Source organism: Chenopodium quinoa, unplaced genomic scaffold (genome assembly GCF_001683475.1).
Source record: "Chenopodium quinoa cultivar QQ74 unplaced genomic scaffold, ASM168347v1, whole genome shotgun sequence".
NCBI lineage: Eukaryota > Viridiplantae > Streptophyta > Magnoliopsida > Caryophyllales > Amaranthaceae > Chenopodium > Chenopodium quinoa.
The window spans coordinates 1,351,196-1,412,143 of NW_018745569.1; the positions used below are offsets into that span (position 1 = coordinate 1,351,196).

Sequence of the window (60,948 nt, forward strand, 5' to 3'; positions counted from 1 at the left end):
GGGTAATGCTATGTCCTTACTTCCCTCACCCGCTAGGGAATGCACATTGTATATATTATAATTGGACAGCGTTTATGCTCAAAGTGTATCAAATTTGGCTTAAGAACCAATTTTATAGAGCTTCTAGGTTTATTTGCTCTACATTTAAGATTTATTTAACTATTATGTTTCATATATTATTGATTTCTATCAGGAAATAGTCTGAAATAATGCTGGTGATAACAAGTCCTGCTATGTATCCATGAATCAGTGCTGCTTCTGTACAGATTGAGAGAAAATGCTTCTCATGAACTATAATGTAGCTATCAAATGCAGGAAGAGATGTTGGTGCCAATTGACCTGTGCATGCAACACCTTTTCTTTCTCTTTAATGCTTTTAATATATGTTTTCTATTAACGGCATTGTAAGTGAATCATACGGAGAAGATGTTGGAGAGACGGACACAGAAGATCTTAATGCAGATGATGACTATGAAGAGGATAGCTTCATTAATGATAGTGATCCAGAAGTCTTTGCTCCATCACCTTTGTCTAGTAATGAATGTATGTTCTTTGATGTGCTCATTCTGTATGGTGTAATGTATTCCATTCTTAATACTTCTAATTTGAGGATACTATGTCATTTCACCCATGGCTCCTTTATATACATGGATTAGGAATCCTTTATATTTATTTGAACTATTTTTATGTATGAGATATTTGGTGCACTTTGAGGCCATCATGGTACTCATGAACCATTCTGCAAGATGAATGAGATACACGTTCCTGTTATCCCTGTCCCTTGAAGTGAGCTGCATCCTGATTCTTGAATTTGAACAATGCTTGGACTATTCTGTTCAGTTTTGTTTGGCATGCTGGATGGTAATCAACTTTGATTTTGTTTGCACATTCAGTTATACTTTGTTTGGATAGAGAGAAATGGAGGGAAAAGAAGAGAAGACAAAGGAGGAATGCATCATCCATTGTTTGGATATCTAATGCAAGGAGGGAAGGGGAGAGAAATGGAAGGATCCATTTTCCTTCCCCTCTTAATAAACTAAATCCCTCCATTTTTGGAGAGATTTGAAAGGAAAATGGAATGTCACCTTCTCCCTCCTCTCACCTCCCTTTCCTCTTCCCTCTTTTTCCTTCCCCTCTCTTTCCCTTCACTATAGTTATCCAAACATAGTGTTAGTTTTATTTGGTATGGGCATGCATAAAATGCTTCATTTACCCTATTTGTGGAATGACTCAAAGCACACTCACGCATATGCATGCCCACATGCGGAGATAAACTTGTTTTGTTCTGTGCACTTGTTTAATTTGAGTCTTTATCTGTTCTGTCACTGAAATGCTTTTGATTTTACTTGGTTTCTATATGATATAGGTCATGGTTTATTTCTAGGTTAAAAGAGAATAGATGATTTTGATTTTTGTTACCCTGTAGTAAAACAGAAGAAAGCTGGGACCAAAAAGAGCAGCCGAAAGCGCCTTAAAAAGTCGTATATGTTGAGTGAATCTGAAGATGATGGTGCTATTTCGCAACAGAATACTTCCAGTGATCCTATTTGTGAGCAAATGGTTGAGAGCGAGAAGGAAGATCAGATGCCTATCTCTTCACTGTGGGGAAATTCTGAAATGGGTGATGAAGATTCAAAAAGGTTAAATAAGCTTTATTTTCCAGTACCAGAATACACAAGTCCATTAGTAGGCTTGATTATGAGATCTTGACTAGTTTGTTTTCTCTATGATGGTTTTAGAGTTTCGTATTCACTAATGTTTAGAGATAGTAAGCTTATACTTATAACGATGTTTCCCAGCCTCTACATTTATTTTAAAATTTGTGTTGGAGTCTCAACACTCCCACATTTCCATATGGAATACCAACCTTAATTGACAGTTTAAATTTTAATTGGACACATCATTGTGCTGTTAGTGTTGTACTTAGAGGAAGTTATGTAAATAATGTTTGCAGATAAGCATGAAAACTTGATCACAAAAACTTGAGTCACGAAACCTTGAACATGTGAAGGGACATGAAAATGTTGTAATGTTATGAGATCCATAAAATTAAAATGAATACTTAAATTTTTTTTTTTTTAAAAACCTAGAAAATATGATCATATATTCATATAATAACTGCAATTTGTTTGTATATGCCTATTGTTTAGTAAATGAAAAATAGCTCATCACTGCATATCATTGCCTGCTCCCACGGCTTTAGATTGCTGAAAAGTCCAGAATTTACTCTTTAGCTTTTGGTTCACCTTTGTTTCTCCAAATTTGGGTTACTAGTTGGCAAGGGCGCAAGGCTACACATTTCTAGTTTTTTTTGTCTTCTTTCTCAGATTAATTGTGGCATGAAAGATCTTATGTACTTCCTTTTACATGCTTGGCTTTTGCTTGTGGTCTTTTATAGATGTCTCAGATGTGATTTTAATAAGATTATGAACTTGTCTTTACGCAGAAAGAGGTGTGTTTCTGGAAATACAACTGATGATCACCAAACTGAAGATAAAAAGGTTAAGAAGAAGAAGAGAAAGAATAGAAAAGAAACTGGAGCCTTAAACCTTTCAAGCCCACCTAAAAATGAGACTGACCCCATGACAGAGACTGGTGGGAAAAAAAATTGCAATACAACGACAATATCAGGCGGCTTGATTGTTGAGGAACTTGAGGCTGGTGAAGATGGAAAAGTGGCTTCCACGGGAAAAAAGGTAAGTCTGATGACCATTTGCTGATTTTTTATCATTTAGTGTGGCAGCTTTGGATTAATTACTGACTTTCTACTGATTTCAGGTCTCTATTCATTATACTGGTAAACTGAAGAAAGGGAACCAGATTTTTGACTCAAGTGCTGGAAAAGATCCTCTCAAATTTCGCCTTGGTATGCTATACATATGTGAGCTCATTTCCTTAACAGTCTCAATTTCTAACACTTGCCAATGTTTTCCAGGTAAAGGTCGTGTTATGGATGGGCTTGAGCTTGGATTAGAAGGTAATACGACCTGTCCACAGTGCATAACAGTCATTGTGCTTATATATGTATATAATTCAATAACTCCAAATATTTCAAAATGTTTTTCTATACGTTCCTTTAACATAGTTGAAAACAGCTCCTCAAAATGACCAAATTGTGCTGGTATTTGATTAGTGTTCCATTAAGTGTCATACATTTATACTGTACTTCTAGTTAAAGGAAAGTAACTAAGGATGAATTTGTCACTTACGCTTTGCAGGAATGCGTGTTGGTGGTAAGAGAAGGCTTCAAATACCGCCTGAATTGGGGTAATGTTTCTTATACTGTGATTTTTATATCCATATGCAAGTTCTTTGGGGTATCTTTCAAATTGTTTTGCATGATGTACTTATTGTTTAATCTGTTTCTGGCATATCTTTGCAGATACGGAAGTGAGGGCACGAGTCTTGTACCCCCAAATTCATGGTTAATAATGGATGTTGAATTGGTTCGTGTTCGCTAATAGGCTATTGAGTTGGTCAGTACACATTTACCTGTTTGGTTAACTACTGCTACTTTATCATACTTATACAGTAATTGAGTACTTTCTTATTATGCTTAACAGGTTGGATATGGCAATCTTTGTTTACATCACGAGACTGCTGAGACTCATGACTTCATGAGAGGATGCATCAGTTTTGGGGGTTATATGTTCTGTACATGTCTTACAAGGGGCAATTTTTGTGGCAATTATTTTCCGACCTACTATGTCTCATTGGTTTTGGAATAATAGAATGAGTCCTTTTATACGTATTTAGTGAACAAGATGACTACTACCAACATTTTGTTTGGGTTACATGTAAATGGATTTGTTCAGTTTCTTGCAAATGCAGTAATCCTTATTCTCATATCTGATTTCGTATCAATTAAATTTATGTCAACTAAACGACCATGGGTACGAAACTAGAAGTGTCAATGGAACCTTGCATCAAAGTGTGGCAAGGCCGCAAGGGTGAGGAAATCGAACTCTGGATTTTAAGATTTTTTTTTCAGTGTTTTTTCTTGGAGATGGGTAAAGAAAATGTTGCATTCATTGATTAATGGGATTTTTGGTATCTTATCCTAAGGTTGCATCTTCTGCCCTCTCTTTGGCAAGCAAAAAGAGTGCTGCTGTTTGGAGCAGCAGCATCAGCTTTTTAAAACAGCAGGATGTTTTTAGTGAACATCCAAGCATGGTTACGGCGGACACAGGGGCAAGTATGAGCAGCATTTAGCGAGTGGCGGTATTTGGTGTGGAGTTACATACTTACATGCTGAGGCTTTTGAGCAATGTACTTGTATAAAATTTTACCGTTTCTGTTGAACCAAGAAAAATGAAATTTGTTGTTGGAAGATATGGGCAACCTAATAGTTATAGGAATTATTTACAAAGTGTAGCGCTATTTGACGCCCACACTTACTTTTAAATGCCCATAGGGTGCTTAATGATGCTTCTATCCTTGCTAACCTCGACTCCGCCTTACCCCTTTACACACTATTCACATCTCTCATCTCTCCTCCAAGTCAACATTACCAAACACAACCATGTTAGCCTTTGCTATAGGTGGCTAACCATCGTAACGTAGCCAAAGTTCAGCCTCCAAACTCGTTAACCTTCTGTCAAAGTCAAACGAGCGCTACTGCCCATCTCTTACGCTCCTCATCAATAAACCATCTGGCCACTGAGTAGGTTCGTTGGCTCGTCGCAGTTGCCTCTCAAAAGGGCGAGGAGAGCTGCGTCCTTCCCTAGAAATAATCTGAAAGAGTTAAAGAGAGCCAAGAATTATTGTTGTAAATAAAAGAAAAAAAAATGCGGTGAGCGTGGATCGAACACGCGACCTTCAGATCTTCAGTCTGACGCTCTCCCAACTGAGCTATCCCCGCAATTTGAAATTAAATATTAAATTAAAATTATAAAGTTTAAAGATTTGTGAATGCTTAACTTGGAAAAAATAAAGGCTAAGGTTGCTGCATTGATGGTTTATCAACTTTGAATTTGCATACCCCAAGTACCAACATAGGATTATCACACCACAACCCAGCACAACATGGTGTGGCGACGTTGCAACCTTGGCCTACATTCTTGCAAGTAAGCGCACCACCATTGCTTTTGTCAGCCGCGGCTGCAGCAGCAGCAGCAGCAGCAAATTCCATAAACTGTCCAAAGGGAATATCGTAATAAAGGGTAGCAGTTATCGACAATCGAACCAACTGGCCTTGACCCAACTCACCCAAGCCGGGTTCATTAGCCATGGTTGTCGGCCTTGTTGCAACTGCAAGAGCAACTACTAGCAGGATCATGCTCGCTTTCTTGATCATCTCCATCTTACTCCTCACTAAAGAAACAAACTCTCCCTTAACACTATATAGTTGTTATCAGGTTATAATTGTGAGTGTTGTTAGTAAACCTCCCTTCTATTTTTATAGAGGCGAATCGTGAATGTACATGATAGAGAATATATGCTACGTATATTCTCTTCTTAGATTTAGGATAATTTATGACGTTACTCCGTATTAGTACTTACATGATTATAACACATTTACAATAGATAAAAAAAACATGGTTTACATACATATGCATAATGACAACATGATGAATCTGATGATGCTATTGTTTACCAGACAATGTACAATTGATTATTGATTATTAGAGAAACATTGAAAGCGAGTAAAATTATCGTTGGTTGGAATTCACTATACTAAGAATCATTGGTACTTCCAAAACTGCAATTTTGGGGTTTGACTATATCCGAGGAAGCTTCCATCAAAACGTATCATTCACAATTCTTTTTTATTTTTATTTTAATTAGAATTAGGAAAATGTTTTAACAAGTGTTGTGTAGGCACATAATTGTATCTTATTAAAATTAAATGGTTAGAGTTATGTGTTGGCAAATACACTGCATTTGACTGTTACATTAAAAAGAAAGAGTTGTGGAATATTATCAGTGAAGATAATAATATGAACTTTATGACTAGTAAATGATTCATTTTTATTCGGATGGAGTATACAAAGTAAGGTCATCTATCGTAAATTTCTTAATTGTCCAAGTGACTAAATGCAAACTTGGAGTTAAATTTGTTTTATCTTCAAAAGACAAATAATAATTTGCATAGAAATTTCCTAGAAAGTTCATGTCTTACATCATTAATAAATAATGGTACAACACATCCTTGAATACCAATATATCATAACCATTACTTTAATATCGTTCATCTATCAATTAAGTTCCAAAATAACTTAAACGAATTACATGGTACGACAAATCTAATGAATCTAATGGTCATAGACATATTTGTTTTTGTTTTTTTTTTTGTTTTATATATTTTTTTTTTTTTTTAGTTTTGACAGGAAATAGGATTTCATTGATAAAATATAGCTAAACGACACTTTACAATGCAAATAATTCTTAAGAAATCTAAACTCCCAACAAAAAATATATCACCATAAAACAAAATACACTGTAGATTCGATCAACAATAGTCTTAATAAAAAACTTCTTCTAAAGCAATACAATCTGTGAGTTAGCACTAATTCGGCTTAAGATCCACTGATGCATAGTCGTATGGATGAAAATACCTGTGTGGTACTCTAGATACTTAGAGAGATTATGAAACCCTAAATCTTAATTCCTTTCCGGACGAACAATCACTGAAATTAATCTTCCAAGCAAACTGCTACTGATTAGGGGATTTTTCCCCACCAATCACCATCTGACAAGTGGACCAACCAGGTTCCGCCATGTGTCCGTCACATGGGCCGATAGGAGCCTGCCACGTGTCAAGCAATGATCCGTCCACTATGGACAAATTACGACACGACACGTGTCCTTCCCATGACACCTGGGATAACCGGTCACCTAGGCCCAACTTCCGTGGGAAGCCCAATCAGCCCAAGGTTAACCTAAACCTAGATTGGCATGTTTCCCGAGGTTATAAATACCTCCCTTAATCCTCATTAAGGGAGATTACGCAGATTACACACATTAAACTCTCTCACCTAGAGAGACCCAATCACTTTAATTTCCGCATTAATTACTCCTTAATCAAGTACTAACTTGACCGTCGGAGGCGGATCTCCAATCATCCGGAGCATCCGTTTGTTTTGCAGGTACAGGCGCCCGGTTCCAGTCTCGGAATTGTAACTCTCCCGCAGGACATCAGAAAACCCCGAAACATCTTGGCGCCGTCTGTGGGGAGAGTACTTCTGAGATGGCATCCACGTTTGTACCGGCTCCTGAAGAGAGACGTCCCCTGGACGACCCTCTAGTTCAGTCGGACCACGATACTGAGAATGAATTTGAAGTTGAAGCTCACACAGCTTCAGACGGGACCCTAAGGGCCCGACGTACCCGTCATACCGAAAGGAGGGAACGGGAACATCTTCATACAGGAAGCGAGCCAGCAGGCGCACCGCCTGTTCGGCAGCAGCCGACTGATGGGTCTGCTCCCATCACAAGGAACGAACTCATGACCTTCATGAGGGACTTCAAGGGAGAAATTCAAGAGTTGATCAACAAGAAGCCGCCTGCTCTGGACAAGGAGCAGTCGGCTAAGAAACCCTCCACTTCACGGAAGAGGAAGCCAGTTCAAGGGCGAGAGGCGACCCCTCATCCTAAATCTAGGAAGTGGGAGCCACCTGCCCTTGATTTCACAAAATACCGTTTTCCTACTCCAGGAAATAGGAAACCTGTTCGTCATATTCAGGCGGACGGGTCGAGGAAAACATACACAGACGCTCGGCTACTGCTAGAGCAGAAGAAGAGTGACCGATTGTCAGAGTCGGCCTCTACTTCAAACTTCCAAGACAGTCTGCGAAATACCTCGATGAGGCATACTCAGTCGTATCATGAGAGTCAGTCAGGCGGCACCTCCCGTCAGTCCGGCTATCATAGCGACCAGGCGGTACCAAACTTACCGTTTGTACCGCAACAACAGTATTTTTTACAGCCACCTCCGTTTGGTGGACATGCAGCAAAAAATGTCCAACCTATGGACTGGCAGCTACGGTTGCTTAGACTTGGTGAACAGCCGTCGGCCTTCTCCAAGGCAATTACTGAAGCCGCTCAGCCGGCCAGAGTGAAAAATGTATTAGTAGGCACCTATGACGGCACTACTAACCCAGAAGACCATCTGATGGCATTCACCAACCTGATGTACCTTCAAGGGTTGGATGATCCCACTTGGTGCAAGTGTTTCCCAGCGACTCTCAAAGGAATCGCACAACAATGGTTCGGCAACCTGCCGACTGGTTGTGTAAATAACTTCAAGACGCTTGCTTACTTATTCACCTCCAACTTCGCCATGAACATCCCTGCGAAGAAGACGACCCTTGATTTAGGAACAATTCAGCAGGGCGAGAAGGAGGGGCTTCGTTCTTACATCAGGAGGTTTAACCTGATGAGAATACAGATTCAAGGGTTACCGGATGAAGTAGCCTATACTGAATTTTTCAGAGGTCTCAAAGACGGGTCGACCTTCAAATTTGATTTGGTCCGAAAGAGGGTGGCGACTCTTCAAGAGGCCTTGATTGAAGCGGAAGCCTATATACAGGCGACTGATCTTTGTAGTACGGTAAAACAGTCAGACAGGAAAAGGTCCGACAAAAGAGAAGGACGACAGAAACAGTCGTCAAACAAAGACAAGAAGAGAAAAGAGGTCTGGGCGGCTGATTCCTCTAAACAGCCGGCCCAGAAAAAGAAAAAAGAATTCAAACCATACTCCCCAAAGTATGCGTTTAACAAGGATAGCCAATTTATCCTAAAGGAAATCAAGGGACGGATCTCAATTGAGAAGCCGGTCCCCATGAAGGGTTCTGTAAACAACCGGAACCAAGAAAAATTATGTGATTATCATGAAGATGTTGGTCATCACACCAATGAATGCATCAGTCTCATGCGGTATCTGGACCGCCTGGCTGAGCAAGGTGATCTTGACACTTATGTCAAGAAATCTACGGGGAACACTTCCTCGAAAAAGCAGTTGGCCAAAAAGAATCAACAGGCCGACAGCTCCGATACAGATGATGCAGTCGTCTACACCATTGCAGGAGGCTTCTCAGGAGGCGGCCCCACTATTAGGGGCAACAAAGACAATATCCGACGGTTAAATGTAAATTCCGTTCACCAAGAACGACCCTCCAAATATTCATTTCCTGAGATTGTCATCACTGAAGAAGATCTAGGAGGGGTAAGAGGGCCGCATGACGACCCTACCGTTATCGAATGTAAAGTGGCCAACCAGAGAGTTGGCCGAATCCTCATAGATACCGGAAGCTCCTCAGATCTAATCAGTAGCAAATGTCTGTCGAAACTAAAATATCAGACTGATTGCATACATCCGGCATCCCACCCTTTAGTAGGGTTTGGAGGAGGAATCGTCCACCCAGTGGGACGAGTGGATTTACCCATCCGCCTGGGCGAAAAAGGGGAAGGACGACACATGGTAGTCCGGTTCCTGGTAGTAGAAGAACTCTCGGCCTACAACATGATTCTGGGACGACCAACCCTGAATAATTCCAAGGCTGTTATAATCCCATCTCTTATGTTGCTCAAGTTTGAGAGGGATAATGGAACAGTCGGGTCCCTAAGGGGAGATCAGAGGAAGGCCCGAGAGTGCTATCTCTCGGATGTCAAGCCCACTGTTATGGCCACTAGGTCGAGTGGTGGAAAAATAGACCTTGACAATGTCAAGGAGAGTGCGCCTGTTCAAGAAGCAGGCGGCAAGAAGAGAAAGGCATCCCAGACAGGGGCCGCGAGAAAAGACAGAAAATAGCAATCATTAGCAGAGGAGCGGTCGGATGAATTCCGCCCTCAGCCAGCTGGTGAGCATACGGACCTGATGTTAGATGACTCGCGTCCTGACAGAACAATCAAGGTTGGGACGACTGCTCTAAGGGACCTGGGTGACGACTTTCACAAACTATTGAAATAATACAAGGACATCTTTGCATTCGAAGTCCATGAAATGCCAGGCATTAGTCCTGATCTGGCGGTACATAAACTGGACGTGGATCCGAAAAAGAAGCCGGTACGGCAGAAGAAGCGGAACCATGGCGAAGAAAGAAGTCAGGCGGCAGCCGCCGAAGTTAAAAAATTACTTGATGCAGGGTTCATTCGGCAATGTTATTTCCCATACTAGGTTGCAAATGTGGTGCTTGTTAAAAAGCCGAATGGCACCTGGCGAATGTGTGTAGACTACACAGACTTAAACAAGACGTGCCCCAAAGACAGTTACCCTCTGCCTAAAATTGATAACCTGGTCAACTCAACAGCCGGCCATGCTTTGATGAGCTTTATGGACGCCTACTCTAGTTTCCATCAAATTCCTTTATGGAAGAAAGATCAGGAGAAGACGGCCTTCGTCACTGATCAGGGGTTATACTGTTACACGGTCATGCCGTTTGGTCTTAAGAATGCCCCGGCCACTTTCCAGCGAATGATAAACACTGTGTTCTTTGATCAAATTGGGAGAAATGTCGAGGCATATATTGATGATATGATTGTCAAGTCTAAACTTCAGAAAGATCATCTGTCGGACCTCCGAGAAACTTTCGCCACACTCAGGCGGCACCATGTCATGCTCAATCCCAAGAAATGTGTCTTTGGAGTTGAGTCTGGGAAATTTCTCGGATGCCTTATCAATCAGAGAGGAATAGAGGCGAACCCTGAGAAGGTGCAGGCGGTCATCGGCATGCAGTCGCCTCGTACCATCCGAGAGGTTCAGAAGTTAACAGGTTGTCTGGCGGCCTTGGGAAGATTTCTAAGCCGATCAGGCGACAAATGCCTATACTTTTTCCAGGCAATTAAGAAAAAGGCAAGGTTTGAATGGGGGCCGGATGCTGAGGAGGCCTTCCAGTAATTGAAAGTTCACTTGCATTCCTTGCCGAGGCTGGTCAGCCCTTTGCCCAAAGAAGTACTCTACATGTACCTGGCCGTCTCTGATCATGCGTTAAGCGCTGTTCTCCTTGCTGAAAGAGACGGTTGTCAGCTCCCGGTCTACTTTGTCAGTCATGTACTGAAAAATGCCGAGTTGAGGTATCATTTAGTGGAGAAATTTGGTCTTGCACTCTTCATGGCTGTTAAAAAATTGAAGCCCTACTTTTTGGCACATGCAGTCGTCGTGTATACAGACCAACCTAACAAGCGGCCACTGACCATCATGGATTCGTCAGGCCGAATGATCAAATGGGCCATAGAAATACAGAGCCTCGAAGTTACCTTCGAGCCTAGAAAAGCAGTGAAGGGGCAAGCCTTTGCTGATTTTATTGTTGAGATGACTCGTCCTCCTGACTCTCAAGTTCCAGACCAAGTCTGAAAGGTATATGTGGACGGAAGCTCTACTTAAAATGGTTGTGGAGCAGGCGTCATATGTCAGTCTCCAGAGGGCGACAGGTACGAGTATGCTCTACGCTTCAGTTTTCAGGCCTCAAACAATGAGGCAGAATATGAAGCTTTACTAGCCGGAATCCGCATGTGCAAGGCGGCAGGGGCAAGAAAAATAGACGCTTGTTCCGATTCACAATTGATAGTGAGTCAGTACAATGACGAATACGAAGCAACCCATCCGGCCATGATCAAGTATTTACAGGCGGTCCGACAAGCAGTCGGCTCCCTTGAGGATTTCCATCTGACCCAAGTGCCGAGATCAGAAAACAACCAGGCGGATGCACTTTCAAAATTAGCATCATCCGCCTCCTGTGATAATCCTCGAACTGTTTTTTGGGAAGTAATGGAGAGGAGAAGCATTGAGGAAGACCCTATTGGAATCTTAGACAGAAGCTCAACCTAGATGGATCCAATCAGGGCATATCTGACAAATGGTACCCTGCCGGATGATCATCAACAGGCGGCAGCACTGAAAAAACGAGCAACCAGTTTTGAAATAATAAAGGGAGAACTTCACAAAAGGGGGTACCTTCAACCCTTCTTAAAGTGTGTTACTCCAGAAAAGGGGCGAGAGATACTAGATGATCTTCACTCTGGTTACTGTGCTTCCCATATAGGCGGTAGGACGCTTGCTCAACAAGCAAGGCGGTAGGGCTACTTTTGGCCTACTTTAGAAGCAGATGCGATGGAGATGGTGAAAAAATGTGACAAGTGCCAAAGGTTTGGCAAACTAATTAACCGTCCGGCTACTGACCTCACTACCATTCATAGCCCACTACCGTTTGCTAAGTGGGGCATGGATATTCTGGGTCCATATACGCCTGCTACAGGCGGAAGGAGGTACATACTTGTTGCCGTCGACTACTTCACTAAATGGGTAGAGGCGGAGGCTGTAAAGGGAATCAAGACGAAGGATGTAATTTCATTCATTTGGAAAAATGTCATCACTCGGTTCGGGGTTCCCATGTCTATGGTTTTTGATAATGGTCCCCAATTTGAGACGCCTGTTCTCAAAAGCTGGTTGGGTGACCAAGGAATTGCACACTACTTTGCATCTGTCGGCCTTCCACAAGCAAACGGCCAGGTAGAAGCCTTTAATAAAATCATCTCAGACGGTCTCAAGAAAAAGATTGAACGAGCAGGCGGCCTATGGGCGGATGAATTATCACATGTTCTCTGGGCCATTAGGACGACTGAAAAAGGGGCGACTGGAGAAACTCCATTCCTCCTAACTTATGGTGCGGAAGCTGTTCTTCCAATAGAACACTACGAGCCGACTCTTCGAGTAATGCTATATGACGAAGAGGCAAACTGGGAAGCCATGCGCCTGGCATTAGACTCACTTCCTGAAAGGAGGGGCAATGCTGTCTTGCGCCATGAAATTTACCGCCTGAGAATGACTAGATCATACAACAAAAAAGTACACAGGCGTCCACTCAAAGTGGGGGACTTTGTACTTAGAAAAATGGAAGCAGTTGGAAGGGCTAATGAGTCTGGCAAACTAACTTCCAACTGGGAAGGACCCTACCGAATCTGTGAAGAGGTCAGGGACGGTACCTACCGTCTGGAAACACCAGACGGCCAACCGTTGCCTCGAACTTGGAATGTAGATAATCTTAAGAAATATTTCTTTTGAATGATATAAATAGTAAAGAGCTACTTAATAAAAGTTTGCATACTTAATATTCAATTTTGTACTAAGAGGGGCACGCCTACTAACAAACAGTTGGCTACTCTCCATACTCAGTTTTCATTTTGTACTTAAGAGGGGCACGTCGCTTGTTTCACTCAACCGGCTACACTCCCATAATACAGTTCACCAAGAACTATCAAAGGCTCATAGCTAAAATGATCAGACCAGGCGCCAAGCCAATTGATCAAAATATAAAAATTCAATTCGACTTGTCCCAACGTTATAGCAGGCGTCCGACGGCATCCATCCGGATGAAATTCGTCGCAGAGAGCAGCTCCCTTTTTGGGTGGAACATTGTTCTATAAAATCATTACACGGCACCTATACGACTGTCTAACCAAGACAACCACGTGGCCGTTTCCCGGACAAGGATATCTCTCACTTAACTGACTAATCACGTCAAGCAAGTGTTCGCAGTAACCATCCGGGTCAACCGACCGACTGAACTACTTGGGATAAGAACAGTTGGTATTTTATGAGTTAAAAGCCAACAAACATTGGCGAATAAAGGGGAACAACCGGTACCCACCGCTTGATACCTCTACTACTCAGTTACTTGGCGACTAGGTAACAATCATGTTTACTTGGTTACTCCTTAAAAATTTTAGTATGAAACTAAAAAGGTGTTCATACAGCACCTGTTCACACTAGATTAAATATGGCGGGAAACAGTCGGCCTAGACGGCCTAAAGTCTCTAGCCTAAAAGCATGACAAGTAGGAAACAACTTTCCTACTTGGTTAATTTTACAAATGACAGGACCTCCTGCCTAAAGGGGATCCAGTCTTTAAAATGGTTCGTATACCGATTGGATAAATGGCCGACTGATCGTCTAGCCTGAAAACAGACAACCAGTCGTCCAGGGGCATAAGCGGCGTGACTAACTATCCGTACCTGTCTGCAACTATCGGCCATGTAAAACAGTCGGTATAGTGTACAATTGGATATCAGAATATTTAATACTTAAACAAATTTGAAGCAAAACAAAAAAAAATTCATTAAAAAGAAGCCGGTCATTAAAGACCGGCAAAATATTCAGAGCCCCGGCCCCCTGGCCGGGTAAATACAAACAAACGGCATGCAGGCCGTGGAAAGAAGACATAAAGCTTAAGAAGGGGGCAGATCTTCAATATTAGCAGCTGCCGCCTGGTCAGCACTCTTCTTGCTGGACTCGGCTTCAGCTGCATCCTTCTTTGATGCATTACCCCCAAGCGGCACAAGCGCCACTACCGGCTGCTCCTCCTCCTCCAACGCCTCTTCCTCAGCAGCCGCCAGGATCTCTTGATTATATCTATCAGAACACTGGCGGTACGTTTTTTCCCATGAGGCAAAGTCGGCATTGGGGAAGAGGCGGCCCCAAGTCATGCGCTGGATTTGAGCAGAGTCTTCCATCATCTCCCGGACCATCTCTTTCTTTTCTTGCTCGGCGTTTTCCGAGAGCTCCTGAGTAAGACTCTTCTCCTAGGTCACCAGGCGTACCTTTACGCTCGCCAAGGATTTCTCCAAGGTTTCGTATGAGGACATCTTTTGGCGAAGAGGTCTCAGCTCGGCCTTGAGGTTGTTAATGGTCGCCTCCAGCTCGCTATTCCTCTTTTGGGCCGCCTCTAACTGAGCCCGGATAGCGGCGGTAGCCTGCGCCTGATAATAAAGAATATCAATGGTCAAAACTTCATTTTGGGCAATTTGAAACATTGCCTTATCACAGTCAGAGGCGGCCATAGCTTTTGCAGCCTTTACCTCTTTGTTCTTCCGGTCAAGCGGCTTGCGAAGGCCGTTCACTCGGAGCAGGGCCTAAGTAAAAAGGGGAACAGGCGTCAGTTTCCAAACAAAAAAGAAAACAGGCGTCCTGGAATTCAAATACTCAAAAATATGCTAAGTATACCTCAGCAAGGACCCCTGCAATCCCGTCTAGGTCAAGGGTGCCGACACCCCTGACCGCCTCCCTTTCAGCTGGAGGAACGGCCTTGATCATAGACTTGGCCACCTCGACCAAGTTAGGCTCCTGAGGGCCGGCTGCATCAAGCATAAACAAACGGATTAGACCTAGTAAAGCAGGGAGCAAGTCTAAAATTTACAAGGATAATTTCATACTTCTAGGTGGCCCAACTGGAGTTTTAGAAGAAGTGGCCGGCTGTTTCTCAGCCGCCACATGTTTCCTGGCAGAACCAGGAGAGCTCGCAACAGTCGTCCTCCGGGCCTTGGGGTCCGGATGTTGGGAAGAAGAAGCTCTTGGAGCGCCCGTCTAAAAAAGAAGAAAAGAGTCAGTATATGCATAAACACAACTCCAAAAAGAGGGTGAAAGGTTCGAAGCCCACCAAGGGTGCCCCCTTGTTGGGGGAGTCGGTTGAAGACTGTTGCATGATGGAGGCCCGCAACATGGCCGCCGCAGTCTTGGAGGCGGTAATTTTGCTCATGGCGTACACTGCAAAAACAAATAGCAAAGTTAATAAAAGTCATAACAAGAAATGCATGGAACAACAGAGTATTCGACAGGCCGGCTACCTCTTGAGCACCGACTGCTGAGGCCACAGGCGGCCAAAAAGTACTCGTCGTAGAGCCATTTGAAGCTCGGGACGCAGTGCAGGGGTACTTGCTCTCGTACCCCTGAAGTAGAGTTCACCTTCGACTCTACTTTGAAGAGTCCTTTATCTAGGATCTCTTTCTTAGCCTTGGGGGGAACAGGCGGCATGCTGCGGCCGCCTGCAAGAAGGGGCGGATTCCTGTTCCACCTGTTGAAGCGCTTGTTCAGCTCTGTGTCTGAACTCTCAATGATAAGGAAGGTGCTCCGCCAGTCCTTCCATTTGTTTGCTTTACCTCTCGTCATGAGGTAGCCCCTGTGGCTCGTCAATTGATACCAGCCGGTACCGCCTGCCTTAGGGGTCCGGCTGAGGTAGTTCATGTGGGCGAAAGCCTCGAAGTTCGGCTCCACCCCGTGCAATTCGCACCCGGCCACATAGCCGTGTACGTTGACCCAGGAGTTCGGGGCTAACTGCCATAACCCCAAATCATACCCATCCAAGATCCGCTGAACAGCCGGATGTAGTGGGAAGCGCAGCCCAGCCTTGATGGCCGCCTCGTAGCAGCCAAAGCAGGCGCCATCATAACTGGTACCAGCCGGCCAGACGACTGTGTCTTCTGGATCCGGCACGAACACTAAAAAGTCGGGGCCCATTGTGTGGTTTGCGATAAAGCTCTCCACTTTCTCTTGCATGGCTGTGATCCGGCCCCGAGGTACCGTGCAGTAGTAGGGGGTATTTTGCTCTCGGTGAGAGGCGGATGGCTCCGCCCAATCGTCCCCCTTCTCAACTGCGTGAGAAAGCCTCGCCTCTTGTAGGCGACTGTTTTTCTCTTCTGTGTCCAGAGAAGCATGGCCAGAAGAGCTAGACTCGGAATTGTCCTCTAACGAGTCCGAAGAGGACGACTCCTCCCCTCTCCCGTAGGGGCCCGCCTCCTCTCCTTTAAAAGGAGCAGGAGAGAATGTAGAATTGTCAACTGTAAAATGGGAAGGGGTCACTTTGACTCTTCCCTCAGAACTTCCGGTTTTTAAGCCGCTTTGTTTCACTTCCACATCTGGCGCCTGGTCAGATGTTTCACTAATCGGCACCCTGTGGGAGGAGCCGTCTGAGTTTGAGATCCTGGCAGTCTTTTTTGTTCTGGCCATCATGCTCTGCATAGACACAGATACAGTCGGACTTTGTATAAAGGGCAAAGATGGGTCCAGAAAAGGGCAGGCGGCACTCCTAGTCCTAGATCGTGTCGTGTGCTTCCGTGGTGCCAGAGTAAGAGAACCGACGGTTACCTGAACGAGTGACGATTGATGAAGTTCTGAAAATCCTTTGCAGTCGGCTTGTCAGAGCAGGCGGTAGGCAGAAAGGGTCCAAAATGTCAGAGCAAGTTCAGGGGTCCGAATGTTCTCTCACAAAGTTTTCAAGTGTGAAAATGACCGAAGTCAACACTCCTTTATATAGGCGAAGTGAGAAGGCGAAGGGTCACTTCCAGAATTCAAAATTTTGGCGGGAGAATCTCTCGGCCTCTCGCCGAGTGACACCTGTAGCAGGCCGTCGCCTGTTACAGGGCGATACCTGTCACAGGTAACACGTGACCAGTCACGTGCCACCTGTGAGGGGCAAATGATTAGGGGATTTTTCCCCACCAATCACCATCTGACAAGTGGACCAACCAGGTTCAGCCATGTGTCCGTCACATGGGCCAATAGGAGCCTGCCACGTGTCAAGCAATGATCCGTCCACTATGGACCAATTACGACACGACACGTGTCCTTCCCATGACACCTGGGATAACCGGTCACCTAGGCCCAACTTCCGTGGGAAGCCCAATCAGCCCAAGGTTAACCTAAACCTAGATTGGCATGTTTCCCGAGGTTATAAATACCTCCCTTAATCCTCATTAAGGGAGATTACGCAGATTACAAACATTAAACTCTCTCACCTAGAGAGACCCAATCACTTTAATTTCCGCGTTAATTACTCCTTAATCAAGTACTAACTTGACCGTCGGAGGCGGATCTCCAATCATCCGGAGCATCCGTTTGTTTTGCAGGTACAGGCGCCCAGTTCCAGTCTCGGAATTGTAACTCTCCCGCAGGACATCAGAAAACCCCGAAACAGCTACTACCCAATTCTAATCTTCCATAAGAGAAGAAAAGAAAATGTAGTTTAAAAGTTATTAATTAACGTTCAAAACATGTTTCTTGAAAACAGTAAGAAAAAAAAGGTATAGGACAAACACTAAAGAACGAAGAGAGCAATTGATAATGAAAGAGAAGCATATAAGCTAAGGATTTGATCTGGATCAAAACTTGCTCTATATATATACCAATTGACTTTGTAAAAAATTTGGAACTTGATTTGTGTTATTGTTATTAATTAGTATAGTGGGATTGTATACTCTTAATGCTAGAATAGTAATACACCAATTATGTTGGAAGTTCACATTAGAGCTCAATGTGTAGATAAGATATTGAAACTGAAGAGAATAATTTACATGTGATCTATGAGTTAAGACGACGACATACATAGTATTCTCTTAAATAAAAAATAAAAAATGCGGTGAGCGTGGATCGAACACGCGACCTTCAGATCTTCAGTCTGACGCTCTCCCAACTGAGCTATCCCCGCAGGGTATTTTATTATTTGACTTTTAAATATATATATATATACATTAAAAGAAGTTACTTTCCATTCCTTTAATTTAATGAACCAAACACTCCCTAAGAGTTTAACACACCTATGAAAGCCTTTCCTTTCCTAAAACCCCCCAATTCACAATTTCTTTCTCCTAACTCCTCCGCAAATTCTCTCTCCTCTCTCAGCCGCCATATCTGCTGAGCTTAGCTTCCATGGCAGGCGGCGACAAAGCTCCCAACACCAAGCCAACTCCCGCATCTCACCCTCGAGACAACACTTACCTCGCAGAAATCATCCCTAAGCGAATCGCTCACTTCGAAGCCATTAAAGCTGAGCAAGCTCTCGAACGTCTCTCCATTTCCGGCGAACCCATCAAGTTCTCTCTCTTTCTTCTTTTTTCCTTCTTTTTCTCTCTCCTTTGACCGATTTTGACTGATTTTTGTTTCGTGAAGGATTACATTGCCCGATGGAAACGTCAGGGAAGGGAAAAAATGGGTTACTACTCCACTTGACATTGCGGCGCAGATTTCGAAGAGTTTGGCTTCCAATTCGTTGATTTCTGGGGTTAATGGTGCTCTTTGGGATATGACTAGGCCTTTTGAACAGGATTCTGATTTGAAGCTGTATACTTTTGATTCTGATGAAGGTAGAGATACTTTTTGGCATTCTAGTGCTCATATTCTCGGTCAGGTACACTTCAATCTTTCTTTTTTCGTTTGTGAATTACTGGTTGATTGATGTTTTGGCTTTGTTGTGATTTGTGAATTATTGTTTGATTGATTGATGTTTTGGTTTATTGTAATTTTTTTGGGTTTTGTTAGGCTCTAGAGACGGAATATGGATGCAAGCTTTGTATTGGACCGTGTACTACTCGTGGTGAGGTGAGTTTAAGCTTCTACCATTGACAATTGATGTTTTTGCAGATTGATATTTGTTTGGGTTTTGTTAAGCTTATCGTTCTATGTAAGTTGTTGTGCTATTAGGTAATACAAATAAATGCAGATCCCGTGATAATGTGCTATACTCTTGGTCCTATGTAATTTTTTTATGGTGGACATGATTTATTTGTCTAGGAGTCGATAATAAAATTTTTGGGAGTATAAGATTTCTTGCAGGGGAGTTGGAATGACTCTTGATTAGTTTAACTTCTTGTACAGTTTATCTTGGTGGCCATTGATGTGATTTGGAACCACACTATAGTTTGAATTAATGGTTTATGATATGTTCGGCTATCAATTCCTTTTGACCGCACTACATTATGACTTTCCTTTCCGTGGAGGGTGAATGGGATGTAGATATGTAAGTCAATTGTAATTTTATTGTGGACACAATAGGAAAATATAAAGAGAAGAAATGTGAATTGAAATTCATGGTTACTCATTTGAGGAGATCTAGAGGAGGTTTCATCTGATATGTGTGCTAGTTTAACATCTTTGTGGATTATATTTAATGTGCCTCACATTCCTTTTTTCTGAATGGGAAATAAAGCCATGGTCAAGACTTGCTAAAAAAAATTAGCTACTTTCTTCTAGTGATGTGTCCCTTGTCAATGTGAAAATAGTCTCGAAGTGGCTGCTGAATCAGGATTGTCTTTCTTCTCAAAGTTATCTGTAAAGCTTCTTTACAACTCTAGGCTGATTGTTGCCTCATTCCAAACAAATATTTAAGGATAAATTCTCTCTCCATACATCAGCATTGTAAAGTGATCTTGATAATCTTGTCCATTTATTAGTTCAAAGATTTTCTGTCATAGCTCTCTTTTAGTTAGATGGATTAGATGGATCACTTTTGTCACCACTTTTGTTATTGGTGACAAAAGTGTTAGTTGTGAATAAAGTCTGCAACTTTAGGGTTTTGGTTGTAATGTGTGAGAAGGTGGTACATTAAGAAGGAACCTGGACGAGAATGTAACATTTAAAATCGTAACTACAACATTAAAAGCAAAGGTGCTAACATTAATGTTTGATGCGCTGGTCGAAATATGAAATGTCTAAGAAACTTCAATGCTGACGGACAGTCAAAATGGAAGTGAAGGTTATGTAAATCAACTCCCCCACATAGAGGCATCTACTATTTTTATAGAAATTTGGAAAGATATTACAGGTGCCGAGGTGCCTGGCCATTGTTTTCCTTATGATGTGAATGCCACTTTGTATCCCTGTACTCTGTCTTGCTTAAGGTCTAATACGTAAGGCATTTCAACAAGCAATTTAGCCCATTGCGCGGTAATGTAACTTAAGTACAAGGTAAGTGGGGAGTGCCTTTACATCTAGCTATAAATATTGCTTTTATATTTTTTGGCTATAATATACCAATAAACCTACTCTATGTCTGTAACTACTGTCATCTTTGAGCTTAGACTTTGTAAGCCTGATTGAGTGTCTTGGTCTTGATTGAGTCTTTTGCAAAACCTCTGTTTGTTTAGGATCATGCTGCTCTTGTAAGGACAATCAGGATTCAGGGAAATTTAATTTATTAGATATGTATTAAACAGAGTGTTGTTTATAATATGCTGCTCATCAAGACACGAAATTCATATTTCATTGTGTAGAAATGTTATTCTTGCTGTTGGTATTAGAGGATATTAGATTAGCCTATCATAGTGTTTGTATGTAATTGATTGATTGATGGGGGAAGTGCTGGAGGTTATGATTATTGAGAGCTCAACTGAAATATTAAGAACATAAGAAGTGGAAGTAATATCTACATCTCTATAAGCTTTTTTTTAATCAGTTTGCCACCCTTGTAATACTTTCATGTTTGGACAGGGTTTTTTTTATGATGCATTTTATGGAGAAATGAGCTTGAATGAGGATCACTTCAAACAAATTGAGGCAGTGGCAGCAAAAGCTGTTGCGGTATAGTATTTCTATTAACAAGCTACTTTCTGATTGTTTGTAGGTATTTTTAAGACATCTTTTAGTTGTTGAAGCCATAACTTTGTGTTGATGGAGCCTTACTACCTTATTACTTTGTTGTTGATTGCAGATGCAATATTTAATTGCAATAATCTGACTCATGGATGATCGCTTTGTACAATGAATTTAGTTTTTATGTGTGATTTATTGTTTCCCATTAATGTTCTGCTACCATTTTCTTTCTATATTCTTGATCTGGGATTGACATTTACTAATTAGGTAAGGATCCTAAAAGGAACTGGAGTTCTAGTGGATTAAACTTTGCACTTTCATGTGTCTATAGTTAGTTATAGATGGTTGAGGGTTTTTTTTTTTTTTTTTTTTTTTTTTTTTTTTTTTTTTTTTTTTTCCCTTCTTAATATAGCTCTCTATTTCTTCGCTTGCTAACTTGCAGCCTCTCACCCCTACACCAACAGAAAACTGCAAAATTTTCCTTTTAGTAAATTCAAGTGGTTGCCGCCATGATTAAATGTAAATCTCAAGGGTGAATAATGAGAGGATTCAGTTAATACTATTTGGAAAGTGTTGGAACACTACTATGAATAAAGAACTAGAGTGAAAACCAACATGGTAAAAGACCAAAAACTAAAAAATAAAATAAAATTAGAGCACAGAAGGTTAGAAGTAATTAGTTAAACTGAATATCCTTCTACTCACAACTCTTTTGTTGATCCTTGATAGATTGGCAAGAAAAAAAAAATTGGATGAAACATGTTGAAGAATTTAAAAAGAATTTTGGTTGGTAGTTCTCACTTCTCAGTCTCCTAACTCTTCCCAGTTGAATCATTCAAAGGCTTGTATCTTTAGAGTGAACCAAAGCCAATTGAAGAATTTGAGGGGAACCAATTGCAGAGGTGCAAAGTGGTGTGGGTTAAAAATTATGAATGAAACAAGTTGAAAAATTCTAAATGGCTTTTAGGTGGTAGTTCTCAGCCTTCTTACTCTTCTAGTTGAATCATTCAAAGGTTTGTATTTTAAGAGTGAGACGATTGAAGATTTTGAGGAGCGATAATTGTAGAGGTGCAAGTGGTGTGGGTTGAAGTAAAAAAAGTACTGAAAGGAAAAGAAAAACCAATTTTCTAACTTAACCACTATTCATTACCTTAGCAAAAAGTGGAACCTCCAAAGGATTGGAGACTATCCAAATAGTCTGAAACATTGCCCGAGGAAGATTTAAACTAGGTGGTTGTTTTGCTTGGCTCTTTTTTTTTTCCTTAATTTTTTTTTTCGTATTATTGTTCATTTGCATTTGTTTTTGTTGCTCATCAATATATAGAATATTGCTGTTTATCATTACTCTTTAGTGTAATTCGTTCCCTTTATGCACTTACTATCTCTTTAGGCATGGATATATATTATTAGTAGTGCTTTGCTTTTCGTGGTTTCTGTTTGATTTTTTTTTTCCCGATTTCCTTAATTTGCAGGAGAAACAACCATTTGAGCGAGTTGAAGTGACAAGACAACAAGCACTTGAGATATTTTCTGATAACCAATTTAAGGCAAGCTGGGAATTATTTTATTTGTATATTTGGGGGGGGGGGGGGGGTGTGATAGGTTGGGCTTGTTTGTTGAGAGGTCTCGTGATCACTTGTTAACCATTTCTACTCGCTCTTTATTTCATGCTTGTGGTTGGTTTGTGTGTGGTTTTAGGTTGAAATTATCAATGATCTACCTGAAGACAAAACTATAACAGTCTACAGATGTGGCCCTTTGGTTGATCTTTGTCGTGGGCCCCATATACCCAATACATCCTTTGTTAAAGCTCTTAGTTGCTTAAAGGTGATGCTAAATTAGGTTTTTCTCTATAAATTGTTGCAATTGGTATTTCTATTTTCTTAAAAATCTCTCTTTGATCAGGCCTCATCTGCTTATTGGAGGGGTGACAAAAATCGGGAAAGCTTGCAAAGGGTCTATGGAATTTCTTATCCCGATTCAAAGCGTTTAAAGGTATTTATTAATTGTGATAGATTCCTTTGCATGTCTATATCCTTTTTTGTGCCTGTAGATTTGTATGGTGGTATTTTGAAGCTGTGGAATGATTATGCAGTACATTTTTTCTGGATTGCTGCTCTATTCTTTTATGACAGTTCTTGCAGATTCTACTCTATTAGTAACTTTTCTATGATTCAGAGAATATGAACTTTAATTTTGGAAGTACCTTTTGTTTTTTTTGCTTTTTCTTTGTCGATGGTTCCTTACGATGGTTCGTATTAGCCTACCCTAATTCATTTAAGGGCTTAGGCTTTGTTCCTGCTGTTGTTGTTTTTGGTGAAGCTAATGGTACAGTATTTACTGAAAGTTTAGCTAGTTTATGACTTTTAGATATTAGGTAGGGTGGTTATACTTGAGCTGGTGTGTATTACTATAATAATTTTAAAATATTTTCCTCATCAGGAATATTTAAGGCAGCTGGAGGAAGCTAAAAAATATGATCACAGGATATTGGGTGTAAAACAGGAGCTTTTCTTTTGTCACCCTCTCAGGTATGTGGCTATGAATATTCATGACAGCGAGTTATGATATTTTGTGTAGTCTATAATGATTCTACTTTACCTCTTCTAAATTTCAGCCCAGGAAGCTGGTTTTTTCTTCCACTTGGTGCTCGGATATACAATAAATTGATGGATTTTATTCGAAGTGAATACAGGAATAGAGGCTACGAGGAGGTTGATATTAACTTAGTTTCATGCTCATGACTTGTGAATTTATATTAATGATTGGGCTTAATGATGTCATCCTGATATTAGGTAATCAGTCCGAATATCTACAACATGCAACTCTGGGAAACATCTGGGCATGCTGCAAACTACAAGGAGAATATGTTTGTGCTTGAGGTGAGCAGTTCTTCACATCGTGGCATTATGTTTCTTTTTGTTACCCTAGAGGTGATGATGGCTTAGGGAGTTTGCTCACTATTCATGTCAGAATGAGGAAACTCTATTAAGTGTGCCAGAGAAGCCATATGGCTATCAATTCATCAAGGTTGTATTGTTCCAATATGAGAGATATCTTTTGTAAATTTAGTTTCTGTATCAACAAAAGGAAGGAATAATGGAAGCCCTTGGCACAAAAATCTTATATTTCAACTTTTTTTTTTGTTAGTAATTCGTGAAGTTGTGACTTATATATAGTGATTAAATATTTAACTTGTGAAATTGGCGCTTGCTCTTCATATGCTGTATATACATGAATTCCTCAAAGCACATGGTCCTTAGATTCTAAAGTTGAAAAATCGGCTTCCTTAATTTATCTGCTTTAACTGATTTCTCCCTGACATCAGACTGAAATTGTATAGTTCCTTGTTTCATTTAAATCTTGCTTGTTTTATTTTCTAAATGCTTTGGCTAATTTAAAAGAAAAAGAGAAAGTTCCACAAGTTATTATTTGTGTTTTTGAAATTTGTATTCATATACAAACAAGATATAATGGATTTTCCTATTGATGTTTTGGCTGAATTCTTGCTCTTGCAGATTGAGAAACAGGAGTTTGGGCTTAAGCCAATGAACTGTCCTGGTCATTGTTTGATGTTCGAGCATAGAGTGCGTTCGTACAGAGGTATTCACTTGACATATCACTGTTGGTATGCTATAGAGATGGTTGGATTTAATCTTGTTTAGTGTGTGCCTTGAAATTAGTTGGAATCTATCTTGAATATTGGACTTTACTGATGTGAAATTGGGCTTCACCAGCTTAGACTATCTGCTTGGAAAAATGCAACATATTTTTATAGTCAATCTTCGAAAATTTGGCCATTTTAAGAACTAATTGTGAGAAATATACTGCATTTGTATTGTAGTTTTATATTGCATAATCTTTTCCTTGGTGATTTGAATAAAGAACTTCCTGCTTCTTACAAAAATTTCGGTTCTGGTCGTAGTATCATCTTGCAACTTCTGATTCAGAACTCCACCTAACAATTTTGACCATATGCAGAACTCCCTCTCCGCTTTGCTGATTTTGGGGTGCTTCACAGGAATGAGGCTAGTGGTGCTCTCACTGGATTGACTCGTGTTAGGAGATTCCAGCAGGTACGATACTGTAAAATGAATGATATTCTACAACTTTGTCGTGTTGGGGTGAAGTAATTTGAATTCCTCGTTGGAAGATCTCTCTGATGAAGGGGATTAAGCCAAAAAAAATAATCTTAACCAAGAAGAATGTGGAAATAAAAAGCTGGAGCTCCCAAATGTGGCCCAGTGAATCGTATATGATGTCTAGTTGTGATCCAATGAATTGTGAGCATTGGTTTCATCACTTGACTGTATAGTTGTATATTATAGGGTATAACAATTCTTCTTTGCAAGTTGCTAAGCGTGATGGTTTTGCAAAGCCGTCATGTTGCCATTGTTTTGATCCCTGAATCTTTTGCAATTCATGTGGTTCAATTGATCTGGTTCTCCTAATATTTAGATCCCAACTGTTTCAGGATGATGCTCATATCTTCTGCAGGGAAGGCCAAGTAAGTTGGATCTGCTGATGGTTGTAAATTGAATTCTGTTACTTTTGCATGTGCCAAATAAGATCTTGTGTTTGTATACGTTCAGGTGAAGGATGAAGTCAGGGCTGCACTGGATTTTATTAACTACGTGTATGGAAAATTCGGGTTTACCTTCGAGCTAAAACTTTCAACCGTATGATAATTTTCTGATTTTCTTTTTAGTAATTTCTGTAGTCAGCATTAGTATATATGTATTATGTAACAATGTTTGTAAGATGAATTTATGTTTCAATTCTCTTGATTTTTGTTTTTATGTGATGTCTGGTCATTTTTCAGCTTTACGTTGTTATATAGACCTTTTGTCAATTTGCCAGATTCTGGAAGGTAAAGAAGAGGTCGGGCTGGGGTTTCAGCTGTGGGGAGCAATTTAGCTTTAATATTTGTTTGACTTATTCTAACTTAGCTGTGTAAGGTGTGTTGATTTTGAATAAATAGATGGAGAGTTATGTTGTGAAAATGCTTGTTAATTTGAAAGATAGGATAGTTTTGAACTTCAGGAGCAAACCGATTTCCATGATTATCTGATATTTATTGGTTGCTGATGTTGATCCCTTAGAACTGCTATATTTGTCCGAGACCTTTAAGTATATATAGCCTTTTGTGTATATAATTGATTCTACTTGTTGGAAGCCTCAAGATGATTTTACCATCTGAGTTAAATAACTACCAAGTGTTTTGGTGTAGATAAACTCTGATGCCACGATCCCTGTTTGCTGTGTAAAATTTTTTATAAGTTCCGTTCTCAATTAATGTATCCTGTTACAAAGAAGGTGCATTTTGATACATTCTTCTTTTTCTTCTCGTGACCTGTTGAACTATTTATTTTTATTTTTTTTTGAAAAACTTTTGTGGCTGATATCCACAACAAATTTATCACATGATAGATGGAGGTTTTTAAAGTTAGGTTAAATGATGTGATGATATTCAGCTGCTTATTTAAAGATGAATAATTCATTATTGTGAAAGCTGGAGAAGTTTTGAGGGTTTCTCACATTACACACTTATTCTAGGTATTTACCCTTGAAGACTAAACTCGGAAAGTAGCTTTATAGTGATTATTGTTGGAGGTTTCATTCTTTTCATCTTTAAGGCTTTCATATCTCATCAGCATGACATAGTTTCGTAATTTAGCCTATAACTTGTGTTGGAAATTCAATCCAGACATTACAGGGAGCACATCTACAACCTTTTTGGATGCTATATTTGTGTCTTGTGAATACTGTTTTAGCAGGCATGGCTAGACATAGAGGGGAGGCTTTGAGGTTCATTGCCTCAGTTCCTAGAATTGATTATTCTGACCTACACACAAAAGGGAACCTAAATGTTAGTTTTAGCAGGCATGGCTAGACATAGAGGGGAGGCTTTGAGGTTCATTGCCTCAGTTCCTAGAATTGATTATTCTGACCTACACACAAAATGGAACCTAAATGTTAAAGTGCGTATAGGATCTACTTCTTTCCATCTGGCTTACATTTAGAGTCTTTAGAATCTGTTTTTGATGTGGAAGATAACTGTTTCCTTTAATGAGAGTTGGGGAGTTCTGGAAATGAAACTTGGAGTATGATAACTATCCCCTGATTTACTGTTTTCCTCTCAAAGACTTATTGATTAGCTCCTTTACCCATACGATTTTCTTTTTATATGTTTTTATCCCTATGCTTATTCTTTTACTTTTAAGTAGTGAAACCTTCTCATGATTTCATGCAATAGGATGTTTGGGCTTATGTTTGTTTGGGAAACCAGACTTTTGCTAGTCATTTAGAGGAAAATTTGTGATCTTGGTTTTACTAGCTCTAATTTAGTCATATATCTTGCTGGCATTTTAACAAGAAAGGTTGGCCTTCTAAATTGGGTTGATTTGTGGAATTTTGGTATGAGGTATGGATTTATAATTGGCAAAACCCATACCTATTATTAGCTTAAGAATCATTCAACTTTTGAACCCATAGCTCAAACCCACAAGTCATAGGGTTTAGAAACCTGGTTGGTATGACTCATACCAAACCTTTTAGTATAAAATGAAAGAGAACTATTTGTTCTTAAACACTGCAAGCACATACTATAACGAACCAAGTTTAAACTCTAGACTATCCTAGTATCATTTATCATTCCAAACTCATACCACTATGCGAACCAAACACCCATCCTAGGCTCATTTATCATTCCAAACTCATACCACTATGCGAACCAAACACCCCCAGTTACACTTTGAGTGCATTAGATTACCAAGTGTGACTTAGTCTATTAGAGAGCTTAAAGAATACACAACATTTGAACTCTCCATCTTTGTTGAATTCAAGAGTATATTAATACCACATTGTACTTTATGATGTGCATGTTTACGTTGACAATGAAAATTATTTAGGGGAAAATGGTATGGGGTTGGATTGAAAAATGAAACCATAATGGTATGGGTTTGGAACTTGATTTTTTATACAATATGTTTGATACCTAAAAGTATAGGTATGAGCCAAACTCAACTCCCCCCCCCCCCCCCCACAAGGTTTCTAAACCCTACCTTTGGGGTTTGAGGTATGGCTTATGGGTTTAAAATTCTTGAAATCCTAAACCAAATACTTGGCATGGGTTTTAACTATTCTAAATCCATACCTCATACCTAAGTTGCATGAATCGTATCCCCTTAAGTTGATTGATATGATGCTTACTTCAGTTTTACATTATCATTTAATTTTCTTTGTATCCTTTGCTTGATTAGTTAAATGCAATGTATAATTTTCATGTTTTTCCTTTTTTTTTTCTCTATAAAATACAGAGACCAGAGAGTTTCCTAGGAGAAAAGGAGACTTGGGATAAGGCTGAGGCTGCACTTACTGAAGCTTTGAATGAGTTTGGAAAGCCATGGCAGGTAAATTTTCACCTTTTCAGTTATTCCCTTTTTTTTCCTAATCCCTTTCCCCCAAATTCAAAGAAAAAGGAAAGGAATATGGGATCTGTTTTATCTGTTGTAGAACTAGTTGTTTTGCATTGTATAGTATCAACTCAACTTGTAATATTTCTTGCATTGGGACCATAGAAAAAAATCGAGAGTATGGTCACAATTATGGGTAACAATTAACGGCTGTTGCGGTCAGTTTTTACAAAAAAAATCATATTAATGGTGTTAAAATTTGTTTACATTTCTTAAGTTTATAAAATTTTCTTTACTATTACCAAATCTATAGCGAATGACATGGGGAAAAAGATGTGGCATTATGTAACAAGGCTTCGCGGGATGTCAAGTCCAAAATCATGAATCTGTTACAAAAATGGCCTATTTGTAATGCAATGGCTGAGTTTTACACTTTGTTTGGATGGAAAAGAAGGGAAGGGAAATGGAGGGATATATTATCCTTGATTTGGATAACAAACGAGGAAGGGAGGGAATTGTAGGGGAGGGGGGGGGGAGCTTGGAGGGATTAAATTGTACGAAATTCATCCCTCTAACAATGGAGAGATTTGGAAGGAAAACTCATCTTTCTTCCCTTCCCTCCACTTCTTTTCCTTCCCCTTTCTCTATCCAAAGTTCCAAACACACCATTAATTCCATGAATAAGATATGGTAGTTGGTCTCATACTCTCATGTAATCATAAAAACCCCTACTAATGCGACAATTAGTGAAAAAGAAATAACATGGAGCTACCAATGAGGATAACCTTTTTTGTTTTTTTTTTTGGCTACTGTAGATAATTTTTTTTTTTTAATTATTTGGTTTATCAATAGTTTACATGTGGTTAAATTTATGCTAGCACTCCTATTAGCCTTTAGAGAAACCAGATAGGGAGCAGGAGGTCACTTGACTAATGAGAAGTGGGGAACTGGGGATACCTAATTAAGCTTAAAATAAAACAAGAGGATGAAAAACTAGTAGAAATGTTGTACAGAAATATATGCCCGTCAGAGTTAAGAGATTGCTGAAACTCCCAGATCGGAGAAGAAGATATGATGAAAAGATCAAAGTTGAATTTCTATGACAGGAAGATTGAGAAACGCAGATTGAAGAAAGATATAGAGAATTTCCCTATAAACGCTTGACCTGCCCTGGTGCCAGAAATGACCATATATCTGGCAACAGTCTTTCAGAACTGATTACAAAATTTACAACCAATGAAGTTTACAAATTAGAGTTTGTTTTCCCAGATTAGAGCTATTGCTTTGTAGCTGAAATGATAAAGTTTTGAATGAATTGAGAAATTTTGATCCATTTTGAAATGATGCCCAAAATATTGCAACATGAAAGGACCAAAATAGTCATTTAAATCTTCCACAAAATCCAAGGTGGTTAAGGAACGTAGGAAATGTCAGTGTTGGTATATTGGACAATTGTATTGTGAGCAAAGATATTAGTTTCCTGAAAGGGAAATGGTATATTTGTGAAACTTCTTTGAGTGGTAGATGTTACAAAACTTGAGAAATTTTGGTCCCTTTTTTTTCTTCTTTTAATTTGTAACTATGTAAGTGGCATTTTCAAGCTCAATGTTTGTACTGTGCTATCTTGGAGTGGAGTTGTAATTAGTCATATTCCTAATATGGCTGGCTTTAATACACTTTGTCAAGCAATGTTGCAAGCAAAGCATTTATTTATGTTACTTCACCTCATCATTTTGTCTCACGTAGCTGTCTATGATTACTTGGTATCCTTACCCAACTCTTCAATTAATAATTAGCTACTGTGTTTATCTTGAAACACTCATTATAGTTAAATAAATATACCAGAGGAGAAGAAGTGATAATTATGCAACAGTTTTAAATTTGTGTGAGATTTACGTTAGCAAATACATAAAATTAAGAAATAATTAAATTTGAAATCTTTGTATGTTTGTTGTTTGTAAAGTACAAAGGCCTCATATAAACAAGAACTCTTTGCACCCGTGTCCAATATTAGGCCTGTCCCTATGCTTAAAATTTTCAACCCTAAGATGTCTTATGCTTGAAGATTTACTCATACCTGTGTCTGAGTTTACATTGCTTTTTGCTCCGTTACATCTAATTTCTTTCAACAAATATTAGCTATCTTAAAATGTAAATCTTGCATGCCTCTTCTTTTTACAACCATCACATTTGCAACTTATACTAGTATCACTGCCCCTTTTTTGGCTTGAATGGATATCCTGAACTTTTGACATATTGAATGCCTCAGTGCAAAACACTACTCTCATCCATCCTCCACCTCATAGAGAAAATCAACAGATATTAGGGCTGTATGGAATTTGTATTCTGTATGATCTTGTACCAATGTACCATGGTATCATACTAGCATCTTATGGCTGATGTAGAGTGAAAGATCTTATAGTAAACATGATCTGATGTGTATGATTGCTTTAGCGTATGAGGTTTCCTGAGAGAGGCTGCTTTTGTGGTGATGCTTGTACCTTATATTCCACTTAAGATATAGAATACCTGTTGTCATGAGAAGGATGGATGACGGTAAAGGTAGAATGTGCTGTATTTTGTGGTTTGAAGGGCTTGCATTTTCTCTGTTAATTCCATTACAACATGAGCCTTCATGTTTCTATTAATAAATTTTTGTTCCTGAATCATATGGTACAGCTAAATGAAGGAGATGGTGCATTTTACGGACCAAAGATAGATATCAGTGTTTCTGATGCTTTAAAGAGGAAATTCCAGTGTGCAACTTTGCAGGTTGGTTGTGCTTTGCTTCCAGATTGATTTAGAAGACTGGTATTTGGCATGGAATTTTCTGACAATATGAATCTAATTGCAGTTGGATTTTCAACTTCCGTCGCGATTTAATCTGTCCTACTCAGCAGAAGATGAAGCTAAAAGGGAGCGACCTGTAATCATCCATAGAGCCATCCTTGGCTCTGTGGAACGTATGTTTGCAATTCTTCTGGAGCACTTTAAGGGTAAATGGCCTTTTTGGCTAAGTCCACGTCAAGCGATTGTATGCACTGTCTCAGAAAAATCTTCAGCTTATGCCCATGAGGTATTGGAGGTCATACAATGACCGTCACCGTTGTGTAATCTTTAGGTGCTTATTTGGATTGTTTGACGGCATCACTTATTACTATGCATTAGTAGGAATGCCCTGCAGCCCCGAATCTAAATATTTAACTCAGTCTGCTTAGTGCTTGAAGTGTGTATGGTTATTTTCTAAATAGCACCTTAACATGTTTTAGGTGCGCGACCACATCCACCAGGCTGGATATCATGTTGATGTAGATACAAGTGATAAAACCATCAATAAAAAGGTACACAGTTTTTCCTATGGAGCGTCTTCTAATGTAGTTGGTGCCTGTTTTTTTTTGTCACACTAGGAAATAATCTTATATATATGATATGTTGTGTGTTCATGTATATATATGATGTGTATGTGTGCCTGTAATTTTTGGGCCCTGCAGGTACGAGAAGCTCAGATGTCACAGTATAACTACATACTGGTAGTTGGGGAGAAAGATGCCGAAAACCGAGTGGTACGTCTTATGCTTAAACTTACCTTTTTTTCACTTTTTGGTATATTTCAAAGTTGCATTTGGCTATATTTATAAACTTTTTGGCTTCATATTCAATCTCAGTTTCCCAAAATTGCACCCTTTCCCTAACCCTCTACCTTCTGATAATACTTTCCATTTCCATTGAGATTGTGAAGGACTAGCTTATGTTACTGATATATTGAGCACTGCGTGGTTGAAGTATTTGTACATATGTTATGTGCTGTTATATCATCTGTCTGGAATTGATATTATCTACCTTTTGGGGTGGTTGTCTTATACCCTGTTGTATACAGGTGACTGTTAGGGTAAGAGATAAGAACGATCATTCGCCAATGTCCCTGGAGGATCTACTTAACCATTTTGGCGAAGAAGTGAAAGCATTCCGTTAGTTCTTCACTTCTTCATGTAGCTCACATGCAATTTTGTAGCAGCATTATCAAATAGTGGTTGTTGCTAGTTATGGATGAGTTTCAGTCTTTATAGATCACTCTTTTACTGACCATTGATGCTTAATTACTTCGAACAAGCTGAAAATTCTCAGAATACAATTATTAAAGTGGAATGACAATTTGGGATTGTTAATGTACTGTTCTACTGCCAAAATGATCATATTTACTATTGGCATTCTATTGATGTTTATGTATTCTGTTCTCAATTGACAATTTTCGAAGAACTGGTTTTGTTTGGTCTATATTATACTCTAGTAAGATATATCATTATTGTGTAGGATCAAATTAAATTCATCCAATTGTGTATTTAGAAATGTTTAGCTTTCTTTACTTTTATTAACAAGCAATGTAAGATATGTAAAACATTAATGATATCGTGTTGTTAGATGGTTCCAGCAAGCAACGAGTAAATCAATTAATATGCAGCGAAAAAAAAAAAAAAAGCACGCCCCAGTAAACCACAAGCATAAACAAAAATCATTAATTCTATGGCATTTGTGTAATATTTTACGAGGAATTTCTAGTTTATCACGTTTTTCTTTATCAAATTGCAAAATTGTAAATAAATCAACAAATATGTCTAGTCTGCATGATATTTTCATAATTATATCAAATTTGGCCAACTTTAAAGGTAAAGTGGATAGTTCAACGACGACTCAAATGGCCTCCCGGGTGTTGTGTGGGAAATGCCATGACATCATTCTTTTCCTGTTAGAAATAATCCAAAATTGTCCAAAGCCAAAGGCTATAATTCATGCTTAGCTTTGATGTAAGTTGTAAACAAGTAGATTGACAGTTTAACTGCAAAGTGGACAATTTCAACCATCCAAATATATACCCTCCCAAAGTGTATCAAGGTGGGAAGCATCCCAACTTGTTTCCTTAGCACGTCTAAAAAAGTCTAGAATTGTTCAAAATTATAGGCCATAATCCACACCTCTTGGCCAATTTTGGAAAAATTTCTCAAAAATTGAATTGAATGCATGGGATATCCTAGGGCTAGACTAGCTGATTTAGAACCATAAGAGGCCTAATAATAGGTCTATTAAGGCAGCATTGCCAAATGTGAATTACAATTTAAAAAAGAACAGCGGGAATATATGTTAGTCAACCTATCCTATAAAGACCAAAACTAAGCAAAGGAACTCTATTGATATATTTTTTTTCTCTATTGATGCAATCATACTTTCATGAGTCAATTTTTTTACAAAAAAACTGTGTATGGAACTTTTTAGTTTTTACAAACTAGATACTCCTAGATTTAATTTAAACGGCCCTTGTAATTTAACCAATCTACTTCATATATACCCATATTAATTGTGTCTACTAAACAATCAAGATGTAGAGCATAGAAAAGCCTTCGTAAGCCCTAAAAATCAACCAACAAAACATTTTTAAAAAATAGAGGTATGTATATTTGTAAAGTACGGCAAGCACGTGCACTTCTTCACAAGGCTAGGGCTTTTAGAGGAGAAGGGAAATGAGATTGTTAGTGAATCAAGCACAGCTAATATATCTTTGACTGAAAAGGAGTTCGAGTGAAAAGAATAACATTAGATTAAGCTTCTGCTCCCAATATTAGTAATGACATAAAAGAACAAAGTGATAATTTCCCCACCTTTATGAGGTTAGATATGTACTATCAGTTTCACATAATGCCCCAATCTTGGGCAGGGTTAACTTACACAGTTAGACTGTGCTCAAATATTTCATCAGCATATGATATTTATACTACAGAACAGAAGCCTTTTTAGGTGACTAACCAGAAAATACCCTTTAAATGCAGATCTGTTTATAAAGTTACTAGTCATCTGAATCTGACTCAGGCGGGCTCAGGTTCAGTATCTGAAGAAGTGTCTGACCAATCGTTTTGTTCTTCAGGCCTGAAGAGTCAGACACCGCCAAATACATCAGTTCTCCAACTGCAGTCCAGTTAAACAATAAAAACTGGGGGAGGGGGATATAAAGCCATAAAGGTACATGCAGAAAGCAGTTCATATACCACATTACATGTCAAAAACAAAGATGGCAAAACGTCTGAACAGAAGTTTACCCTATATACCAGTAGAAAAGGTATTTGCTACTCCTTCGGTTTTGTTTTTTTTTTCGGGGGGGGGGGGGGGGGGTGTTAATAAAGAAAGCACTTCAAATAGATACCACATCACATGTCTAAAACAGAAAGATCCCCTCGTTTTTTTTTTTTTTTTTTTTTTTTTTTTTTGTAATTAAGTGTTAACACTAATAAAATGCAGTCTTTTTTTTTTTTTCAAGTGTTAACACTTTCAATTTTGGCAAACAACTACATTTCAATATTATATCTCTCTCCTCCCATGATCTCCATTTAAACCCACAATTACTTATTTTATTAATTCTTTCCCTCTCACATCTCTTACTTTTCAATTCTTAAAGCCACTATCTTATTCTTTAACTCTTTAAATGCTGTAACTACCCCACTTACCTCTTACTATATTAAAGCCAATTAAATTGCCTAAACTATGTGCTAGTCAAAGTGTAACACTTTTAAAAATTAGAGCGAGTAGCATAATTTCCTAGGCACAAAGAGATGTTTATCCTAATGATTAAAAAGTTATTATGTTTTAGTACTTGGAGTCATATATGCTTACAAAACAATGTTTCTGGAGTCAGGTGTAGAGATGGCAGAGATTGACAGTGCTTTGTCTATAATCCCCAAAAAACAGAACACATTCAGTCATTTATAAGAACAATAATCCAATTAACTAAGAATGACTTACTTCAAGCTACTAATAGCCTTCTTTACAGCATAAAGAATCATTTTCTTCACCTGCATCAAGAAGAAATTAAAACTTTCTAGCAAGTTGAACAGTACTCCCTCTGTATTTTTTTTTACTTACTCCATTTCTCCATGTGCGGAGTTTTAGTGAAAAATGATAAAATATGATGGTAGTGGGGTTGGTTTAGTAATAGAAAAATCTAAAAAAAGCAAAAGGGAGTACAATTGGGGAGGAGAGAGAATATGATAAATATTAAAATATGATATGCGGGGACCACTAGTGTGGAAGAAAATAGTAAAATATTGTTTAAAGTTTCCAAAAAAAGAAATGGAGCAAGTAATAAAATACGGCCACAAAAGGAAAGTAGAGCAAGTAATAAAATACGGAGGGAGTATTCTTTAATTGGTAATTGGTGCAACCTAAAGTTACAAAAGCACTTAAAATACACCACAAACTGCAGCAGACATACCTCCAACTTATCCACCTTAGCCATGTGATTTTGAGGCAGAATTCGGAGCTCTCCAGCCAGGCGGATGCACTCACCAACATTTTCGGGGGACACAAAATCAAGTGCGACTTTTATACATGACTGAACAATAAATTCAGCAAATTATATGATGTAAACATTAAGGAAATACTCATCAAAACCATAGAGGTTAGCATCAAATGACCAATGCCTAAAAAAAGATATATACATGTAAAAAATGCTAGATCTATCATTTTCTCAATATTTTCTCATTTATTCTATCTTTGGCATACTATCTTTAGTTCTTTACCACCATACCTCTTATCCCCACAATATTTACACTGTTCTACACTCTCCTTACTTATCTTACAGCCACCCACCTTTTAACACTCTCTTTTACACCCACCTTCACACCCTCTCTCTTACTTTTTGTTACACTCAATCATCTTTTCCAAAGTTTTCTTAGATTATCTTTAGCGAGTCAAACATTAAAAAAAAACGGAGGTACTAAATATAGATCCATTCGAAAAATAACCTAGCCTGAGACAAGCTACACTACCTTCAGATTTCTAACTTGATGAGGACAGCCAGCTGGAATAAAGACTGCTTCTCCAAGATTTTGAACAAATGTCCATGCCTCAATTCCTACAATGAGAGACAGCACATGTAAATATAGAAAAATCAGACCAAATTGAGCAGGCACTAAGTGATCTACACACAGATAGTGGAAAATTCCAGACTGAGTGAACAGCGACAAAGAGATACATCACATGCAAATATTGAGAGCTTTTACCATATTCTTCCTTCAGCTTCCTTTTATGCTCCTCAGTAAGGTAAAATGTCTGATCATGTATAGGATGAATAACCTATTCATTGCAAGAAACAGCTAAACAATGAAGCTTAAACATAATACATCAAGAATGATCCTCAGATGACATAACAATTGTTCTAACAGCTTAAAATAACTTTTTTTTACAGTAATTACAATAAGTAGGTAATTGAAGGAGGCAGATAAAAAAAAAAAAAGTGCACATCGATTATATTTCTGCTCCAGACATGCAAAGCTTTCTACCTTTTTCCTAGTATCTTATGATAGATAAAACACATGCAAACTTGTTAAATTTATAATACACCAAAATACTACCTGCTTCAATGGATTACAATGAATATGTCTGAATTCCTGATAATGTCTCCTCAAATATTCTTGTAGCTTAGGAACATCTTCTCTCCGAAAAATGTCCCAAAGAGCACCTCTAATAGGAAGTTCTGAACCTTCTACCACCCTGCTATCATCATGAAGTTTCTTTATCTCAGACCCATCAACCCTCTCAATGTCTTTGGCTTCAACACCAAAGATTTCTTCTTGGTCCTGAGCAAAATGTTGCCCTTTTAATTTAGAAATACCCTTACATTTTTGGATAGGCACGGCAACTTCAGCAGTATGTACCAAAATATTTACCTATAAAACATAATTTGCATTAAGTACAAACTCAAGACTCCTCAAACAAGACATGTTCAGTAGTAACTAAAACCCTATTCCCCTGAAAATTTAAAGCTTTCTTTCAAAAGCCACCAGCCTCAATTGAAAGAAAATATCAGCTCTAAAACAGAGAAAGTTATTTGCTCATGGACAGAGCTTGCACAACTGTAATATACTTCCTCTGTAATATACTTGCAACACATATCTTTTCATGCTTCCGGATGCATTATTTTGATCGCTAATATCTTTAATTACCACTATCAAATATTACAAACATTTGATACTTTAGAAATTATAAACAAGATCCCACATGATTATATTTTTGCATAGTTATTAATCATCCAAGCTAGTCAAAGTAGATCATATGAACACTGCGAAAGTCAAAACTGTTGCAAATAAAAAAACATGGAGGAAGTAAGAGATTTGAGCATGGGAAAAACTCAGTTTCATGAAATCTACATTAGCATATCAGATTTTTATTTAAGCTTGATAGATAAAAATTAAATCAATGTCAAGGGAAAATACAAAGGGGATGAGGAAGGAAAGCTGATATTCATAAGACAACTATTACAGACTCTTGACTCTTCAACTCGAAACTTAAGAACCTGCTAGCCCATACAGACAACAAAATAACCAAGTTGGACAAGTAAGAATGACACTGACAAGGAAGCGAAGACATTCACAAATGTAGAAAGTCTATCATACCACATCAGACATATCACAATGAAGCTTTGTAACAGAGTCTCCACGACCCAATTCTTCAACATATCCATAAGCTATGTAGGTCTTTGGCCCCATATTTGGCATCAAAGTTCTCTTGGGAAATTTGTTAGCTAGATTCAATACTCCTTTCCGTGGATGTGTGTACTCTTTAAATGGTAATGCACGAATAAATTCAGCACCATGGCGTGGCAATTGTTTCTCAAATCTACTAGTATGTAGCGAACCTTTTAACTTCAGCATCACAGGCCACTCGAGCTCATCAAATTGACACTTGGAATACCCTTTGAAGAATTGGTGAAGATTGGCTTCAACCTACAATTAATTTTATTTCAAAAGTGATTGAGAAGAACTAACTAAAAATGAAACCAAAAGTATGAGCGTATAACATGAAAAGAGTATTAAATCAAAAACATCAAACTAAAAACAAAAAATAAGGAATTTCCTCAAAAAAAAACACTATTCTCAGACAAGTACTGTGCAATATTTCTATGAATATTAGAACTATAAAAACCTTCAATCTATAGTATTGTTACCTAATTCACTACGGTTAGATTAGACACAGGTTTGCAACTTGGCTACCTAATTTGTTAAATTGGGACAAAATTACCACTTACATGTTATAATTCGCCTTTTACAGTTTGTGGAAGATTAGGGATTCAGGTAACAATAATGTCGACAGCTAGAAACCAAAACCCAAAAATGAAAGACAGGTCACAAAAATAGAGAAAGATCATCAACTAGCAAGAAAAAATTGAAGAATGCAAGGCAACGTATTAATGTAAAAAAAAAAATAGACATCATCCAATTAAATCAATCACGCTAAATATAATTTTTCCTAACAGCAAGCACAGCAATCACCTCAAGCCAATTTAAGCAATCAATAGCTTTCACATCCGACAACGTTGATGTCTTGGAGTATTTTTTGTTATGAATTTGACGCACAGCACGCCAGATGCCCATAGGTTCCCAACTTAACCCAGGGGTAGTCTCAAGTGAACTCCGGACAATTATTGGTTCTCCTAGGGCCCAATGCCACTGAAAGTGTTCCAGATCTCCATGTTGAATATCCCTGGCATCTGGACAATAGAGATTATTGTCATTCCCACTTTCTCTTGCAGCGCATTTGCGCAAATTACTTCCAAATTCACCACCATGCACAGAACCAGAACACGAGCAACCATTTGAAGTATGGGGTAATTTGTCATTTTCCAGGTTTGTAACTGCTAGCTCCGCTTCCTTCAGCAATTTTGAAACCCAACCATCTGACAAGATAGATTTTAATTCAAGAAGCGCACCACCACAACCCTTATATTTTGATGGTGGACAACTTAAACTACCATTATCATTTCCTTTCCATTCAGCCTTATTTATGTCAGGTTGAAGCTCAGGAGACTCACTTTCAGAAGTAGTCTCTAAACAAGCAGGCACACCTGTGCCCCTAGTTTTCTCTGATAGATCATTAACTTTATTTCTTCTAATTTTACTACATGATTCAGCAAGAAATTTTCCACCATATACATAATCATAACCCCTATTAACATATTCTATTACCACATCTTCACAGCACTTCAGATTTCCAGCACGAACTTCCCGACAGCAAGTCAAACACAAATCATATGCACACTCTGGACAGCTTCTGTGGAAATCAACAATTGAAGCTTTGCAGTAGTCACTGAACAACACAGCTATATCATGCATTGAAAAGTGCTAACAAATTATCAAGAAGGAATGAAAATGCTTGCAAACATTTTACCAGAATATACAGTCATATTTCTCGTAAGATGCCGTTTGGATTTCCACTTCAGATGCTGATACACCTACAACAATAAAATCAATCATCGATAATGTCACCAATGTATCTTCGTAGAGTCACGTTGTTAAATAAGATAAAGCTTTGTGGTTTGCTAGACATATTGATATTAGACAAAGGTAGGTACATGGATACAACAGGAAGAAAATCAGGCACTTTACAGAAGTAGCCAGGTCATTTTAAATTTCGGCGGCAGAAAACAGAACAGCAAAGAAACAATTTCAGTGTATTTCCAAATATGAACCCTATAGTCAAGTACTCATATACTTTGTGCATCAAATACTCTCATATGATACTGTCCATACAATTACATGGCATCAACATTTGCAATCATAAGCACATGTACGCAAATATCAAACCAAAAAAGATATGAAGCCTATCTTAAAAAAAGGGGTGGGGGGTGGGGGAGGGGGGAAGGTACCCTGTAATTTGGCCTCTACTTCTTTTTCTATAATCTGCTCCTGATTCAATTGCTTAAGAAATGGCAGTATAGTCATCAACAGATACTTGGAATGCTTAATATATTTTTCTCTGCTAATTACAAAACAATCTCGCATCCGAGCCTGTAGAAGTCGTAAAAATGTTAGATAAAATTTTAAACAGTAAACCTAAACCTTTCAGAGGTAAAGACAGAAAAGGGCACCTTCATACGTCCCTCCATCCGCAAGCATGATGTACAATTGCAGTTTTGTAGGCAGACTGGGCAAGCCTGAACAATATGCTCCTCTGTCATTTGTGGATACCTGGTTCACACAACCAGCATCAGAAATTGCCCCAATATTCTCTATTCATGTGAAATATAATACAGAATACATACAACTTCACTCCAATATTATAGGTCATTGTTAAGGAATCAACAAGAATACAGTGAATATTTGATAAGGAACCAACAAGGATAAATGTGAATAACAACAACAACAAACCCTTAGTCCCAGAATGATTTGGGCTAACATGAATCATCATAAGGAACAAGGATAAATGTGAAACCCTTAGTCCCAGAATGATTTGGGCTAACATGAATCATCATAAGGAACAAGGATAAATGTGAATATGTGATTAAAATTGTTCGAAACTAATGGATTAAGGGAAACATGTGCTGGATCCAAGGCCCTAGAAAATTGAAGGAATACAAAAAGAAAATTACTGAAGGATACTAAAGTCACCACTCTTCATGGATCTTTTCTTACAGAAATTTAGCAAGCTCAGGAGACTGAGCTAGAGTCCTGCTACTGATATTAACTTATCTAACTAGGAACTTGATTAAAGCACTCATCATGAAAACAGCCAGAACACGGAAGTGGAAGCTCGGCAGAAATGATAGTAAAATAATTACATGAATTAAATAAGAATTAAACAAGCAGATGGTAGGCAATTGCAAACAGGTAAAACTGCAAACAGTACGCCTAACCCTTATCGCTTCATAACCCTTGTCGCAAACAGGTAAAACTGCAAACAGTACCAACATAACCTAGGTGCCTAACCCTTATCGCAAACAGGTAAAACTGCAAACAGTACCAACATAACCTAGGCGCTGCATAACCCTTATCGCTTCATCACGCCTTGAGCTTTTTTATACTTGTGGGGTGACTGGGAAAGACATCATAAACGTTGCGTTGGCTAAGATTTTGTGATGCATACTGCATCATAATTGGAGGACCTCTCCAAACATCCTAATCAAATAAAGTTTTAACTAGGAAGCAACACTCGTTAGGTTGACACATACATAAACTACAAAACAGAAACAGAACAAAGAAAGAGTAACCAGCAACTATTTGCAACTATATCAATTAGAAATACAAACCAATTTCCTATGCATGGAATGCAAAACCGTTTGGTCTTGCACTTAGTGCACCTCACAACTCTCCCCTTGTCATTCCTTTGGCACTGATGACACATATCCGAATCAATCTTGATCCCCTGACAATAAAATACCAAAAACACGTTAACAAAGGTATGTGGCTTTAGTTGGGGGGTAACTAGTACGGAGTATTACATTTTCATCATACACATTCTGTGGCTTTAGTTTTTTCTCCTGGATTGGAATAGGAGCTTTGGCATTCTTGCTAGCCTTTGTTAGCCTTCCCCCCAAAATAGTATGTGTATCTTTCTCGACCTCTTTGTTCTCAGTGCCATTTTTACAAACATCCAGTGTACCATTCTCTAGCCCTTTCATAGCTGCAGGCTTCATAACCCATGGCTTCTTATTATATAGAGGAAACCTCTGCTTGTTATTCTTCTTCGCAATAAGTTTCTTACACATGGAGTTATCTTCAACCCTGCGTAATCTACACCTCCATAAATTCCCGTCATTTCTAGAACATCATTCCTCATCCTTCATTATATCCTCTGCTTGTTCTCCTTCACAATCACTATATATATTATTAATATTAATATTGTCATCATTTCCCTCTGATCTTTCTTCTACATTAGGTTCAACTATACTATCTTCAGGCTTCTTGCCCATCCCCTTCCTGCCCTCATTCTTCCTCAGAGTCTCTTCTTTTTCTTCTTCCTCTTCATCTACTTCTATCTCTTCTATTTCTTTCCCTTGGACATTTTCATTTTCTTCATCTTCCTCTTCGACTTCTTCTTCTTCCTCCTCTCCCTCTTCAACTTCTTCTTCCACCTTTTCCTCATCGACTTCTTCCTCCTCTTCCTGTTCGACTTCTTCCTCTATGACTTCTTCCTTCTCCTCTTCTTCTTCTTCTTCCTCCTCCTCCTCTTCTCCTCCTCCTCTTCCTCCTCCTCCTCCTTCCTCCTCCTCTTCCTTATCCTCTACCTCACTATCGATTTCTATACTATCCTGAGGGATGCAACACAATTTTGTCTTACACTTGGTGCACCTAACCACTCTTTGCTTGTCATTCTTCTGACAAAGAGGGCAGATGCTCGAATCAATATCAAACTCTTTTCCTCCACCTGAACCTTTATCTTCTTCTCCCTTGTTAATCTTACTGAGAATCTCTTTTGGTTTTGCTGAGATTATGTTTTGAGCAGTTTTATATGTGAATATTCTGGATTCGGAGGAAACCTTGTTCTCCGCCTCCGGAAACAAATATGATACAATTTGTTGATAACACATTCTACGTCCCTTGCACTCACTACAATCACACCTCAATATTCTCTCACATTGTTGATCATCCTTTGGAACTTCCTCTCCTTTTCTTTTCTTACTACTATGACACTCTTCTTTATGATCACCAACATTAACTTCCAAACTTTCTTTTCCCTTACTACTACCAGGGCACTTTCTTCTTTCTTGCTTTTCTCGGCTATCCTGCAGCTCAAGTTCGGCTTCTCTCTCTTCCTCATCTTCATCATCCTCACTTACCTCTACTATGATTTTCTTGCCACTTTCTTCTACATTCTTTTGGCTTCTAGTCTTTCTATTCAACTCCCTAGTTACAATATCTTCTTTTTGAAACTCAAAGGACACATTTTGCTTCATCATCTTCTTCTTCTTAGACATTCCAACATCTCTTACCTCCTCAAGACCCTTCCCACCCCTTCGCTTCCTCCAATGCCTCGGCACTTCATCATCATCATCATCTTCCTCGTCCTCTTCGTGTAGCGACTTTTGCACAGAATTACGCTGTCCCCTCCTACCATCCATACTCCTAGTTTCTTCCCTACCTTTCTGAACCCGAGAAAACCGATCACTTTTCTCAGCGACATTTTCACAAACACTTGGTGTGCATTTCTCAACCACTTTCTTCCTCCCCTTTCTCCCACCTTCTTCTTCAACACCATTATCAACAAACTTAATACCCTTCAATTTCCTACCACCCCTTCGCGGTTTCGAGCTCTTATCATCTTCATCTTCTTCAAAATAACTGCGAATTGCATCATCTTCTTCGGATTTCCCCTTGTTCGTACTATTACGCCTAGTTACCCTTCTACTCGAGGATGCTTTCTGCTCCTCTCCATTATTGCCAGAATTCTTGCGCAATGCTGCTGCATCATCTTGTTGTTGTTGTTGTTGTTTGGATCTTGATTTTCGAAGGTAACCAGACATTGAAGCAGAAAAAGGGGGAAATTATTTAGGGTTTGAGAATCTGCAATCTAGTACTAGTAATAGCAGTGAGATTCTGTAATATTTAAAATCATCACGTAGAGATTGTGTGGATTGTTGAAACATGCATGTATGGCTTAATGTTTTGAGTATGCGTGAAACTTATTCATGAAGGAGGTTCAATGAAATATGAAATACTTCTTCCACACTTTTACTCTGCCTATTTTAGTCTTTCCCTCGTAAAACAAAAATCTCTTTTTCTTTAACAAAAAAAACACAAGGAAAATCTCATTAAATTAGTTAGACAAATTTTAAGATAATGAAGTTAGTTTAAGAGAATATTAATCAAATACTTCGTATGAAGTATGTGATAAGATTTAGTTGATTTAGAGTGTATAAAATATAATACGAAGTATTGAGGTTTTGGTTGATTATTTGAAAATTTAAATAAAATAAATTACAATTAAAATTATATACTAGATTTAAGTATATACTAGATTTAAGTATTTAACTATTTAAGGCTTTTGTTAATTTCTTTCTTTACAACAAGTATTGTAATAGATAATTCAATGATTATATTATGTAGCGTATAATACAATTTGAACCCTCTTATATAAACGAACTTTGTTTCTTAGATCAGGCCCGTCTCTTGGGCGGTTCTTTCTGAGCCTCAGAACAGGGCCCCCAATATTTTCTACTTAGCACAGGGCCTCTTAATCTCCCGAGACGGCCCTGTCTTAGATAAATTGAGGTGGCTTTCATGTATAATGTTAAATGTATAATAACTTTTGAATTTGGCTTTTATAAAACATTTTTTTAACCCAACAAGATTATGAATCGAGGTCTTTCAGCGGTTTTCAAAGGGCCTAGGTCTTCTTGCTGCCCGGAATCATCTCATTTATGCCTTGCTCCATCCTTTATCATCATGCCTTACAATATGTTACAGGGTCGTCTCGGAGATTAAGAGGCCCTGTGCTAACTGCTAAGTAGAAAATTTAGGCCCCCTATTGTAACAAATTTCATTCTCATCTTGTCATTTTAAATACAATGATAATTACAATAGTAGAAAAACCAACAGAAATAATACCAAAAGTAGAGCATCAAAAGGAAAACATTTATAACCTGGATTTTAATTATGGATTGGAGAATCACCAACGTCTAAATTAAAGAACTTGTTTGCTTTCATTAGTATATTTTCCCCCTTATGTAGTGGATTAAAACAAGGAAAATGTTATACACAACCCTCAGGGCTACATATAAGCATTAAATATACACTAAAAAAACCGTATAAATTTAGTAAATATAAAATTATAAACACTAATTACATTGATTTGCGCGTGTTTTTGTCATAAATTCCTAATTTTATACAATTTTCAAGAGTATATTTAGCATTACCCTTAAGCCAATTATATTGTGTGAGAAATAGTAGGTTTAGAGAGATTAATTAAAATACAAAATTACTACGAGTGGGTTATTTATGCCTATTCGCCTTTGTATAAATCAGAAAAATTGGTTGTTAAACACCATTATATTGGATAGATTGTTTGAGAAGTTGAAATGTATAGTTTGAAAGACATAGATTATTGGATAGTTATTTCTTAGAGTTCTAGCAATGGTGATCATTTTTTTTGCCCATGGGCATTTTTTGTGAGCAAAAAAAATGATCACCAACCACAATGGTGAGAAATTGGTGAATTCCAAAAAAAAGCCCATGAGCAAAACCAAAAAAGCTCAAAACTTGAGCATTTTTATTGATGAACAGCAACCTGTGTGGACCCCACACCTGACAGACCCACTAAAAAAATTTCGGACCTCTCACAATCAAAACGACGCGTTTTGATGAAGCAGCCTCAAAGGCGCGCCTCAAAACGCGTCGTTTTGAGGTTGCAGATTTTAAAAAAAAAAATCTCAGAGCTTCTGACGCGTGCAGCGGGTTAGCGAATGAGGAGTTGACGCGTGGTGTGTGCAGCGGAGTAGCCAATCAGAAAATTATAGCCGTTTACAACGGTTATATATTTGTAATCTATTTTCTGAAAAATATATTTTGTAGAAAAAAAAATTACCAACTGTCATAAAATTAAATTCTCTATAAATAGACATGCATTTTGATATAATTTCGTAAACACTTTAAATCCTCCACATTTTAAAATTTTCTTTAAAGTATTTTAAATTTGTAGAAGAATATTGTTGTTGCAATTCAGCCATATTCAGGTAAAAAAAAAATTTAATTTTTAAAATCAATTATATAATATAATTAGTATATATGTGATTTTTTTAAAATAAAATAAAATTGTAGGCCATGTAATTATATTGCAATATGTAATTAAACAAAGTTGTGTATATTTTCTCCATAAATTTCTAAATTTGTAGTTATTAAAGTGTTGCAATTATTGGTTAATTTTTTTTGCTATATATAAATGTAGTTACGTAATAAAATTAGTATATATGTGATTTTATGGAAAAAAAAATTATAGGCCACGAAATTAAATTGCATTATGCAATTAAACAAAGTTGTGTATATTTTCTCCATAAATTACTAAATTTGTAGTTATTAAAGTGTTGCAATTATTGGTTAATTTTTTTTGCTATATATAAATGTAGTTACGTAATAAAATTAGTATATATGTGATTTTTTGAAAAAAAAATCAATATTATAGGCCATGAAATTATATTGCATTATGTAATTAAACAAAGTTGTGTATATTTTCTCAATAAATTTATAAATTTATAGTTCTTAAAGTGTTGCAATTATTGGTTAATTATTTTTTTTAATATGTACATGTAGTTATGTGTTAAAATTAGTATATATGTTATTTTGTGAGAAAAAAAAAATATTGTATGGCATGTAATGTAATTGCATTATGCAATTAAAGAAAGTTGTTGATATTTTTTTGGATTTGTTGTCATTTTAATTTGTTTTTTGAGTAAATGTTTGTAACGATATTTATCTTTTGTTTTTTGATGCAGAATCTTTTAATGGATCCAAACAACCCAAATTTCCGTCAACAATTTTCGGGTTTTAGTGATGATTTCCTAACTAATCCCGAGTTTCAATTGTTATTGCAAAGAATGGGCAATATGTCTTCGCAACCACCTCCACTGCATCAGACACCCACTGAGGTTCCCCTACAAAACCCTGCTAATGAAGATCGTACACCTGAAACTGATCTTGATAGTAACACACTCTTCGATGAGAGCGAAGAGGAAAGCGTATCAGAGACGCCGCAGTATCCTCCACCAGTTCGCATACTGGAACCCAACCAGGTTCCTGCACGAGCGACCCGTATTTGGTCTGTTGCGGAAGATGAAGCTCTAATTGGGTTGTACTTGCAGATTAGCGAGGATGCTATTAAAAGTACAAGCCAAAAAGCAACTAGCCTATGGCGCAATGTACACGCAGCATATCAAACTTTGCATACGCAGAAGCCGCATATAATTCCGCCAAGACCTATTAAGAGTCTGACGTCGCACTGGAGAAGGTTGGCAGCGGACACACTGTAGTGGATATCTGCTATGATGAAGCAGGTAGACTTCCGGAGGGAGGGAGTGGTTACAATGAAGCTGATCGTATGAAAAGTGCGGCGAAGCTTTTTCATGTCGCCCAAGGTCGCAATTTCACTTTTCCTCACGCAATTGAAATGCTTAATAAGGATCCAAAGTGGAGGCCAAAGCAGAGATGGTCAATGTCATTGAAGGAAAGAAAAGCCGCTTGTGATGCTGAGGAGCAAGGTAGTGCTGGAAGTGGGAAGAGGTCCAGAGATGATGTAGGGGATGAAACCCCTACGGATGGTTTTTCATCTGGCGGTTTACAACGACCCGAGGGTGTCAAGAAAGCAAAGGCAAAGCGTAAAGGGAAAGCAGTAGCAACAGAAAGTGGTTCGTCTGAGCTTAGCGAACGAATGAAGGAATTCGCTACAATTCGCGAGAGGGAGGCCATTCTGAAGGAAGGGAGGATCAAAATTGAAAAGGACAAGGAACAGAGGAAAAGGGAGGAACTTGACATTCATAAGATGAAAACCTGGTTTGATATGGTGCAAGCTCTGAAGAATTTGCCTACGCCACTCACTCCTGAAGAAGAGTCGTACAAGAATTTTTTACTGGGTAAATTACAAGGCTTTTAAGCATGTTTGGTTGTAGTAGGTCTACGCTTGTATTAGATAAGTTATTTATTAAGCGCAATTTAGTCTTTTATTTTTAAGTTGTATTAGTGGTGTGGTTAATTTCAATGTAAGATGTACACTTGTATTCTGATTTTCCAATATTGAATGACAAGTTGTTTAACAAGTTGATTTAAGTTGCCATTCATACCGACATAATTGCTTTAAATCTTTGTCATTGTGTAGTCACATTTTTCTGATTTCACTTTATCAGAATGCTTTAACTTTGTGTCATTGATACCGACATAATTACAATAAATCTTTGTCATTGTATAGCCACGTTTTCCTATATTCACTTTATCAGAATGCTTTACCTTTGTGTCATTGATACCGACATTATTGCACTCAAGATTTGTCACTGTCAACTAGCATAGTATACCTATTCTGTGGTTGAAAATTTGATTCATGTACTTGGTGTGGTCATTTAGATTTGTAACCACATATTCATTTGATATTTTTGCTATATATAGTAGGCATGGCACATATCCACAACCACACCAATTCATCAAGTAACAATATTAATACGTGATGTATTCTAGACCATCATCAAGCTCAAGTTCAAGCTCATCTTCTTCAAATACTGAAGAATATGATCAACTTGTTGATGAACTCTTCACATACCAACCCCCATTTGTCCTCATGCCCCAAACACAATCCCAACACACTTCAAAAAAACCTAGAGGGGGTACGAATAGAAGAGATAGGGAAATTGGACATGTCAGGTTGTTTAATGATTACTTTTCCGATAATCCTGTGTACAACACCACCCAATTTAGAAGAAGATTTCGTATGCAACGACCTTTGTTTGTACGTATAATGAACAAGGTCGTTGAAGGTGATGTTTACTTCCAGCAGCGTAGGGATGCAGCTGGAAGGTTAGGTTTATCACCTCTGCAAAAATGTACAGCGGCGATAAGAATGTTAGGCTACGGCATGGCTGCGGACGCCGTGGATGAATACGTTCGAATCAGTGAGTCAACCGCTCGAGTTGCCCTTCAACGTTTTTGTACCGGGGTCATTGATCAGTTCGGAACCGAGTACATGCGAAACCCTACAACTGATGAATTGGCCAGAATACTGCATCAAAATGAACTGCGTGGTTTTCCAGGCATGATAGGAAACATTGATTGCATGCATTGGGAATGGAAGAACTATCCAACGGCTTGGAAAGCGCAGTACGCCGGTAGGAACAAAAAAGCAATGCTAATACTGGAAGCCGTTGCAGATCAGGATTTATGGATATGGCATTCCTTCTTTGGTATTCCTGGATCTTGTAATGACCTTAATGTCTTATATCGTTCCCCAATGTTCGATGAGGTTCTGCATGGTCGAGCTCCTCCAGTAAATTTTACCGTTAACGGCCATGAATACAACATGGCATATTACTTAGCCGGCGGTATTTATCCGAAGTGGGCAACTTTTGTTCAGGGTATCACAACCCCTCAACTTCAGAAAGATAAAATGTTCGCTGACCACCAGGCTGCTGCTCGAAAGGACGTTGAAAGAGCATTCGGTATTTTGCAAGCTCGATTTGCAATAATACGAAAACCGTCACTGGCGTACGATGAGGACATCCTGCGAGACATAATGAAAGCATGTATCATTATGCACAACATGATTGTTGAAGATGAGCGTCACAACTACACTCGAGCTGAAGTTCTAAGAGCCTTCTACGAAGAAGATCAACAAGAATTAACACCAGCATCAACATCTACAACGCCACCGTTTGAATTCAACGTAGGCCGACCTACCAACTTTGACTTCAACGCATTTTTACAGCGAAAAGCTTCCCTCCGTGACAGAGAAATTCATCTATCTCTAAAACGTGATTTAGTCGAACATATTTGGCAACGATACGGGCCACGTAATTAGGGAGAAATTAGCACGACTTAAATAAAGCCAAGTACTATGGCGTAGCTACTTTTCCGTACGCAGTCGAGTTATTTTTTAATTGTTGTGTTTATTTTATTTCCTAAGTTTAATTACGCATGACGTTGCAAATGTAATTGGTTTCTAGTATTGTACCGCTTTTAAAATAAATAAAAACATTTAAGAAATTTTGAGCTTTTTTTTACAATTATTTCATATAACGTACTTAATTTTACGACAAATTTTAACGATAAAAAAGACAAAAATAAAAAAAAAATAAGTTACACAAATTTAACCTAGTTTTTATTTATTTGGAGTAATATTGTTAAAATATAAATGAAATTAATAAATGAAGAAGTGTTGTGTAGGAGAGAGAAAGTAATGGTGGGGTATTGACAAAGTAAGAGAGAGAGTGGTGGGTGGGCATTTTTTTTTGCTCACCATTGGGAGAGAAAATGTGAAAAAAAATTGCCCATGAGCAAAACTGATTTGTTGAGAGAGAAAGTGGGTAGAGAGAGAATGGGTGAGCATTTTTTTTGCTCACCATTGAGAGTGGTCTTACTTGCTAGCTGGAAAGGAAAATAAATAAATAAATCTACGGGAAGATGTGAATCTCAATTAAGAGAAATAATTGTATTTGGGGAAAAAGAGAATTAGAAGCAATTAAATCCATGAGAATTAGTAGTACTGCAGCCGGGATTTATGAGAAAACTAACCCTTTTTTTTTAAGATTCAGTGATTTTTTTGGGGCCCCAAAATATTGGGGGCCCTGTTCTGAGGCTCAGAAAAAACCGCTCAAGAGACGGACCTGATATCTTGTCATTCATGCCTTAATCTACCCTTTATCATCTTATCTTATCTTTGTTACCTCGTTTTGGCCTTGCATTGCCTTGGGTTTGTGTTGCCTTTGCTTTGGCCTAAGACAAGGTAAGACGCTAGCTTCAATTGCTAAATATAGGTGTTTTTATTCCTTGTCCTTGTGCACATATCTTATCATTGATTTTTTTATTGAGTCGAAACATTGTATCATGAATTCATGAAAACATAAGCACCAATTAAGGTCAAATATTTCAAATCAAATCGGATGGGGTTAATATTACTATGTATCTAATTTTATGTACATTTTGGAATTAAGTGGGTAATTCATATACAGAGTATCAACTATAATTGAAAGTAAGCACCAAATTGCATTCAAAATCATTGTTTGAAATAATGAAAATTTGATAGTGGTCCCACAATTAATTAAATAAATATTGACTTGCTAACAAGCTTACTAAGTTGAGTTGGAACTTGTTGAACTCGTCTTGCAAAGGTCTCAAGTTGAGTCAAGCTTTTGACGGAGTCAAGTACATATTGCTCGTGATCTCGATTACCACCCTCTTACCTAGACATTCCGAAAGATCAGCACAAAAATTTTGAGGATTTTCACACCAAGATTGCAAGGATCTATGTAAAAAAATTAAATAAAGAGAATTTCCAATGTCTAGTGTTGTGTCTGGTGTCTCAATGACTTTATTGTCAGATAATAACTAATTAAGGTCTTGTTCACTTCCTTTCAAAAAAATAAAAATAAATAAATAAATAAATAAATAAAAAATAGGTCTTGTTCACTTCACCTTTTTTTTTTTTATGAATCACTTCACCTTTTTTTTGTTGAACTTAAATTATATTTACTGAACTAAAATTATTTTTGAACTTAAATTATTTTTACTGAACTGGAATTATTTTTAATGATTTTCTATTATATTTCTTCTTTACAATTACTAATTTTTACTAAATTGAAATTAGTTTTACTTTTTTTAAGGTGAAGTGAACAGGGCCTAACTCTTATCCCAAACCATCAAAACACCATCAAACATCATAATCTGTAAACAAAATCAAGACGTGTTAAGAAAAATCTTTCAATTGCAAACTCGAATAATTTCTAGTTTGTCTCTCAATTAAGGTTTCTAGAATTTGGGGATTTTTCAAATTTTATTACTCCATTGGAAGTTAATTATTACATAGCCTATATATGCATCAAATAATAAGCAAACTTGTTAGTCTATTACTCTATTTGAAGTTAAATGCTCATAAATAAATTTATTTTCAAATAATATCTATTCTTAAAATTCCCTGAATTCATACAAACCCTAACTTTGAAGATTCAAAATTCAAGATACATACATGCAAAACTCCAATTAAGCGTAATTGTCAACCAATTTGAAGTCAACTGCTCATAAATGTGTCCAATTTTCCCAAATTATATCAATTTTTGAGATCCCCAAAATCATATTGAAACCTAACTCATGATGTTAGAATTTAGAATTCATACAACGCCTTGATACTCATTCAATCAACTCCAATTAAGCGTAAATGTTAACTGAATTTGATGTTAATTGCTCATTAATGACCCCAAATTTTCTAGATTATATCAATTTAAAATTTTCCCAAATTCTTATGAACCCTAACTTTAGAACATTCAAATTTAAAATCCATAATGTAGATTGCGCTGATTCTGCTTTGATCAACTCCAATCAGGTCGAAATTACATGCAATTAATTCGCACTTACTTTAATTGCATATTTAGTCGGAAGAAATTTGCCCTTACCTTAATTGCATATATAGTTGGAAGAGATTTGAGTTTTGAGAGAGATTGTTAAAGGGGTTATTCTCAAATTGACATAAACAAAAGGGGGTAAGTATATAAATAAACCAATTAATTTTTAAAGAGAAGCTAAAATGTGTACAAGACCCATATTCTTGAAAATTTATTTCCGATCACCCGAAATTGATATGCAATGTTGTCATGCTTGATTTGTATTATTAGCTCTTAAAAGATCTAACCACTTATGTTAGTGTATGAAATATGTCAAAAAACTTTATAGCTTATAGTTAGTGTTATGCAAGAGCATATGGAAATTCTAATCATACATTGTGGATGTTCCACCCAACAATATCTATGTCTCGAATTTGATATGTTTTTTCATTTCAGACCATCCTAAATTACTCAAAAGTATAATCTGAATACTTTCATATTTATTTGCTGCAAAGCCAAAAGCACTTGAATAATCAAGATATAGAAGTACAATAAGTAGAAAAAAACTACAATTAGTATGTCTTTAACCTTAAGAAAGAGTTAAAGCGCCAAATCCTGTTTGTTTCCAAAATGACTCAACAGAACCGCTGCTTGCACATTAGAACATTCTAGCATTTAGGAAACTATCGCGACTAAGCATAGACAACTAAATGCATTAGTAAATTAGTATGCATACATACATACAATCATAGTAAGTTACTTCCATAAATAAGATGAGTCCAACATCTTCATCTTTCCATAATAAGTTACTCCGAATGTTTTCTTGTAATTCAAGGAAGCTTTGGTCGTCTATCTCTGCTTTCTCATGCTTCCTCTTCTATTTTCTTTTCTTGAGATACTTTAGCATCAAAATCAATCTGTGAACACCAAAGAAATTTTATTAATATAGAAAAGGATACATTAATAGTAAGAGAGGAATGTCAATCTGTGAACACCAAATAAATTTTATTTATAAAGAAAAAGATACATTTATAATAAGGGAGGAAGGTATAGATCATAATCAGATCTAGTCTAATCAATGACAACAGAAACAAGTGGATAAAAGAAAATAAAAACACTTCTATTGTGTCACCATCAGATATTATGTAGAATTTGCAGTTTTCTACTTCGTACATCAAGCCAGTTAAAAATATCAAATCTAGTATAGAATGTGTAACTAGAATTTGCACTTGATGGTTTACATTTACTTTTGGATCAAAGTTTTTAGGTTACCCATGTTATGAGAGAAGGAGACCCATGCAAGAGGAGAGTAATTGACAATTTTTTTTCGTTTTTTACATTACAAAATCTTGGCTAAAAAGAAAACGCAAGTTATCAAGTGGGATGGAGTAAAATGTAAACTATCAAGTGGAACGAAGGGAATCCCTTTTTTTTTTTTTTTTGGGGGGGGGGGGGGGGCAAATAAATTAAAATAAATGCTCGACTTTAAGAGGGAGATCCTCTACCTCCCTAGCTATTCATCCTTTGCATGGACTTACTATCTCAACATTAACTTGGACATAATGAAACAACTCTCATAACCAAATCATAGTGGGAGTTCTCAGCAATTTAGATTTGGTAGTCATGTTTGGTGAACTGTTCTCATCCATTTTATTTCATTCTTTCCCCTCATAACAATTAATCCCCCTTGTTTGTGGACCATATGAATAAATATCGTTCTTCCGTTAACTATCATTTGCAACATATACTATAAATAGATGCTTTCTTTTTATGTGCAACAATTTTTTTCCAAATATAACAAGTTTGTTCCAGCAAATTGACCAGAATACCCTTACTCAAAACTTTATAACCTCAACTACATACTAAAAAACATAATTAATTACAAACTAATCTGAGCAAGTCCGAGTTCAGCTTGATGGTGCTGTTAACCTGAGCAAGTCCGAGTTCAACTTGAAAAGCTCGCAAACAAGCTAGAGTTGTTTTTTTGTGGCCCTTGTACTACTAAATAGTAAATACTAGTTTATTATACTTCTAGCTATGAAATTCATGTTTTTTGTGGCCCTTGTACTATTCACTACATACAACGCACACTACCTCTAAATTTCGAACTACCACTTTGCTAACTTAAAATACACCGAGGAATGATACACATGTACACATAGTCAGGCTGTTTAGAATTCATAGTAATAGAGAAATTAAAGAGATTTTATATCCGGACTTCCATTTTGCCCTCTTTACATAAACAAATGAACAAACAAGCATCCACAAACCAAACACTCAGCAACTTTCTCAAGAGCTACAGCATACTTCGTAAATGAATACCCCCTTCCTCCCTCTTAACCCAAGGAAAATGAATAGCCAGAATAAATTGCAACAAGGTCGAAACACTGAAATCACCCCAGGCCAGCCAACATATACTCTACACTCTACAGTATTCTTTCCAGAATAAACTTAGTCAAAGAACTACAAGCTGTAAATAAAATTCTAATTGTCCATGAATAATCATATCCTTCACTCCAATTTTCTCAATGTCTACAGAAATGACATTATGACAAACATTTAAAAATAAAGAGCTCCATTTGAAATATGCAACACAGTGTTTAACCGCACCTTTTTCAATCAACTAAAATAACTCCTTGCATAAAACTCATATCAATAATTTCACAAAACGAAACAAATTAAGGATGCTGCAATCCCTCCCAAATGAACAACTCTACATCTCTGCAATAAATTAAGATTGCATCGAAAATTTCAGGAGACAATCTGTACCTTCCAATTAGACAAGCAATTCACCTGGTTTCATAAGCAATCACATGTATGATAACTTATAACTATTATAAGTAGATATCATATCAGATTAGTGTTATAAGTTTATGGTATTGATTTTATGTAATTGGATTGCAATTCAAGTTAAAATGTGGTTCGATATGATGTGATGTTATGGTTTGATGTATAATTTTACAATCAAAGCACCAACTTGCATCATGTACGTTGTATTGTTTCCTGTTTTTCCTTCTCTTTTTTCCTTGCTGTAAATATATGCAAAACCATTCTTTAGTCTTATATGTCGATGTATGCATGTATGTATGAATTTAAAAGATTTTTTTTTTCCTTAGGTATGGGACATAGCAATCATTGATTCTGGCTTGGAGAGATTTAATGATTTAGATCTGACAACCATGATAGGAGCATTGGGAGTTGAGGTTTTTTATGTGTGTGTGTGCAGAGAGGGGGGAGGGGGATGAAAACACACACACACAATAAAGAACACTAAGATACTGCGGCTCTTGTACTCGATTTTCACAAAATCAAATTCAATATACATAGCTTCTGCCCCAGCTCCACTGGGAATGACTTTCTTTCTTCCCTCCCAAATTCCATTAGTTGTTTTCCTAATGTCTATGGCGGAATATATTGGGAGCCTGATCAAAGTCAATGAAATCTACATCTACATAGTTTCTGCCCGCCTCCACCAGGAATGACTAGCTTTTCTTCCCTCCCAAACATTCTCATTACATGTTTTCTTATGTCTAAAACGGTGAGCCTGATCAAAGTCAATGAAATCTACATCTACATAGTTTCTGCCCCACCTCCACCGGGAATGACTAGCTTTTCTTCCCTCCTAAACATTCTCATTACATGTTTTCTTATGTCTAAAACGGTATATACTGGGAGCTGAGATGAAATTTTTATCTTAACTACAGCAGGAAGCTTGGATCCTCCTTCACTATTTAATTGGGTGACGCACTGATCTGATCTCCCCTCCTCCCGAAAAAATTGAAGAAAGGACGAACAGCAATGAAATCAACCCAACCCCCATTCCTCCTAACCCCCTCCTTTTGTTGCTTCCAACTTGGAAAAGGACACTGTTGTAGACTGTTTGGCCGAGCAAGTTGAAACTTGAACAGGCACTAAATGAAGGTGGGGTGAAACTGGGGGCAATAATAATGGGAGTCATGTAGTGTGGCAACACGGCAGTAATTGGAGACTATTTAGAACAAGGTAGATTTACACAGCAAACTCTATGAGTATAGAAAGAGGACTGTAATAGACCATGTCATACCACCAGTGGTCCACACCTACTCCAGAAGAAGACAAGGCAGCAGACCCACTAAGGAGTGTGGCACTCACCACAGCACACAGGCAGCAGATCCTAAGAGTAGTCATCACCCAGAGAATGCTGAGAAAAGACAGCTGGAGAAAGAGACAAACTTAGCAGCCAATTAGGGCATCCTTTTGCTTAAGTTGTATATATAAGAGAGGGGGGGGGAGGGGAGGAAAGGCAGGCATTGTATTGAGTAGATTTCTGGAAAGTGGTAAGCTAAACTCACTGAGGAGATTGATAGGCTAAACCTATAGCTGTAAAAACCTTTTGCCTGTGAATGAAAGCTGCCATCTTTCTTCCCTAAATTTGTTGTTCAATTTTTTACTTGGTTGTGTGTGTGTATGACTATATTTGTGAATCCACTACAAAGACTAGTTTAACTTGTGTTGGTGTGGCCACCTAAGTGTAATTTTCCCTTTTTAATATATAGAAAATAATAATATTATATAGATATGCAAAGTGAAGAAACAAATGAGAACCAAATTCACTAGCTATCCTCACATAACACAAACCCGTACCTTAACAAGGGCTTTGTGCCTCTAGTTTCTGTGAAAGATTTAGCGCATCATAGAGCTCAGGAAAAAGGGAGAAGGCCTCAGAAGACAGGGGAGAGATTTCGAACAATAAAACCTTGAAGGATAAAAAAAACCTTCACTTTCTCACATCCTCGGTCCAAGAGAAAGGCTGTGATCATATCCACCTTCCACTTGATCAGAGGCCCATGACGATGACCAACCTCAGTGTGAGTGAATATTATTGTAAGCTGAAATATCTTTGGGATCAAAATTCTGAGCTTGAAGAAATTCCTGAATGTACATGTGGTGCAATGTCCAAATGTACATGTGATGTTGTGAAAAAGGTACTTGATATGAAAGGAAAGAACAAATTGATTAAGTTCATTCTGGGATTGAATTTTGGTTATGACCAGATGAAGACTAATTTCTTGAGTTTGGAAAACTCCTTTTGAGAAGCTCATGAAGAAAGAACCCCAAGTATGATCACTTGAGGGTGATAGGAAGCCTTTGTTATGCAAGTGGTACTAGAGAGCCACAAGACAATTTTGCTGCAAGAGGAATCAGGTGTGTTTTGGTCGGATATCCTTATGGACAGAAGGGGTATAAATTGTTAGATATGGAAAATAACAAAATTTTAGAGAGCATGGATGTAAAGTTTGAAAAGAACATTTTTCCTTTTCTGATAAGGAAAGGAGAAGATGATATAGTGAACATTTTGAAGAGAACAGATCATGAAGTTGAAGCTCAGGTTGATATCCGTCAAGAAACCGAAAAAAAAAATGAATTTCTTCAGGAAAATGAACATAGGAATGAAGAACATAATAATGCAAAGATTGCTCACCAACAAGGAGAAACAGAAGTAGTGATTGAGAATGCTGAGAATGTTATAGAAAAATGAACAGGAGACTAGAAAGTGAACCTCAATGGCTCAAGGATTATGTGGTGGAAATACCAATGAAGAGAAAACAGGAAGATAACCAGCAACATCTTCCTTGATATGTACCAGAATTGATGAGTCAAGTTTATACTCTTCAGAGTACATTGCCTCCCAGCCAAAGAAAGCCTCTCATGATCTTTTTAATTCCTTGCACCCCTATGAATACTAGCTTCAATATCAAGTCAACATCCAGAAAAATCTCAATTGATACAATTTTGAAGAGAGGTCTATAAACCTCTATTAATATGGTTACTTTCACAGCTGAAACAACCTCTAAAGACTCAATCTTTATGACCATGACCAATTATAGTAATGATTTTTGAGGGAAATTGTAAAGCTAACCCATTTATCCCATAGACAAATAAAAAATTTGAATTCCATAATCGTATATCGAAATTGGTAGAGCATAATAAAAGCATAAGTTATAGGTATAAAACATATGAATAAGAAGCAGCAAAGGATATGGTTATTTTTGAGAGAATTTGTAAAGCTACACATTTGAATTCCATAATTGTATATTGAAATTGGTAGAGCATAATAAGAACCAAACATAAATTATAGGTATAAAACATAGGAAAAAGAAGCAGCAAAGGATAGGGAACTCACAGAATGGAGGGTAGTGTCAAAAGGGTAACACCCATGGAGGGAGCCAAAGCTGGGGTAGGTGGATTGGAAGAGGTAATCAGCAGAATACAACAAGTCTGTTGATATGGAATGCGGTTCCGGTCCCTCTATCTCCCGGAAAACCCGAATAGAAAAAAAGCGGCGATTCTGATCAAGCATTCCAAAATGGAGGGGGACCCCAGGTTCCGGTAAAGAGCCAGTGACTACTGTGCAGAAATTGGAGTCCCCAAGGTGGCAAAACCCATTTGTGCTGAGACTATGTATACCTCTAGGGAGGCGGAATAGTAGTTGCTCATCCTCTTCTGTTATCCTCTGGCGCACCACCCCGGCACCTAGCTTGGCGAGCCCATAGTAGGTGTCACCAATTAGAATGCGACCGGGCCTATGGCGGCGAAGTTGTGGAAAATTTGCATCATTGGAACCAATCCCTGCCCATTCCCAATGGTACGAGTCCAGATGGAAGGAGAGCAGAACCCCAGATCCGCCCTTACCGAGAAACCGCCCATACAAGTACACCTTCCGGCCAACCACCACTGGGGAGGAAACCCAGATGGTGGGGGTGGTGACAGGTGGGTCATCCAGGATTGTCCACTCGTTGGTGGTGGGATCAAACACCTCGAAAAACCGCAACGACGAGGAGGGTAAGTCGATGGGTTTAAGGCTGGTGCAGCTAATCAGATTTGGTCCACCGCAACTGCCAAGAATGAACAATTTTCCGTCCGCAGTGAACGCCACCGGAGTAGGCTTACCTGTATTCATCCCCACTTTTAATTTCTGTATGTTGCGGTTTTCATCAAGCACATACACATCGGGAGGATAAATCTGATTGGGGTCCGACTCTGAACCGGAACAACAAGGTGAACGCTGGCGCTCTCCGCCCAAGATGTAAAGCCTGGAACCCAGTTTCGCACAGGCCATCACTAGAGGGTATTCTGAGGCAGGGAATTCAATGATTGGCTCAATTCTTCTTTGGTCGGAAGGTTTTTTCTCGTCGCATTCACGATTACAGAGGTCTATGGGGATGGCGAACAAGGTGTGAGCCATGCTGCTTCCAAAATGAGTCATAAATAAGTAGACGCTCTTCATATTCATCGCACCGCTGCTGCTTTTCTTCTTCTTGAGGAAATACTTGTAAGAGTGAGCAGCAAATCAATGGTTTGTTAAGAAGAAGAGTTTTTAAAGAAGAAGAGTACTCCATACTTCGTAAACCCCTAAAATTATAATATTATCAATAAAAAGGAAAAATTAAAAAATACCACCACAAATTATACAAAAGAAATAGATTATAACACTATAAAATCTTAAACTTTTATCATAACACCATAAAAAAAATCAACAAATTTGATTTCACCACCAACTAACGGATTCTTGGATGAAATCTGTTAGTAGGGCTCACTGTGAACGCGTGTCAGTCAGCTATTTGTTCTAAAAAAAAAGGATAAATAAAAAAATACTCTAAATCCTAACCCAACCCAACCCCACCACCGTAACCACCTGCCAAAGCCAAACGCTGGAACCTCCTGACCTCCTGACGAAACTCCCTAACCTCCTGTCGGAAAACGCCGGAACCCCCTGACCTCCCGCTGGAACCCCTTGACCCCACCAAAACCGCCGACTCCACCTAATCCCCCTTTCCTCCTCCCGGAAAACCACCCCAGCCACCGCAACCGTCTCACGCAATGCCCAGAACTCCGCCTGCCCAACTCTAGCACCCAGACGTTTTCGCCGTTTCAAGGGTGGAGAATAGGAGGGGTGGTTTTGAGCGGTGGTCGAAAAACACTGGCTGGTTTTCCGTGAAGGGGAAAAGGGGAAGGCGCTAAGTTGCTGGTTTTAGGGGTGGTGGTTGGGCTGGTTTCGACGGTGAAGGTAGGGCAGGGAGTGCCGGCGGCTAGGGTTAGCCTGCCGACAGTGGCAGTGGTGGTGGTGGGCTGGGTTAGGGTTTAGGTTTTTTTTAATTTTTTTTTTTTTTTATAAAAACAAATAGCTGAGTGACACATGTCTAAGGTGAGCCTCACTAACGGATTCCATCCAAGAATCCGTTAGATGGTGGTGAAGTACAAGTTTTGGATTTTTTTGTGGTGCTATAATAAAAGTTTGAGAATTTGTGGTGTTATAATCCATTTTTTGCATAATTTGTGGTGTTATTTTCTAATTTTTGGATTCCTTTCTGAGGCATGATGGGCCACTACCAGGTATGGTCCATACCAAGAGACGAAAACAGTATAAAAATCAATAATAACAGTATAAAATTAATAATAACAGTATAATAAAAAATACGCTCTTTCCTCTTTCCCTCTTTCTTTATCAAAAATCTCGCTGGAATAATAACAATATAGAATAAAAAATAACAGTATAAAATCAACAATAACAATATATTTATCAATAATAACCGGATAAACAAAAACAAAAAAAGTACTTGGTATGGACCATACCAGGTATGGGCCTATACTTACTCGAT

At 38.1% G+C, this 60,948-nt stretch overlaps 6 protein-coding genes, 1 long non-coding RNA gene and 2 other non-coding genes across 9 annotated transcripts in view; 3 read left to right on the forward strand and 6 right to left on the reverse strand.

The window, feature by feature from the left end:
• Positions 1 to 3,846, forward strand: part of LOC110716311 (peptidyl-prolyl cis-trans isomerase FKBP53-like) — a 5,978-nt gene extending 2,132 nt beyond the window's left edge. Inside the window, exons 4-11 of the mRNA XM_021894923.1 lie at positions 410 to 543; positions 1,427 to 1,640; positions 2,447 to 2,696; positions 2,779 to 2,866; positions 2,936 to 2,977; positions 3,219 to 3,267; positions 3,383 to 3,476; positions 3,564 to 3,846. Coding sequence (XP_021750615.1) covers positions 410 to 543; positions 1,427 to 1,640; positions 2,447 to 2,696; positions 2,779 to 2,866; positions 2,936 to 2,977; positions 3,219 to 3,267; positions 3,383 to 3,461 — 856 coding nt within the window. The 3' untranslated portion in view covers positions 3,462 to 3,476; positions 3,564 to 3,846. The remainder of the gene's footprint in view (positions 1 to 409; positions 544 to 1,426; positions 1,641 to 2,446; positions 2,697 to 2,778; positions 2,867 to 2,935; positions 2,978 to 3,218; positions 3,268 to 3,382; positions 3,477 to 3,563) is intronic.
• A 475-nt stretch (positions 3,847 to 4,321) lies between these two features.
• On the reverse strand, positions 4,322 to 5,371 carry LOC110716312. Its single transcript, XR_002510467.1, has 2 exons — positions 4,921 to 5,371; positions 4,322 to 4,734 (listed from the first exon to the last, which is right to left on the reverse strand). It is a non-coding gene; the product is annotated as an uncharacterized LOC110716312 (long non-coding RNA).
• Positions 4,789 to 4,861, reverse strand: TRNAF-GAA. Its single transcript has one exon. It is a non-coding gene; the product is annotated as a tRNA-Phe (tRNA).
• A 12,750-nt stretch (positions 5,372 to 18,121) lies between the features above and the next one.
• Positions 18,122 to 18,194, reverse strand: TRNAF-GAA. The gene has a single exon. It is a non-coding gene; the product is annotated as a tRNA-Phe (tRNA).
• Positions 18,195 to 18,325: 131 nt separating this feature from the next.
• On the forward strand, positions 18,326 to 32,811 carry LOC110716259 (threonine--tRNA ligase, mitochondrial 1-like). Its single transcript, XM_021894868.1, has 20 exons — positions 18,326 to 18,579; positions 18,656 to 18,893; positions 19,025 to 19,084; positions 20,972 to 21,061; positions 22,546 to 22,620; positions 22,772 to 22,900; positions 22,979 to 23,068; positions 23,516 to 23,604; positions 23,691 to 23,787; positions 23,869 to 23,955; positions 24,592 to 24,676; positions 25,055 to 25,149; positions 25,548 to 25,580; positions 25,666 to 25,752; positions 28,393 to 28,485; positions 31,168 to 31,260; positions 31,343 to 31,564; positions 31,758 to 31,829; positions 31,980 to 32,051; positions 32,366 to 32,811. Exons 1-20 carry the CDS (start codon positions 18,416 to 18,418, stop codon positions 32,459 to 32,461), a joined length of 2,067 nt encoding a protein of 688 aa, XP_021750560.1. The 5' UTR covers positions 18,326 to 18,415; the 3' UTR covers positions 32,462 to 32,811.
• A 1,249-nt stretch (positions 32,812 to 34,060) lies between these two features.
• On the reverse strand, positions 34,061 to 42,333 carry LOC110716258 (lysine-specific demethylase JMJ25-like). Its single transcript, XM_021894867.1, has 13 exons — positions 41,747 to 42,333; positions 41,555 to 41,670; positions 40,397 to 40,496; positions 40,175 to 40,316; positions 39,697 to 39,760; positions 38,802 to 39,615; positions 37,926 to 38,255; positions 36,885 to 37,199; positions 36,534 to 36,606; positions 36,300 to 36,385; positions 35,744 to 35,863; positions 35,275 to 35,324; positions 34,061 to 34,404 (listed from the first exon to the last, which is right to left on the reverse strand). Exons 1-13 carry the CDS (start codon positions 42,011 to 42,013, stop codon positions 34,344 to 34,346), a joined length of 2,538 nt encoding a protein of 845 aa, XP_021750559.1. The 5' UTR covers positions 42,014 to 42,333; the 3' UTR covers positions 34,061 to 34,343.
• Positions 42,074 to 44,019, reverse strand: LOC110716368 (DNA ligase 1-like). Its single transcript, XM_021894985.1, has 2 exons — positions 42,380 to 44,019; positions 42,074 to 42,283 (listed from the first exon to the last, which is right to left on the reverse strand). The coding sequence occupies exons 1-2, from the start codon at positions 43,766 to 43,768 to the stop codon at positions 42,074 to 42,076; spliced, it is 1,599 nt and encodes a 532-aa protein (XP_021750677.1). The 5' UTR covers positions 43,769 to 44,019.
• Positions 44,020 to 48,450: 4,431 nt separating this feature from the next.
• Positions 48,451 to 49,794, forward strand: LOC110716369. The gene has a single exon (XM_021894986.1). It carries the CDS (start codon positions 48,451 to 48,453, stop codon positions 49,792 to 49,794), a length of 1,344 nt encoding a protein of 447 aa, XP_021750678.1.
• A 2,995-nt stretch (positions 49,795 to 52,789) lies between these two features.
• Positions 52,790 to 60,164, reverse strand: LOC110716264. The gene is made up of 2 exons (XM_021894874.1): positions 58,473 to 60,164; positions 52,790 to 53,226 (listed from the first exon to the last, which is right to left on the reverse strand). Exons 1-2 carry the CDS (start codon positions 59,580 to 59,582, stop codon positions 53,173 to 53,175), a joined length of 1,164 nt encoding a protein of 387 aa, XP_021750566.1. The 5' UTR covers positions 59,583 to 60,164; the 3' UTR covers positions 52,790 to 53,172.
• Between the last annotated feature and the right edge of the window lie 784 nt (positions 60,165 to 60,948).

Excerpts from the sequence above, each read along its gene's own strand:
- LOC110716264 (XM_021894874.1), bottom strand. The coding sequence starts at position 59,582 with ATGAATATGAAGAGCGTCTACTTATTTATGACTCATTTTGGAAGCAGC. Across the intron at positions 53,227-58,472 it reads TTGACACTACCCTCCATTCT|ATTGATTTTGATGCTAAAGT; the intron begins GTGAGTTCCCTA and ends TGGTGTTCACAG.
- LOC110716259 (XM_021894868.1), top strand. The coding sequence starts at position 18,416 with ATGGCAGGCGGCGACAAAGCTCCCAACACCAAGCCAACTCCCGCATCT. Across the intron at positions 21,062-22,545 it reads TGGCAGCAAAAGCTGTTGCG|GAGAAACAACCATTTGAGCG; the intron begins GTATAGTATTTC and ends CTTAATTTGCAG. Across the intron at positions 31,830-31,979 it reads ATAAAACCATCAATAAAAAG|GTACGAGAAGCTCAGATGTC; the intron begins GTACACAGTTTT and ends TGGGCCCTGCAG.
- LOC110716258 (XM_021894867.1), bottom strand. The coding sequence starts at position 42,013 with ATGTGTAAGAAACTTATTGCGAAGAAGAATAACAAGCAGAGGTTTCCT. Across the intron at positions 38,256-38,801 it reads ATTGCTTAAATTGGCTTGAG|GTTGAAGCCAATCTTCACCA; the intron begins GTGATTGCTGTG and ends AATTAATTGTAG. Across the intron at positions 36,607-36,884 it reads ATTGTAATCCATTGAAGCAG|GTTATTCATCCTATACATGA; the intron begins GTAGTATTTTGG and ends TGCAATGAATAG.
- LOC110716368 (XM_021894985.1), bottom strand. The coding sequence starts at position 43,768 with ATGTCTGGTTACCTTCGAAAATCAAGATCCAAACAACAACAACAACAA. Across the intron at positions 42,284-42,379 it reads AAGAAGTCGATGAGGAAAAG|ATAGAAGTAGATGAAGAGGA; the intron begins GTGGAAGAAGAA and ends GAAATAGAAGAG.
- LOC110716369 (XM_021894986.1), top strand. The coding sequence starts at position 48,451 with ATGTATTCTAGACCATCATCAAGCTCAAGTTCAAGCTCATCTTCTTCA.